This window comes from Coffea arabica, chromosome 8c (assembly GCF_036785885.1).
Source record: "Coffea arabica cultivar ET-39 chromosome 8c, Coffea Arabica ET-39 HiFi, whole genome shotgun sequence".
NCBI classification, from domain to species: Eukaryota; Viridiplantae; Streptophyta; class Magnoliopsida; order Gentianales; family Rubiaceae; genus Coffea; species Coffea arabica.
Window position 1 is genome coordinate 37,041,373 of NC_092325.1, and position 69,982 is coordinate 37,111,354.

The following is a 69,982-nucleotide window of genomic DNA, read 5'->3' on the forward strand; positions in this document are numbered from 1 at the left end:
AAGATTCTCATTGTGTGGTTCACTGAAATAGTGTATAGAATTTAGATTAGATGGACAAAGCTTTAGGTTGAGGTTTTCCGCAACGTTAATCACATCTATTATTGAGGCTGAATGAACCACTACTTTCAATCTAGTGGTCAAGATTTGTTCACTTCAATAACAAAACGTGTTAATTACGGAGTTTGTCTAATTAGTGTCCTCGAAGGACAAGTTAAGAGAGTCCTAAAGTGATAACTTTTTTTTTTTGTTAAAAGGTTTTAGGAATTAATTTTTCCTACATTATCAACGCTAATTTTTTTTTTCACTATTGGATTTAATGACATGATACATAGGGTGCATTTTATAAAATTAAGGTTTGAAAACTGAAATCTAAGTACTAAATCTGACACATTTGAGTGTATATCTCATTAAATAATAAGTAAATAGCTTGTCATTTATTTTTTGAAACGAAATTTGTTTCGAAAATTCAGCGCAACTTAATTAATTCAAATGTTTATTTTTTAGTTATCAAACGTACATGAACACGTTAAGATCTAAATTCATTAAATTTAAGTGTTGAATTGAATTATCAAATAAGATCATGACCATCATTCAAGTTTGAGTTCATCCAGAGACTAATTTTTCCTCCGGTGTTAGCGCTAATATTTTTTTTTTTTACACTAGTGGATTTAGCGACATGATACATAACCCTCATTCGAGTTTGAGTGTAATAAATGTCATTCAAGGGAGGCAATAATGTGAATGTAACCGTTTGATACCGTATTACCTTAGCTGGACATTTCTGGATTTGACTTAACGTTGTTTGGGATTGGTGGAAGACATCTAATTCCAGTATTCAAGTAAAAATAAAGGGAATTAAGTTGACTTGTTCGGTGTCACATTCTTTCTTTACAAGTTCATATGCTAGCAGTATCAATTTCTTTTCAAGCCATACCAGGACAAAAAGCTGTTCGGAGAAACAAACAAGCCAGACAATTGGGCCATTTATTTTCCTTCTAGAAATTGGCAAATTTGTAAAATGTGAAGTGAATAAATATGTAAGGAGAAAAAGACACCTCAAAATTTGTAAGATTTCGCGAATGTCACCATTTGGCAACATAAAGAGGTTTGAAAATGTTTCAATGCTAGTGCATACTTTTTTTTATTGGATTAATTTTTCATACATTAACAGTGTATACGCCATCAACGTTGGATGAACGATAATTATGTAATATTTGAATTTAAATTTCAATGTTTGCACCTATGTCATGGATCTAATAGTGATAATGTATATACTGTCAATATATATACGATTTACTCTTTGTCATATCATGCGGCCTAGGTATGTCCGTTTATATGTAAGATTTACTCTTTTTTTTTTATTTCGTACAATCCAAGTATGTTCGTTAGAACATCAAATATAAAGCAAATTTTAGTTGCCCTTTTAAGAAATAATTGCAGTCAATTCATCATTTTCTTTTTTTTTTATTTGAAGTAAGTTTTTAATAACATGAGGTGTCTAGCTTGTATGTGAGAGTGTTTGAGGTCTCTAAGTTGGGAGTGATGATTGAAGTGTTTTGATAACATCATGTCTTAGTATTCACCATAAATAAAATTTTTTTGGCCAAAGGAACAGTAGATGTTAGATTAATTTAGTGCACGCATCGTATAAAATTGTTCGTGTGTTGAGAAGTTATTGATTAATAATAATCATCGCGCCTTTTCCATACAAAGCATTTAATTTCACATGGGATATAGTAAATTTTATAAACCTACCAAAATCACAAATCTAATTCAGCAACATTAATCAGAAGTAAATTCCATTCATAAAATAATGACTCTACTAGTACAAGATGATTGTTTCTTGTAGGTCTTACAACCATAACTTAATTTAGTCAAGTACAAGGATTTATTTTCTATATATTAGCAGTGTGTACACTTTTACCATTGAATACATGATATATAATATTAATTTAAATTCGAAACTCAAATTTTACATGTGTGTCATGCATTTAATCATGATAATCAGTGTATATAAGATTAACTCCAAATATAGGACTTTTAGTTATGTAAAATAATGAAAAAAAACATTTCAAATCTAATTCAAGTTGATGTAGTTTTAGTGAACTTCAATTGCTCGAGCAGATGAAGTATGAACCTATAAACTAATCGCTAATTCCTATAACTAGAAAAGGAAAATGGGAGCATGTTAATGTTCCAAAGTGATTTGAGCCTGTTACGACAAGAATGTATAAGATTCAAAAAAAAAAACACGAATTACAACTCCTAGGATTTATTAGAAATATAGTTCTTTAGCATAATAAGCTCGTATTATTGAATGCGACTAGAATAATCCTCGTTGAGTGATACTTTGATCACCCTTTTTCCCTTTTCAAGATTGTCATCAACTTATTATAGTTCATTGGTCCTTACCCAATTGACCGATCACAGACTTAATCAATCGACAAAGCGAACTTAATCATACGACAAATGACAATTAGCTTTGGTCCTAATTATTTCAAGACCATTTTGACTCCATTGGACACCAAGGTTAAAATCGTCATCTCACTGGCCCCTCCACCCACCAAAGCTGATCTGTCATTAGTCTAAGAAAAGAAGTGAAAGGACGAGATTAAGAAGATCTAGAAACTCTAGAAAGCAACCCCAAATAACCAAAACATAAGGGGCTTAGGAACAAATAACTCAGAACTCAAGCCCCTCAAATCAACAGGAGTACGAGATGAAACTGTTAAATTACACTTTTACCCATCAAGATCAAGACAAAACATCTCATCCCGGTATATCTACCGGCATAATTACACAAAGATTAAAGAGCATTCAGGTCTTTTGATCCAAATAGGATTTGTGATAGGAGGGCTAAAGTGGGTAAATTCGACAGGATGAAAGGGCTTGGAAGTAAATTTGAGTCCACAGAGCTATAAATCAAAGCAAGATATCTACAACAGCAACTCTTGAAATCCACCCAACAAGGAAAGCTCTCAGAAAAAATAAGAGAATTTTCAGTAGTCTGCTAAGAAAACCCAGAAAAGAAAATCCACTATCCTGCAAAAATAAGAGAGCCCAGTTGCCCAAAAGAAAAAGGAAGAAAAAGAAAATAGGAAATTTTCCTTTTTCCTCTTTGGGCCTCTAGGTATGCATATTTCTATCCATATTTCCTTTATTATTTTAATCATCTTCCCACACCATTGTTATATATAAATATATGTGTATACTAGGTTCTGTATCTGCATATTGTTTTGTCTCCCCTTCTTTGACATGAATTTCACTGTTTTTTTCTTTTATTTTCCTGGGTTTTTTGTTAACTTTTTAGACTAATATTTTAAGTATGATATGGGCTTTTGAATTAGTTTAAGGATCTTTAATTAACAGGTTGGAAGAATATGTTTTGGTTGTTTTTCTTTTTCTTTTCTTTCGTTTTGTTTTTGATTTTATTTTTTGGATTTGATATTGTTCAGAGGCCAAAATAGAAGCAGCAGAAGCAGGACGAAGACATTTAATTGTGTTGAAGTTCAGCATTGAAGTATTAATTGAGGCAACATGTCTCAGAATAACTGGGAAGCTGACAAAATGTGAGCTTTCTTATCTTCATACATGCGTATGCGTCTTTTTATTTTAATTCTTCATGTGGGTTCTTGTTATTTTGCTGTATATGGGCTTTTTGTTTGGTTTTTGCTAGATTTGCTTTGCTGGTACTTTTTTAAGTTTCTGGGATTTTGTAAGTGGTTTACGAAAACAATGTTTTGGCCTTTGTGAACAAGTTTGTGGTGGCTTGTTTTCAGTCCTTTTGCGTCTTCTAGGGTTTTTAATGGTTTCTGCCTGTTGGAAAATTTCTTATGTTAGAGAGGTGAGTTTTCCCAGTTTAGTTTTTATATTGGAGAATTACGTGTAAAAATTTGGTATCTTGTACTTCTTTTCGAGTTAATTTAGGTGTTAGTCATTCTAGATGGGCAGAATCTAGGTTTAGATTGTTTTATGTCTACGTTGTATTCGAATAGGTTTTGAGCGTTTCTTTCCAGTTTTCTGTTTTCTCGTAAATGATTTAGTGAATTAAGTGTAACTTCTCTTTGGATGGTGAAATATTGTATGTAAACTTTCGTAAAGTGTTCTTGTCAGATTAGCCTCCTGCTGAGTTGTTCTCGGTAGTGGACTTTTGTGCCTAGTTCTGTTTGATCACTTTTATAAATTAACCATATAAATTAACCATGTTGAGATTTGATTTTCTCTGTATACTCCCTTTTGTTTGCTTTTTGGTAATTGAATTTTTTTTTTTGCTTAAGGAATTTAACTAGACCCATTGCTTTTTTGGAGAACACTGTTTTCTATTTTTAGTTACTTTTCTTGAACTACTGTTATTCATTGTGGGGTTATCAATCTCATGGCAAAGATCTGATGTTGTACTTTGTATTGTGATCTCTGTATCTTGAATAACAGGCTGGATGTGTATATTCATGATTACTTAGTGAAGAGAGATCTGAAGGCAACTGCGCAGGCTTTCCAAGCAGAAGGGAAAGTATCATCTGACCCCGTCGGTAAGATAAAGATGTCTGAGAAGGTTTCATGAAAAACGAGTTGTTTTGCTATGAATTCTAATATTTGATTGCTGCTTCAGCTATCGATGCTCCTGGTGGCTTCCTTTTTGAATGGTGGTCAGTTTTTTGGGATATATTCATTGCTAGGACTAATGAGAAGCATTCAGAGATCGCTGCATCGTACATTGAGGTTTGTGAAATGGTTGTCAATATCATTTTGTTTTGTAATCCTTTCACAGGATTTTATAAGTAGAAAAAGTTATGCTTTGTTGAACTTGCCTTTTATTATCATGAGATCAACTCAGATATAGGATACCGCGAGCCTTTGTAATTCCATTATTTCCAAAATCATCAGGTGGTATAGTTCACGAGGATTTTGTGTGATAATGAATCATGGAAAAGTAACTGTTTTGGACATAAATTGCGTCTGATATGGGGAACATTTCGAATTTGCTATATCTGGTCACAACCTAGGAAAGTGTAATTTCATCTTTCTCATATAGAAAGTTATTTCTGTACTCTTATTGGTGCTGACTAATGTTTTTAAATACAAAAGGTTTAACTTTAGGGATCTAGATTGTGTTTTCTTTGGCCATTTGTCTTGTGTATTTACGTGTTACGTGTATATTCTGGTATTTACCACTGATACTTCTGCATATTTGGTTGGCGGTTCACATAAGTTTGTCATGATTTCATAGAATTTATTAGTACAAATCAGAGACTTGGTCATTTTTCAGGTATTTCATATGAATATTACAAAAGTAATTGCTTGATTTGTTGGAAACGCAATTTCTTGCCTCTATTACACCGTTGTTTTATTTCTAAATTACTCTGTTAACTAGGCTAATTATTGATAAATAAAAAATTACATATGAAATTTTAAGAAGGATAAATGCGCTTGAGTACACTATTTTGGTCACATCCAATTCAATAGATTTGCTTTGGTTGTTGCCTTCTCAGGAATTAAAGCTTATTCAAAGTTTTTCTGAAGTGAAAAATGAGACTTATAAAAATAAAATTTCAGAAGCACTCCAAGGGGATCGGATTATAATTCTGTTTGCTCAGCTGGCGATGATGCAATTTTCTTTTGACTCTTATCTTCAATAGAGTGTAATCTTAAGCTTTTATTCATACTCCACTATATTACCGAACGAATTGCTTGTGGGGATGAATTATTGGAAAATGTCCTTTTTTGGTTTCATTTTGGTGAATGGGAAATCTGGGGTGCCCAAGAAACTAATAGAGCCATAAACCTTGAAATTCTTTTTTCTGCAGAAAATGTGAGATCTTAAGTTATTATTCTCTTTGTGAAATTTTGAAAAATAATTCATCTCCAAGTGATTAAGCAGATTTGCCGTACTTAATTTTTGTAATTATAACTGCACTTTAGATGTTATGAGGCCCCATTTTGCTGAGATCTGCAATTGCCACCCTTGTCATGCACATAATTGCTAGAACTTAGCATAAGGTTGGGGTTCTTGAAAGAGAATGCAGAAAAAAATGATGCCTGAAAAGAAGTTAGAGGAGGAAATGATAGGGTTCTTCCATACATATAACAAAAAAAGAAATGACATTGAGACATGTTTGATCAACCATGTATAGCATGAAGAGTAATTAAATAATCAGATCAAAATTTGAAAATATATGTATGAAAACTAAAGCGCTCTGTGTGTGCAGATTTCTCAACCATTTTTCTTAATAGTTGCTGAAAATATCTAGATCATGTCAGAAACTCTCTGATACTTGCATTTGATTTTTCTATATATGAATAATGCTATTCCTGACTTTCAATAGACCTTTGTTCCTATTTCTAAAGCCGCCATATGTCCAGACTCCTGGTAAATATGCTGTGCCTCTGATAACTATTGCTTTGCCAAATGGCAGACTGTTGGAATCTGCAACCCTTTGACCCCTCACCCTGCTGGTGCTTGAAATATAGTCGTAGTTTGTTAAGGATTCATGCTGCATTCTTGAACGTTGGTGTACAGATTAGCTTATCCCTGATCCCATGCAATTGCAAATGCAGAGTTGTTTAGATTTTATTTTGGTTGACCTCCCAAGGTCAGAATCTCATCAAGAAGCATTCTTGTGATATTGTCTCCTACATTTACTTATTCTGGTGGAGTTTCTTTGTTGTTGTAATTGTTGGATTTAGACATAGATTTTGATTATGATGAGAAGATTGCAATCAGATCTTTGCTTAGTGCAGACTCAAATAATTAAGGCAAGGGAACAGCAGCAGCACCAGCAACAACAACAGCCACAATCTCAACAGCCACAGCATCCACAACAACAACAGCAACAGCAACTGCAGATGCAGCAACTCTTATTACAAAGACAGGCTCAGCAGCAACAGCAGCAACAGCAGCAGCAGCAGCAGCAGCAGCAACAGCAGCAGCAGCAGCAGCAGCAGCAGCAGCAGCAGCAGCAGCAGCAGCAGCAGCAGCAGCAACAGATGCAGCATCAGCAGCAGCAGCGAAGAGATGGCAGCCACCTCTTGAATGGGTCAGCTAACGGAATTGCAGGAAATGATCCTCTCATGAGACAGAATCCTGGAACTGCTAATGCATTGGCTACAAAGATGTACGAAGAAAAATTAAAACTGCCCGTACAAAGGGATTCTTTGGATGATCCAGGAATGAAGGTATAATTGCATGCCATAGTAGATTAAAAATGAGATTAAAAATGAGTTTTAGTACACATATATGTGTTTGGGCCTCTTCTGGTTTGCTGTTGTGGCATTTTGCATAGAAAAGCTACAAATTTGTGTCTACTGCTTCTCGCTAGCTTTTATTTTTCTCAAGCTGATTTGGTGGGACTTGCTTTTGAGAATCAATTTTACTCAGCAGCTTTTACAAAAAGCTACAGCAAACTAGAACAGGCCCTTTCTATGAATCTGATTTCTGGCTTCTTAGTGTGGAGTTTCTTAATGCAGCATGTGAGCCCACTGCTGGATCCAAATCATGCTTCAATATTAAAATCAGCTGCAGCAGGCGGCCAGCCCTCAGGGTATTTTCCTGTATATTTGATCGCATTGAAATTGATTTTGACTTGCAAAGATGACCAGAACTGGAATGATTTTTATTTGCCTTTTGTCCAGCAAATTTTAAAGACCTCTACTTTCTATGATCTGGATTGGTGTATATTTTGATAAAAGGTATTGATCTAAGCATTCTGAGCATCTCATAAGTTTCAATGATTCCATTCTTTTAGGCAAGTGTTACATGGTACTGCTGGTGGCATGTCCCCACAAGTCCAGGCTCGTAGCCAGCAAATTCCAGGGTCTACACCAGTAAGTTTTATGTATGCTAATATGTTTTCTAGTGAAGATATCTCCCTAAACACCTACCCATTTCTCCTGTGAAAATAAGAAGGGTAAAAAAAGCTTCCAACTGCATGTTTACTATGAGCTTGTATATTGATTGAGTACATTGGCGTAAACAGGACATTAAGACAGAGATGAATCCGATACTGAATCATAGAGCTGCAGGTCCTGAAGGTTCACTGATTGGGATTCCTGGTATATTTATCTTTCATTCTCCTTTTTTCTTAGTGGCTTCTTGTATATTGTATTTTATCGGAACACCTATATTTCAGTGTTCTGTTTGACTGCTCATGTATGAACTGAAGGACGCCGGGAAGTTTATCAACTAGTTTAATGTCATCAAAGTGTTCAACAATGCTGTGACTGACAATTTTATGCTTTCCTAGGATCAAATCAAGGTGGAAACAATTTGACATTGAAAGGATGGCCTCTTACTGTAAGTATTTGATTATATTTTTTTGCTTTATAGTAGTACTTATTTCACCAATAAAAGCACTTTTCACCCTTTCCTCGTGTGGGGATTTAACCCAGGAAAAGGAACTGTTCTTTTTCTGGTTCACAACCGTGGATTTATTACATTGTGTTACTTTATTTCATTTTACCAGGGAAATGCATTGAACATCTCTCTCTCTCTCTCTCTCTCTCTCTGGGCGGCAGGGGGTGTAGCAATTAAATATGGTTGCAGAGGGGCCCCAGAAGAATGGCCTTGGCTGCCTTGTCATTTTCACCTGAATAATACAATTGCATTTGATTGGTTCTGTTTTAGTTGTTGTAAATCTACTGTTCACTAAATTATAACTGCTGTAAGATTTAACTTGAGAATGGCTTGTCATTTACCCATGCCATCTCAAATTCCTGTATTTTACTTGCCATTGAAGCATATGCATGTTTTGTCAATACTAGACATGTCTTTATGGATTGGTCATTCTTGCTTGTGCATTGTCCAGTGGTATTTGATTTGAAGGGTGTCTTCTGTTGTGTATGAGTCACTGTTGTACAGTCTGATGTCTAAAAAGTTTAACTGTGTATACGGCCATGCCATTTAGTATTTTGTTGCCTCCATTTGTGCATTTTGTTTTGTATCGTTTAACAATAGTCTATAATTCATTCCCTAGGGGTTGGAACAGCTTCGCACTGGGCTCATCCAGCAGCAAAAATCATTTATGCAAGGTTCACAGCCCTTTCATCAACTACAGATGTTAACACCACAACATCAGCAACAGCTTATGCTGGCACAGCAAAACTTAACATCTCCGTCTGCTAGTGATGAAAGCAGAAGGCTTAGAATGCTACTTAATAATCGAAATATGACCATGAGTAAGGATGGCCTTTCAAATTCAGTTGGTGATGTGGTCCCAAATCTTGGTTCACCCTTGCAAGCTGGTTGCCCTGTTATGCCTCGTGCAGATCCGGATATGGTGCTAAAGGTCTGTTTAGTTCATGCTAATATTTGTCTCGTCAAAGTTTTTCTTGGATATCTCTTCCTACCAATGAGTTCATTTTAAGAATGTATGTCCCATCAAACTTTCTAAAAACAACAAATTCTACTTTCAGTAAACAATGTAAAGGACGTGCTTCATTCTTTGTTTATGACAGCCTGTTTCTTTCTTTTGTTTAGGATATTGATCAAACTCAGACAGCAAGATATGTTGCAACAGCTTTTTTCATTACCGACTTTATTTATAGAATATTTTCTTTTCATGTAAATCCTATCATGTTTGAGATTTTGACTTGAAGTATCTTGGATCATTTTTTGTATCCTCATCCTTCAGTTTTCAAGGAAAGCAAACTTTTAGAAAGTGAAAATGGAAAGAAAATAAAAGAATTAATAGGTAGAGAAAGAAGTTGAAGGGCATTGTGATTTCTCCTGAATTATATTTGTGAAGGACTTGTTGGCCTTGAAAAAGTTTTTACGGTACTTTAGTTTCCTGAAGTTTCAAAATAGGGCTTATGGGTCATGCTATTAGTTTTTTAATTTACAGTTGTGCATGCCTTCCTTGGATGGCCTGTTAACTTTCTTGAAGCTACATTTTGTGTTCAGTTAAAATTGGCTCAGATGCAGCAGCAGCAGCAGCAACAGCAACAGCAACAGAATAATAATCCACAACAGCAGCAGTTACAACAGCATGCACTTGCTGGTCAGCAACCACAGAGTTCTAATCATAATGTTCAGGCAGATAAAATTATGGGAAGCAATAATGTCACTGGAGATGGCATCATGTCAAATTCCTTCCGTGCAAATGATCAGGTCTCTCTATGTCTGTGTTATCACATCTCTGTCACCTTCAGTTGATTTCCGTCCCTGCTTGTGTAAGCATCAAATTGAAAATTAAGTTTCTAAACACAAGATCAAAGTAATTATTGAAGAGGTCAAAGTGGTCACATCTTCAATTATCAAGTTTTTTATCTGTTATAATGTATCTTAATCTCGTTCCATTATTTCTGTATTGAGGCTGCTAGATTCCACAGATCTTCCTCACTATGAGGACTAAAAGAAACAGGAAAAATCGTCTTTCTTCCAGTTGAATAATTAAATGTATTGATACATGCTTAAACAAATAATTTTACATTTTTCACTTTCACTCAATTGGACTGAACTTATGGGAATTGTAATTCTGGTGTGAGATGTTGATGAAATTGTATTAGCCCGTAATGCAGCTTCATGACTCATCACTTCTTGCATTCTTTCTTCTGCATGAAAAATCCACGATGTTTGTACATATGTGGAAAATCTAGCTGATTTATTATCCTCTTGCAAAGTTTATTAATTAGCTCTGTAGATGCTCTCACCTTTACTTCCTGCTATTTGTATGACAGTTATGTCCAGGCACTTGTCTGCCGCCCCGAGCCAAAGCAACTTTCACTGGTCACTGTAGGAGAAAGTAGAGGAGAATGTATCTTGTCCATAAATCACAGCAACATTCTCCCATTGCCTTGAGAGGAAAAGTAGAATATAGCAGTTATGTCTATACACTTTCTTGCCCCTGACAGGCAAAGCAACAATCACCCATCACCTAAAAGAACTAGAGTGGATTAGTTTAGCTAGTAAAGTGGCATTGTAAACTGTTAGGGGCGTGAATTTTATGGGCAATTTACAATGATTCTGGAATTAAATGAGGACATCCTTTTGAAGTTGGTAAAGAATGAAAAAGTTGAAAGTTTAAGGCAAATTTATGGGGCCTCTGGCCCTCCATAGGACCAAAAAAAAAGTTTAAGGCGAATTTATGCTTAAGTTATTAATTTCTGCAGTTAATTGTCCCAATAAAACTGTTACCCAGGGGAGTAAAAGTTGTTGACAAGAAGTATACTGCATTTTTTTGTATGTTTGCTTGATATGCATCAAGTATCAATTCCTGGAAGTATACAATTCTGAGTAGATTTCTAACATGCTTTTTCATGCATTTCAAGGCTTCAAAAAGTCAGACTGGAAGAAAGAGAAAACAGCCTGTGTCATCTTCAGGGCCTGCAAATAGCTCAGGAACCGCAAATACTGCTGGACCTTCTCCAAGTTCAGCCCCCTCTACACCATCAACTCACACACCTGGAGATGTAATGTCAATGCCTGCCTTGTCACACAGTAATAGTTCCTCAAAGCCTTTAATGATGTTTGGAACTGATACTACTGGCACTCTTACGTCACCCTCAAATCAACTGGTAAGCAAAGTGTTGTTTCCACCAATGCAACTAAAGATGTGCCAAAAAGTTCTCATCAGAATTTAATTGTGGCAGTGGGATGATAAGGATCTTGTGCAGGCTGACATGGACCGTTTTGTGGACGATGGATCTCTTGATGATAATGTTGAGAATTTTTTATCTCATGATGATGCAGATCCCCGAGATGCAGTTGGTCGTGGCATGGATGTTAGCAAAGGTAAGTTTATGTCTGGGAAGTTTTCCACGCCTTCACATGTTAATCAGTTACCCTTTTTTTTCTCCTAAACATGCATTGATTTTTTGTTGTTCCCTAGTTCCTTGAGATTAAATATATTTACTCCATGTATTTATCCAGTTGTTTTTTGGGTGTACTGACTACTGAGGGTCATAAATGGTGGTTGTCTCTTTTTATTACCAATTTATTTTCATCATATAGGTCTGACGTCACTGAAAGTGAAGAGATAGTAGTTGAATATCACATGACAAAAGCAGTGGCAACTGTTCTGATGTGGAACTGTATTCTTCTGTATGCCAGCATGTTTACACTTTGCAAATGCCATCTTAGTCATGTCTCTGTTGACTTTTATATACCCGACATTTATTTGCAATGTATGTGTGCCTTTAGATTAATTGAATTTACTCCTTCGTGTACTTGTCCAGTTTTTTTTTTTTTTGGGGGGGATGTATTGAGCCTTGTAAAAGGGACTTGTAATTATTTATTGCCAGTTTATTTTCATCGTTTAGGTCTTTTGTCACCGAAATTGAAGACGATGTAGTTGAAATGCCAGATGACAAGAGCAGTGGCTACTGTTTTGATGTGGAATTAAATTCTTCTGTTTGCCACATGTTCATCGTAGGATGTCTACGCTATGGAAATGGCATCTTACTCGTATTTATCTGTTGATTTTTATATGCCCTATTGTGTAATTTTGCAATGGGTGTGTATGTACCCGTAGATTATTAATGCACGTGCATGTCAAAACTACTGAAAAATTTAATGCTGGTTGAGCTTTAGACAAGACCAGCAAGTAGATTACTCATCAAGTTATATTCAACATTTTGTTGGAATTACTCATCCAGGGAAAAAAAGTTGTATTCAACACTTTGTTGGAATGTGCTATGACAGTAATCATTTTATTTTTAGGGTTCACGTTTACTGAAGTAAGTTCTGTTCGTGCAAGTGCTAGTAAAGTGATCTGCTGCCACTTCTCATCAGATGGTAAGCTACTAGCTAGTGGCGGCCATGATAAAAAGGTGAGAACTAGCTAAAGTTAACAGACAAGTAGCAAATTCTACCGTCTAACATTCTAGTTCTATGGAGTAAAAAATGATTTCATAATTGTGTATTGACATTGTACTTTTATTGCAATCCAGGCTGTTTTGTGGTATACAGATACTTTAAAGCCTAAAACAACACTTGAAGAGCACTCAATGCTTATTACCGATGTTCGTTTCAGTCCAAGCATGGCACGCCTTGCAACATCTTCTTTTGATAAAACTGTCCGGGTTTGGGATGCAGATAATGTTAGTTGAATTCCTTAAAATATATTAGATTAGGATATTCATCGTCTTTGTTCAGCACTTAGTTTTGCTTTTTTCAAATGTATCATGTGCATTTTTTAGATCCTTCATGATCATTTCTTCATTATTTAGAGTTTTGTGAAGATGACAACCTCTTGCTTCTTTTTCTGTTCTTCTCTGTGATGGCTCAATATATTAATAAATAAGAAGTTGTTAAAATCATTGAAAGGGTGTTTTCTCAAACTTCTCAAAGGCAAAAGTTCTCATCCTCCATTGGTGTCCACAAATATACAGAAAAGAGAAGTTAAAAGCAAATAAGGACACATAAAACAGCTTAGGTTGAAAAAAGCTAGAATTTGCCTGTTCTTAAGCATAGCAAGATATTTTTAGTTCTCTTATCTGAGTTAAAAAGAATCCTATGAACTTCCCCCGTTTTTTACTTGTTTGTTTGAATTTAATATCTGTGCATGAAGTTCAAGATCAAAAAATTGCCACCTTTTTGTGAGTTCTGTTTTTCTTTCGGTATATGTAATAGTGGTAAAAACCATGTAACTCAAAAATTTCTCCTCCTGGTTTTATGAATTAAAGTTCCTCTTGTTATTCCAAATTGTGCAGTACTACACTTGTGTGTATATTCTTTTCTTACTTCACAACAGACCTGATGCAGTCAAGTACATTTCATTGCTGACTGTAATGTAAATGCAAGTTTTGGGAAAACCATCATATATTTGCATTTGCTTTCAATCTTGTTTAGCAAGATGTTCTGAATTGTTCTGGATTAGTCTTTTTACGGTCTATGGCCATTACTGCAGCCTGGCTATACACTTCGTAACTTTACTGGACATTCTGCTGGTGTAATGTCTTTGGACTTCCACCCGAATAAAGATGATCTTATATGTTCATGTGATGGGGATGGTGAGATAAGATATTGGAGCATCAATAATGGTAGCTGTACAAGGGTATTCAAGGTAATGAACCACTGTATGAGAAATGGGTGGCAGTGTCTTGCTGGACTTACTGTCTCTTTGCTACTTCTCTTTCTTCTTTTGTTTTTGCTTTCAGCAGGATTTAGATGGAAGGTGAAAGGAGTTATCAAGGCAAATGCTGATTTAGTTTCTCTGTTTGATTTAGGGGGGCATGGCTCAGGTGAGATTTCAGCCACGTCTTGGAAAATATCTTGCTGCAGCCACTGAGAATGTCGTGTCAATACTGGATGCCGAGTCACAGGCTTGCCGACATTCATTAAAGGTTGTTATTCATTTATATGTTGAAAAAGCGTAAAGAATGAACATTCAGTGTATTATGTATAGTTATTACTCTATAACTGTATTTTGAGCAGTCGACTGAGGTGGACTGGTCGAGGTGCCTGGCATGTATTGAACCATAAGGACAAAAGGAGCAACAGATATAATCCTGCTATAACTGCAATTGTTTATGATTAAGCTTTGAAAAGAAGATTTGGCAATGTGTATATATGTTAAAGAACTGTGTGGTACTTTGCAAATTAGTTGAGGCCCCCAAGCCACTTGTGCCTCCTAAAACTGGAGAACCAGTACCCTATGCTGTGGTCTATAAATTGAACGATGTCTCGGCGAGATTGAATTTGGATGTGGCGAAACTTCAGTTAAGCTTCTTGTTGAACTAAATGTGACTTGAATGTGAAACTTTCTGGAACTTAGAAGTGGGCAGTGCAACTGTTTTATTTTGTGTTAGTTCTGTTGTTGATATGAGTAACCTGTATGCTGTTAGTCATCTTGTTGCCTGTTGGATTTGCTGCTGGGTGGGCTGTCACTGTTGCTGAATATTTGTTTTTGTAGGGGCATACGAAACCAATACATTCTGTTTGCTGGGATCCTTCTGGTGAACTGCTAGCATCTGTTAGTGAGGACTCTGTCAGAGTCTGGTCATTGGCAGCAGGAAGCGACGGAGAATGTGTGCACGAGCTTAGTTGTAATGGCAACAAATTTCATTCCTGTGTTTTCCATCCTACATATTCTTCATTGTTGGTTATTGGATGTTACCAGGCAAGTCTGGCTTATGCCTTTATCCTCTACTTCCAGTGTTTTCCGTCCTACGTATTCTTCATTGTTTGTTGTTGGTGTTACTGGGGAAGCCTGCTTTTGACTTTTATCACATAGTTTCTTGGTTGTTTTTGAGTCTTGCACCTCTCTGAAAACTTGTTGCCTTTTATATGTGGTTGTACTTGCAGCATTAAACTGCTTCAGTATTGTGCTTCTTTCGAACTTGTTGGTTTTCATATCCTTCACCCTTCTTGGACAGTAACCCTGCCCAAAAACCCATACCATGAAAAGTCATCCCATGACGAAACTCCCAAAAAGATTACTGCATCTTTTTCAGTTTAAATTGCTGGCATATTGAAAGACGAAATGTTGTGTTGTGCCTACGTCAAGTTTGCCCAGTTTTGGGATCATGGATAACCATGCACTGTTGTTAAGGTTTTTTAATTATGGTTCATATCCTGTGGGGGCACAGTAGTGCACTCAAATTACATCAGCTTATAAATGATTTTAAGGATTGCATTTCTTGCAGTCTCTGGAGCTTTGGAACATGGCGGATAACAAGACCATGGCCCTGTCTGCACATGAAGGATTGATTGCTTCCTTGGCTGTTTCGCCTGTTGCAGGCCTGGTTGCTTCAGCCAGTCATGACAAGATTGTTAAGCTGTGGAAATAAAATGTTTTTCTGTTGTGCCTTCTTATGCAATCATCGTACGTTTGACATGGTTTTAAAATGCGGGCTCTCAGCAAATGTAGTTGACGTTTGTTTTTGCTACCTCTTAGCTTTTGTTGTTCTGTGATTTTCTTTTTTCTTTTTTTTTTTTTGGTGTGGACTTTTGAGCGCCATGTAACCTAAGTAGTAGAACTTAAGGACTAACCCTTTTAGTGTTGTTTCTCAAGTGTGTTATCACGCACAAGTTTGCTCAAATACCTTTTCAGCTTCTATTTTATTTTATTTTATTTTATTTTTATCTCAGATAAGGTTCTCTTCACAGAAGATTATCAGCTTACATAAAATTTTCTTGCTCAACCGACTTCCGGCCATGTATATACGAATCTAAGCTCATTTATTTTGCTTTTTATTTTTTCCCCTGGTTGCAAAATAGTTTGGCTGGAATGGGAGCTTAACCAGGTCTAAGGCATTCAACAGCATAGGAGGATATCAAAATTTCAAGTATCAGTTTGCCAGGTTTACATAAGTGTCAACAAAGTATTGCTGTAGAAGACGACTGATATGCAAAAGATTCGATTGGTCCTCATTTCTAATCTGAAACTTGTATGCATGGCATTCTCAGCGTGTTAACTGTTGGTCTTCGCTTCTTTTTTTTTTCTTTTTTTTTTCTTGATAGCTGCAGTAATAATAAAGATTTAAAAATTAAAGCTATGATTTAGCAGGAAGATATTCAAATCATATAATGGTTCAACAGAGACATGTGATTACACCTTTTTCTTCTGCATTGAGAATTTGATTCATGTCCAAACATTGATGAAGAGGCAGTAAATTTCCTTCATTGCAAGTCTGATCAGGTCGCTCCAGTATATCAGTTTTGCTTTTCCAAAGAACTTTGGGATGCCAACCTGTTTCGCCTAAGGGATATATATAAGAGGGTCCTGCAATGCATCATACCATCTATAGTACTGCTTAACTATGTTCTTGTTGCCTGTTTTTGTGCAAATTTCAATGTTTAATGAAGTCTGAGTGTTATTTTGATCACTTTCGGACCAAATGGTTGCAACTTGAGATGCTGTAGGCGCATTGTAAACGCGTTGGTCGAATCTCGGATCAGACTCTAGAAATATTCTTTATTTGTCTAAGTCCTCAAGTTCTGCTAAGCTCTGGATAAAAACAGAATACGGATTTTCATCAAGAATTGACTTGAGCTGTTCTACAATAGACTCCTTGAATTTGCCTGAAATAGCCATTCTATTCTCTAATTCATGTTCTTTAGCATGTTAGTGGATACAATTTGGAACAGATGGCAATATACTTGGTTCTGACTGTATCTGTTATGTGACTGGCATTTGGTGATATCAAAAGTACGAGCAACTTTAATGGTCAGAAGTGAGAGTATATTTGACGCTACAAATAGGATATGGATTATGGACTGAAAGTTGAAAATTTCATAAGATGCCCGCTCCAATGCTTGAAGCAGTTGGTATATCAGATTCTTGGTTTATGGTGGATGATGAGGCTGAAAATTTAAAGTTTGATATCCGAGATTAATATTTTATGGAAGATTGAATTGATTGAGAAAGCTAGTGTGTTTGCTTTGAGTTCATATTGGCAGTGAATGGTTTAAAGAGCAATATTATTGCTACCTGAATAAGGAGGAAGAAGAAATTGTTTTACATTAACATCTGACATATAGAGTTGGACAAACTACATGGATTACGTCTACCGTAGGTCATGACAAAAAAGACACAGAGGTAACAACGGATGCAAATAAGAAGAAGAATAATGCAACGGATACAAATAATAGAGAGAGCTAATGTTGGCAGAACATCTATCTTGTTTGAAAGCAAAAACCCAGAAAAATCAAAACAGAAACAGTTGGTTGCATATTTGGGTGGGTATATCATCATGAATAGGAACATCAAAAAGATTGTGCTCAGTCACTTGAGCAATAGGAGTCATAGATGAAGCCTGTGCTTCTGTACTTTGCTGCTCAATAGGCAGGAGGGCTACTTTTTATGTTGAACTATTTTCTTGATGTATCTTTCACAGTCACGATGATTTTTTTCTAAATGATATTCATCTTCTGATGCAAATTTACGTTTCCGACCCATATGGGATGGCAACTAAAATGAAGAGAATCACGTTAACTATAATGCACAATAATAAGGATGACAGACCATTCAAAGTTGACTGAATTAGCTAGAATCAGCATGTATAAGACAGATAAGAATAGTCAGCAATACGAATAGAATAGGGCAGTAAACGTGGCTTGTTAGATAAAACACAGAGAAAATAGAATACGCTGAGCAGAGAAAAAGGAACTAGCTGAAGAAAAGATTGCTTTAGCTGAATAATGAGTCTCCAGTAGGACAATGAAGCTAAGGTGTATTAAATGAACTAGTAATTAAGATAATGAAAAGAAGTAAATACATTGAGGAAGAGCAAAATAGAGCATCAGATAAAGAGAGGGAAAATGTTAAATGGCTAAAGCAGTAGTTAGGATGTTCATACACAAAGAGGGATTAATTAAGTGTAAAACAATGCAAAAGTAATATAAGGGAAAAAAGACACATGAACAAAAACAATCAGAAGATTCTCTAAATTTTGCTAATAATTTATGAAGTTAGCCAACATAACAAAATATTCAATCGAAATCAGAATGTGGAACAAAGGAAAATAACTTTCTATATTAAGGAATAAGTTAAAAAAACTATGGAAAAACAATAGATATTCTCACGTAATTAACAGGGAAGAGAAAATGATAACAACATAATTTCAAACATAAGAGCAAAAAGCAGATAATGCAGATTCATCAAAAGCAAAAGATTGACACAAGGAACAGGAGCAATAAATATATAGCTTCATTGACTACAAAGTTAAGGTGAAGCAACATCAAGGGATGTGCTAAGAAAAGAAGACGAAACATGAACACCAGAATATCAAAAACATTTATAACTTCATGCGATCAAAGATAAAAGAAAAGACGAGAATAAGAGCAGTTAAAAGAAAGCAAGGAAATGCCTTATCCAAGCAAGCGCAAAGTAGAGAAAGTGAAATAGAGAGAAGAAAAGATGGTAGAAAGTAAAGGTTCAAAACAATAGAGAAGTGGTAATATAAAGGTAATGACCCAAAACCAGTATAATACTTGCAACTCCATTGCTAAAAAAAGCTAAAGCAAAAATCTAATGGCGGGAAGCTTGACAAACATAACAGAAAAAGTGTATAAACTAAGCACATGCAAGCATTAAATGTAGATTTGATGGGTGATAAGTATATATTGAACCTGTCAAAAGCACAATCGTGGAGAAAATATACTGCAAGGAAAAACAAATATCTAATCATTGTAGCTCTACTACCACAACAATTGCAATAAGAATCTAATGGTCTGAAAAAATAGAGAAATGCATCTGAGCAGGATCAGTGTCCATTAGTTTAAGGAAAACAGTAACAAAGGACATACAAACAATAAATACAGATTAGACAAACTCAAAAGATAGATCGAAAACAGCTATAATAGAAAGCTCATAGCAACAGTAGCATAAAGGATGGAATGCAACAAGAATCAGCGAAAAAGAACAAAAAGAGTATATCTCTAAATGGGTCAAATGGAAGTCCAAAATAAGTCCAAAGTTAGCTTGAGAATTACATAGATTAAATCAGCTCTAAATTCAGAGGAAAGGCCATACACAGATGATAAGTGCTTGTTTTGCATATTTATATGTGGTTACTTGTGTGTATTTTAGTTTGTTTTCATTCAAGTTCAAGTCGAATATCTATGTTTTTAGTTAAGTTTTGCATTTTAGTAGTTAAGTGAGAAAATTTGCATTTCTACGGACTTAAGTGCGAAAATTTCATGTTTTATAGGTTTTGATAATTCAATCATCAATTGAAGGAAAGTGGCAAGATATTTGCATGATTGTTGATGATTTGAAGTGGAAATCATGTGATACGAAGGACCAAAGGATGAAATGCAAGCAAGAAACAAGAAGAAAAGCATCGGTAGCAATGATATATTTTGATACATTGGCTATAACTTGAGTTACGAAACTTGGATTGAGATGATTCTTAAATTATTTTAAAGCTAAGAGGAAGGGCTACAATTCTTATGTAGACAACAAAATCCAGTTCCAAGGTTTTCATAGCCAAAAGTCCAAATTATGGAAGTGCTTTTCTCCTACAATGCTTTCTGACCAATCATTAGTATTTTGGCCATAACTCAGTCCCCAAAGTTCCAATGATTGATTCTTGAGCCATTTTAAAACTATCTCAAAGGGCTACAACTTTTCTGTTTTGCACAAGAGCTAATTCAACTTTCTTCATGAAGAAATTTTCATATAAATCTGGACTCGGATTTCTGGATGGATTTTAGGCAGAGAGCGGAAGACTAATGAAGAACAAAACAAAATGAGTTTGCGGATACTCTTTGAAGGCTGTTTTTAAGCAGTTTTTCAGCAAAAACAGGGGAATAATCTGGCTAACAATCCATGCATAAATTGTCGGCCGGATTTGAGTCTGAAAAAAGCTACAACTTGGTCAATTTACACAATAATTGAGCCTTTCCTTTTCCCTATAAAAGGGGGCTTCTCATGGACGAAATTTCTGGAGAAAAATGGAGGAAAACAAGGAGAAAAACCACCATAATCATGTAGATCTTAACTAGATCTTAGATCTTAGGGTTGATTAGATTAGTGTACGAGTAGATTAATCATCCCATCTTTGTATTAGCTAGCTTGAATGAGGATTGAGGTTGAAAATGGAGAAGTTGAGCTCTAGTGACAAGGGTTTGATTTCTCCTAACACTTTAACTCTTGTATTTGATTTCTTTGTTAGTTTTAAAGCAAGATTGGATTGTATTTCATTTTCTTTATATTTAGCTAAAGTTTCATGCCTTGGGTTGGATGAACTTGCTATGATTTATTTGTGAGATTTGCTTGGAAGGTTGATGCTATTGTTTTGAATTAGTTATTTAGCACTTTTGTTCTTACAATCAAGATTAACTACCAATTAATTGTGATTATTTGAAGATATTAGATTATCAATGAAATTTGTAATTTAATGTTAGTTCAAAAAAGTGCTAAATTTAGGAAGTACACTCACGAGAGTAGAGGTGCACTTTTGTAGCTTGTTTTATAGTAATTTCATAGAAGTTTATGAACTTGCAGCTAATTTCATAATCACGAGAGTAGGTATAGATTGGTTATAAATATAGTTGATTTACTACGAGAGTAGGTTCGGGTGCACAAGGAAATTAAGTCATAACTAACCAAGGTACTAGTGTTCAATTACCCAAGTACTATTGCTAGCAAAGAGTTGTTAGAAATTCCATTCCCTAGAAGCTTTATATTGTTGATTTACTTCCTTTTTATTGTATATTTATAGTTTACATTTACTTTCTCGCATTAGTGAGCGTTTGAATGATAACGGAATTCGAATAGTATCGATAATTGATCATTCTTTCCTGTGAAATCGATTCTTAATACCTTATAGTCAAACATGACCTGTATACTTACAGTTGTGTGTGAGATATTTTTTTTCTGTCAAGAGATAGAAACTCATACACCCAATTAGATTAGAAACACTCATGAGGTTGTGTGTGTGTGATATTTATAAAGTTACAAATTTAAGACTTGAGACAAAAATTATTTTTATATACATATCTGATGCCTATCAACGGACAAACATATATCCTAAGAGGTATAAAAGCGGGAATAGAGTTAGGAATAGTAGATTTCGTCCCTCATTGGCACCTTCGCTGCGTGACCATTTTTGGAATTTTATAGCAAAGGTTGAAGTGATGGTGTGGCGTTGACGGAGGATTAGTCTGCTGGGATTTGTTACTGTGATGGCATTTTACTATCCTGCTCCTCAATACCTCCAAACCTGCTAATGAGCAAGGTGATGAAAGCAAAGTACTATCAGAAGGAGTCACCTTTGAGCTGTGAAGTAAAAGGCAATTCATCCTGGATATGGAAAAGCATGATGGGAGCCAGAGAGGAGGTAAGGAGAGGAGCAAGGAAGAGGATTGGGAATGGAAAGGGTACCAGAATTTGGGAGGATACTTGGATCCAGGATGACAAGGAAGGCAAGCTAGAGTCCCCTAAACCCTCAGGGTGCCAGATTAGCAAAGTGATGAACTGATATCTAATTTTAGATGGTATTCACCACTTGTTTTCAGGACTTTAATGCAAGAGAAGTTGGACAAATACTTAACATCCCTGTAAGCCTAACTGGTCGACCTGACTGCTACTCTTGGAGTCATAGTACCAATGGTCAATACACAGTTAGATCAGCATATGAGGCAATAACAAGGAAGAGTAAGCAGCAAGAAACAAACAGGAGAGTGAAGGGAGAGACAAGCTGGGAAGGAGGAAGTGAAAAAGTCTGGAAACAGCTATGGAAGTTAAAGATAAAACATAAACAAAAGCTGTTTATATGGAAAAGTCTGAACCAAGCCTTGCCAGGTAGGAAAGCAATATACAAACGAATAGGCAAATATGACATAATCTGCAAACTGTGTGGAGAAAGTAGTAAGACAGTTGAACACATATTTTTTCATTGCACAAAAGCTCAAATGATATGGCAGATGGCACCCCTCCAGTGGGATGGACTTAAGGAACACACTGCTGACTTGAAAAGGTGGTGAAGTATGTTAATGGAGGTACAGACCAGACAGGAAGGACTTGAACATGTAGCTCTAACAGTGGAAATACTCTGGTAGATTTGGAAAGCTAGGAATGAAGTTGAATTTGAAGACAAGGATAGACATCCAATGGAAGTTATCAGGAAAGCAATCAAGGATTGGGAGGAGTATCAACAAGCACAACAGATGAAACATCATATAAGCATCTCAGAAACAGAAACAACACAAGAAGATGAGGAAAGGGTGAGGGAGGAGGATAATTTGCTAAACATTAGTGTTGAGGTGGGACAACATGTAGAAGGTCAAAACATGGGAATTGGAGTTACAACAGAAAATAACATGAGCCAGAAATGTGCAGCTTGGATACTGAAGGAGAGAAGTACTGGATCAGCTGTGTTGGACAATTTTTTGGCCATCAAACTGACACTCTGCAAGCTAAAGGAGAAAGGGTGGCAGCATATCAAGATCCAGATGCCATGCACTCAAATTCTGAATATGATACGACATCAAGCTGCTAGTAACCATGGTTCAAAGTCGCGGTCGCGGTCACGGTCGCGGCCTGGAACGTTCCACATTGGTTTCGGCATATCGGTCGCGGTCTCGGTGAGACGCAAGTTTTAAAGTATTTAATATTCTAAAAATTGTTAATACTATAAAAAAAGTATGCTAAACAAAAATAATAAAAAATAGTAAAAGAAATGGCCGAGTCAATCCGTCACGGTGTAATTCGACCGATTTCTCGTCTTGACTCGGGATAACTCGGAGTGATTCGGTGTGACTCGGCCGAGTCAATCCGTCGCGGTGACGTCTCGGCCGATTTCTCGGCGAGTCAAGTATCTCGATGTCGTTTCGTCACGGTATCGTATCGGTAGGGGCCGAGACGGTGACGATTCGACCGAGTCATCTCGGTCTCGGCCGAGACTTCGAACCATGCTAGTAACTCAAGGCTGGCAGCTCACCTGGAGGATATAAAAGGTCTTAGCTTAATGTTTAGGAAATGCTCATTTGATAGCCTACCTGTTGAAGTGAATAGGCTCAGTGAAAAACTGAGCAAACTAACTATGCATATACTTTAATGAGGAACTCTGAGCTCCTCAGTGGTTTGGTCAACTTTTGTAAAGTCTAAGTTTGAGCTCTTGCTCATATAATGTGTTGTTCTCATTATTATTATGAATAAAATCTCTATCGGTTCTGGGAAAAAAAAAAAGTTACACGGTATGAGCTATTGGTTTTTTTTTTTGGTCATTTTAGCCCATTAATTACTCGACAATTGGGATTCAAATACTAAGGGTGCGGTGCAGTTGTGCTTTGCTGTCAGGCTCCTTCTGCTCGGTTTGATCATGGTTCAAATTCCTACAGGTCACCAATAATGCTGGCACAAAACAGAGCGGAATTCTGTCAATGGGCTGCACACTATTGCTGTAAATGCAATTGAAATTCCTCCTAAATTTGCAAAACAAGTTCCATAAAAATTCAAGGGAATTTCACCAATTCGATCCCTAAACATTTTCACGTAAACCAATTTCGTCCTTAATGAAATATTTTAACCAATTTAGTCCTTGAACTAGTTTTTTACTTCCAATGTAGGACTTTTCACTGCATTTTACTCAATTTGCGTGGACCAGCGGGGGAATAATTATCACACTGGTTTAATCTTTTGCAATTAACTGACGAAACAAATTAGAGATGATTCGGGAATTGTTTCCATTACCCCTCCTCCAAAATGATTCCACTCCAGCATTCCCACAAAGGGAGGTAATTCATTAAGCTTTCTCAATATCTCTTCAATCTCTTTTTCAGGGATAGGCTCTTTGACAAAATCGGATTTAGCCTTGTAATACAGTTTAGTTGAAGAGACTCTGCTGGTCAGGAACTCTTTAATGCTACTAGTTGGTAGACCGCCGGCATAAGCAAAATATTGGATCCATAGCATTTCGGTGCAGTCCTCTTTCTTCAACCCCAACTCAGGAAATTGTTGGTTCATGATTGAAAGCAGTTCATCAACTTTGCCACGGAAAACAGACACAAATGTAACTTGTACAGTTCTCTTACCTGTTTGATTTGAATTGATACTGACAATTTGGGGTGTGATAACAAGGTTCAGTGGTAACTTTGGGGCAATATATTGCCACTTGTACAGAAGTTGAGTTGCATTTTGTTCCCAGGTTCTGTTGATGGAAAATGCAGTAACTTTCTCGGGAATTTCAACCAATTTCAACTTGTATCCAAGAATGACAGCAAAACTAGCACCGTCTCCACCTCTAATAGCCCAAAAGAGATCCTCACCCATGCTCTTTCTGTCGAGAACTCTTCCGTTTGCATCGATGACATTGTCCGTGGCCAGGCCAAACTGCCTTACCAATGGACCATAGCCTCCGCCACTGATGTGCCCACCAATGCCAACAGTAGGGCAGTAGGCAGCTGGAAATCCTAGATTGCTATTCGCCTCATAAATGCTGTTGTATGCTTCCCCAACGGTTGCTCCAGCTCCAACCCATGCGGTTCGACCTTTAATATCTATGGAGATTGAACGAAAGTTGGACATGTCAAGGACAAAAAATGGGATGTTAGAAGTGTAGGAGCTTCCCTCAAAGTCATGGTCACCGCTTCGAATTCCCATTTGTAAGCGGTACTTCTTAGAGCAAAATATTGCTGCTTGAATCTGATTTTCAGTCAAATTGAAAAAAATGTCTTACCATTTGAATGCTGCGTTGGCAGCCAATTAATCTGATGGGCAAAGAGAGGGAGGGGTGAAAAACTGGAATGTATAGGAGCAACCCGCCTCTTTTTTGTAATCATCTATAATTTGTTTCGTCGGTTAATTGCAAAAAATTAAACCAGTGTGACAATTATACCCTCGTTGGTCAACGCAAATTGAGTAAAATGCAATGAAAAGTCCTACGTTGGAAGTAAAAAACTAGTTCAAAGACTAAATTGATTAAAATATTTCATTAAGGACGAAATTGGTTTAAGTGAAGATGTTTAGGGATCGAATCGGCGAAATTCCCAAAATTCGATGGTAAACCAATTTTCTGGACATTGCCAACAACAGGGTGAAGAAATAGCATATGCTCAGATTGAAAGGCCATGTACCTTTACAAGGTGGCAACAATTTTTCGGATTGAAAGGAAAACATCTTGATTGAACAGCCATCATTGATAGTTACAAGAGCCCATCTATCTATTATCTTTTCAATATCAGTCCTTGTAACTCAAAGAACCCTGGAATGTTATATGAGCCATATTCCTGAAAGCATTGCAAAGGCTGGATCTTCAATATGCTTTCCCTGGTCAACTTGCATCCAGCTCAGTATAGTAGAAAAAAAATGACCTTTATATTAGTCTCATCTATTGCAGTAAATGATTTCTAAATCACTGGTTTGTTTTGGCATATAAGTATATGATGCAGATCTGAACATCTTTCGATTTTTTTCCCTGTTCATCATTTATTCTCTCTAATGTCCATCAATAAAATTCCATTTCTTATACATATTCCCTTTCACCATTTATTCTCTCTAATGGATGGAATCAAATTCCATCCAACTCCCAAAATTCAATCAAACAACTATCATACATATTGGATACAATAAAAGGTACAACCTCACCTGGGCAACCCCACAAAACGCGTGAGGCCCCATCAATTACTATAGATGGAGATGTTTTATGGCCAAAGTCTCTAATGGCAGCAGTCCAAGCGGTGGAAGTAGGAATCAGCCATTAAACCAAGGGAAAAAGGGCAAAAATGTGTCAATGAAACAGCCATTAAACCAAGGGAAAAGGATAAAATTGGAAACGGGAACCAAAATTGAGGATCGCAGCGGACAAACATGAAAGGCAGCTGACCCCACAATGTTGGCAACCCCCTTCGGCGCTTTATGTATTTAGAGATTGTGAAACCTCTGCAGATTCAAGAACGGTTGAGAAATGGGATTCCCTTTTGGACACAATCGAGGTAGGGGTTTGCTTATGATTCTCTGGAACTTTTTAATCATTAGTTTTTTCTTGTTCTTTTTCTGCCAAAAATTTATTTTTGTCAATATGAATTACAAGGTCTAATGAATTGTTCTTTTTGTTTTATTTTTAGCTTCCCGATCTGATCATTCAATAGTTGCGATGTTGATGATAAGAATTTTAGTCAGTAATAGTGCTCTTCTTGCATTCTCTTCTCAAATTTGATATATATATTTTTTTGTTTATGATCTTATGACAAAAGTATGAAAAAGAACATAAACAAAACTGACTAAAAATCATGAAGAAATTTAATAAGATAAATAGTACCTAACACTTCACTGGTGAACGCAGGAGTCAGGACCTTTTTTTTTTTTTTTTTTTTTTTTTTTTTGAGGTGGGGGAAGGGTTGGGGGGGGGGGGGGTGGGGAGGGAAGCGGACTTTATGCTTTTCCTTTTGATCTTTAGCAGGGCAGAATTTACTTGTTGGTTGGTTGGAAGTAAGTGAGATTTGTAGCTTTGTTTGGAGGCTGACATGGACAGTTTTGTGGCTCTTGATGATAATGTTTTGAATTTTTTATCTCATGATGATGCAGATCCCCGACATACGGTTGGTCGTGGCACGGATGTTAGCAAAGGTAAGTTTATGTCTGGGAAGTTTTCCATGCCTTCACATGTTAATCAGTTACCTTTTTTTCTTTCTCCTAAACATGCATTGATTTTTTGTTGTTCCCTAGTTCCTTGAGATTAAGTAAATTTACTCCGTGTATTTATCCAGTTGTTTTTTGGGTGTACTGACTACTGAGGGTCATAAATGGTTGTCTCTTTTTATTACCAATTTATTTTCATCATATAGGTCTGATGTCACTGAAAGTGAAGAGATAGTAGTTGAAAATCACATGACAAAAGCAGTGGCAAGTGTTCTGATGTGGAACTATATTCTTCTGTATGCCAGCATGTTTACATTTTGCAAATGCCTTCTTACTCGTGTATCTGTTGACTTTTATATACCCTACATTTATTTGCAATGTATGCGTGCCTTTAGATTAATTGAATTTACTCCTCCATGTACTTATCCAGGTTTTTTTTTTTTTTTTTTTTTTTTGGGGTGTATTCAGGGTCATAAAAAGGGACTTGTAATTATTTATTGCCAATTTATTTTCATCGTCTAGGTCTTTTGTCACTGAAATTGAAGACGACATAGTTGAAATGCCACATGACAAAAGCAGTGGCAACTGTTTTGATGTGGAATTATATTCTTCTGTTTGCCACATGTTCATCGTACGATGTCTGCGCTATGGAAATGGCATCTTACTCGTATTTATCTGTTGACTTTTATATACCCTATTGTGTAATTTGCAATGAGTGTGTGTATGTACCTGTAGATTATTAATGCACGCGCATGTCAAAACTACTGAAAAACTTAATGCTGGTTGAGCTTTAGACAAGACCAGCAAATAGATTAATCATCAAGTTATATTCAACATTTTGTTGGAATTACTCATCCAGGAAAAAAAAAAGTTGTATTCAACACTTTGTTGGAATGTGCTATGACGGTAATCATTTTATTTTTAGTGTTCACGTTTATGGAAGTAAGTTCTGTTCGTGCAAGTGCTGGTAAAGTGATCTGCTGCCACTTCTCATCAGATGGTAAGCTACTAGCTAGTGGCGGCCATGATAAAAAGGTGAGAACTAGCTAAAGTTAACAGACAAGTAGCAAATTCTACATAGTCTAACATTCTAGTTCTATGGAGTAAAAAATGATTTCATAATTGTGTTTTGACATTGTACTTTTATTGCAATCCAGGCTGTTTTGTGGTATACAAGTACTTTAAAGCCTAAAGCAACACTTGAAGAGCACTCAATGCTTATTACTGATGTTCGTTTCAGTCCAAGCATGGCACGCCTTGCAACATCTTCTTTTGATAAAACTGTCCGGGTTTGGGATGCAGATAATGTTAGTTGAATTCCGTATAATATATTAGACTAGGATATTCATCGTCTTTGTTCAACACTTAGTTTTGCTTTCTGCTACATTTGGTCTTCTTTTATATGAATGAGTTTTCAAATATATTATGTGCATTTTTTTGATCCTTCATGATCATTTCTTCATTATTTAGAGTTTTGTGAAGATGACAATCTCTTGCTTCTTTTTCTATGCTTCTCTGTGACGGCTCAATTTATTAATAAATAAGAAGTTGTTAAAGTCATTGAAAGGGTGTTTTCTCAAACTTCTCAAAGGCAAAAGCTCTCATCCTCCATTGATGTCCACAAATATACAGAAAAGAGAAGTGAAAAGCAAATAAGGACACATAAAAACAGCTTAGGTTGAAAAAAGCTAGAATTTGCCTGTTCTTAAGCAGGGCAAGTTATTTTTAGTTCTCTTATCTGAGTTGAAAAGAATCCTATGAACTTCGCCTGTTTTTGACTTGTTTGTTTGAATGTAATATCTGTGCATGAGGTTCAAGATCAAAAGAATGGCCACCTTTTTCGTGAGTTCTGTTTTTCTTTCGGTATATGTAATAGTGGTAAAAACCATGTAACTCAAAATTTTTCCTCCTGGTTTTATGAATTAAAGTTCCTCTTGTTATTCCAAATTGTGCAGTACTACACTTGTGTGTACATTTTTTTCTTACTTCACAACAGACCTGACGCAGTCAAGTACATTTCATTGCTGACTGTAATGTAAATGCAAGTTTTGGGAAAACAATCATATATTTGCATTTTCTATCAATCTTGTTTAGCAAGATGTTCTGAGTTGTCCTGGATTAGTCTTTTTACGGTCTATGGCCATTACTGCAGCCTGGGTATACACTTCGTAACTTTACTGGACATTCTGCTGGTGTAATGTCTTTGGACTTCCACCCGAATAATGATGATCTTATATGCTCATGTGATGGGGATGGTGAGATAAGATATTGGAGCATCAATACTGGTAGCTGTTCAAGAGCATTCAAGGTAATGAACCCTATATGAGAAATGGGTGGCAGTGTCTTGCTGGGCCTACTGTCTCTTTGCTACTTCTCTTTCTCATTTTGTTTTTGCTTTCAACGGGATTTAAATGGAAGGTGAAAGGAGTTGTCAAGGCAAATGCTGATTTAGTTTCTCTGTTTGATTTAGGGGGGCATGGCACAGGTGAGATTTCAGCCACGTCTTGGAAGATATCTTGCTGCAGCTGCTGAGAATGTCGTGTCAATACTGGATGTGGAGTCACAGGCTTGTCGGCATATATTAAAGGTTGTTATTCATTTATATGTTGAGAAAGCATAAAGAATGAACATTCGGTGTATTATGTATAGTCATTACTCTATAACTGTATTTTGAGCAGTCGACTGAGGTGGACTGGTCAAGGTGCCTGGCATGTATCGAACCATAAGGACAAAAGGAGCAACAGATATAATCCTGCTATAACTGCAATTGTTTATGATTAAGCTTTGAAAAGAAGATTTGGCAATGTGTATATATGTTAAAGAACTGTGTGGTACATTGCAAACTAGTTGAGGCCCCCAAGCCACTTGTGCCTCCTAAAACTGGAGTGCCAGTACCCTATGCTGTGGTCTATAAATTGAACGATGTCTCGGCGAGATTGAATTTGGATGTGGCGAAACTTCAGTTAAGCTTCTTGTTGAACTAAATGTGACTTAAATGTAAAAGTTTCTGGAACTTAGAAGTGGGCAGTGCAACTTTTTTATTTTGTGTTAGTTCTGTTGTTGATATGAGTATAACCTGTATGCTGTTAGTCATCTTGTTGCCTGTTGGATTTGCTGCTGGGAGCGCTGTCACTGTTGCTGAGTATTTGTTTTTGTAGGGGCATACAAAACCAGTACATTCTGTTTGCTGGGATCCTTCTGGTGAGCTCCTGGCATCTGTTAGTGAGGACTCTGTCAGAGTCTGGTCATTGGCATCGGGAAGCGACGGAGAATGTGTGCACGAGCTTAGTTGTAATGGCAACAAATTTCATTCCTGTGTTTTCCATCCTACATATTCGTCATTGTTGGTTATTGGATGTTACCAGGCAAGTCCTGCTTATGCCTTTATCCTCTACTTCCAGTGTTTTCCGTCCTACGTATTCTTCATTGTTGGTTGTTGGTGTTACCGGGCAAGCCTGCTTTTGACTTTTATCATCTAGTTCCTTGGTTGTTTTTGAGTCCTGCACCTCTCTCTGAAAACTTATTGCGTTTTATATGTGGTTGTACTTGCAGTATTAAACTGTTTCAGTATTGTGCTTCTTTCGAACTCCTTGGTTTTCATATCCCTCGCCCTTCTTGGACAGTAACCCTGCCCAAGAACCCATACCATGAAAAGTCATCCCATGACGAAACTCCCAAAAGAAAAAGATTACTGCATCTTTTTCAGTCTAAATTACTGCATCTTTTTTCACTTTTGGGATCATGGATAACCATGCGCAGTAGTTAAGTTTTTTTAATTATGGTCCATATCCTGTGGGGGCACAGTAGTGCACTCATATTACATCAGCTTATAAATGATATCAAGGATTGCATTTCTTGCAGTCTCTGGAGCTTTGGAACATGGCGGAGAGCAAGATCATGACCCTGCCAGCACATGAAGGATTGATTGCTTCCTTGGCTGTTTCTCCCGTTACAGGCCTGATTGCTTCAGCCAGTCATGACAAGATTGTTAAGCTGTGGAAATAAAATGTTTTTTCTGTTGTGCCTTCTTATGCAATCATCGTGCGTTTGACATGGTTTTAAAATGCGGGCTCTCCAGTTGACGTTTGCTTTGTTACCCCATAGCTTTTGTTGTTCTGTGATTTTCTTCTTCTGTTTTTTTTTTTTTTTGTGGGGACTTTTGAGTGCCATGGAACCTAAGCAGTAGAACTTAAGAACCAACCCTTTTAGTGTTGTTTCTCAAGTGTGTTATTATCACGCACAAATTTGCTCAAATACTTCTTCAGCTTCCCTTTTTTTTTTTATTTATTAATATATATATCTCAGATAAGGTTCTCTTCACAGAAGATTATCAGCTTACATAAAATTTTCTAGCTCAACCGAGTTCCAGCAGTGTATCTATGAGTTTCAGCTCATTTATTTTTCCTTTCTTTTTTTCCCTTGGTTACAAGAAAGTTTGGTTGGAATGGAGGATATCAAAATTTCAAATATCAGTTTGGCAAACCTTGTAGGAATTGTGGTATTATTCAAGCATCCAGAGCAGAAATAATATGCTCCAACAAGGGACGCTTTTGAAAAAGGAGTAGTTTGAGTTAGCTACTGTCAATCTCTCTCTCTGTCTCTCTCTCGACATGAATTATTCTTATTGTCTGAAGTTAGCTACTGTCCCTTTTTTCCTTTACAAAATTAATTTAACAAGCATGTACTGAATGTTTTTTTTTTTTTTTTTCCAAAAAAATAGCACGGGGATTAAAACTCAAAATCTTTACATTCCGGAGTATTAACTTTAGCCGCTAGACTGAGACCTCCTTGATTATTAGAAAATTTCATCAATTATTCTAAATTTGCTTCAAATTAGAAATATTGAGAACTGGGTTTGTTTTTTGTCGAAACTTTAGAAACTAAATTAACGCAAGTACTAGACATTAGGGTCCAAAACTGCATTTCTCAAGGCATAGTGACAAGGTGTGCTAATTGATTTCATTTTCTAACTTAAGTATAGATAGCGATAATACATGTTAACATAATAGCACGCTAGTGTAAACAAAAGGTGTACATTGACAACATATTAATTATTCAGCAATGGGCAATGGATAATTTTTTTTATACACTGTCAATGTATAAAATTTTTTTTTTACAGTAGTAGATTTAGATCAAATCACATAACATGGATTCAAATTTAAAATTCAAATCATACACATGTGATATATAAAGCCCAATAGTTCAAGATTACTCCACATCCAATCAAGGCCAATTGGCCTCTTACTATGTATTTTGCAACTGCCCCTTTACCTTTGAAAAATTTCCTACCCTATATGCATTACCCCTTTAAAAAGTTTACTCTTGCACCTTAAAGTTTGTAAAACTTTTTCCTCCATATAAAAACTGAAAATCAAGTCTTATGCAACCCGACAAAAAGAAAATAAAATGTTGGGGAAGGACATCTTTATGAAATAAAATTGAAAGAAAGGTAGAGCATTCCAAATCCTTTTCATATATATATATATATATATATATATATATATATATATATATATATATATATATGTATGTATGTGTGTGTGTGTGTGTGCGCGTGTGTGTAAAATAAAATTGAAAGAATTGCAAACACACTGAAATAAAATTGAAAGAAATGTATAGCATACCAAATCTTTTTCATACACACACACACACACACACACATATATAGACACACACATATATACATGTAAAAATTTGCAAATATAAGCAAGAGGACTCAGAAACATTTTTAGGTGGTCGTCAAGGCAAATATATACTATAAGCCATTATGCACGACGAGCGAACCAAAATTGTTATCCTCATCGCCCTCTTTTGCTTCCTCACTAAAGAAAGAAAACAGATTTAGAATCCAATGATCAAAGAAAAAGTAGACAAGAAAATGATAAAGCGCCACCCCCCCCCCCCCCCCCCCCCCCCCCCCCCTTCCCAAAAAAAAAAAATTCTTTCTTATTGCAAGAACTGGTTTTCCCCCAAAACTCCCAAGCCCTCAACACCAACAAAATTACACACACAGCTATGGTGCTGAATGCCATAGAGTGCAGCTTATATCTTCTTTATTGTCTTGCTCCCCAAGGCTTTATGGTTTTTCTTTATTATTATTAAAAGGTAAAGTCAATTAATGGAGCCAGAAAAGCAATCAAACACCACCACATATGTAAGATGTAACCATCGAGGTCAAGCCAACCAAAGCTGGCGGAATATGACATAACTATATTTAAACATTACTTTTTCATTAGTTATTCGCATAATGAACAATATCTTGTACGAAATATATGTTTAGAATTTGGAGTGAACCTAATTCGGCCAAGGCTACAAGTTGAAACTGCTCTGCTCTCATCCAATAATTATGGAGATAGGGTAATTAAAAAAATGCAATGTGATTTAGGTCATGGTATAAAGATTGTAGTAATGGCAATTTCACTTTTAACATTTTCAAAAATGTATAGTGAATGAGGTTTGAACTTAGTGACAAATCGACTAGAGCGGAGCTTTGGGATTATGTCAAATTCAAGTCTTGTGTAGTTCAAGAATTATTCTGATAGGCATCTGTTAATATACATAAAGTACACTTAATTTACCTATTTTATTATTTTTTTTAAAATACCAACACATGAACTCCATCAAAATATCAACACTTGAAGTGGGTACTCATTAGACAAACTCATACTTCCTCTGTCCCATTTTAATAGTTCTAGTTTTTTTTTCCACACAGTTTAAGAAAAAGTAATTAGCTTTGTTGGAATAATAAATTGAGGTTGCTATTTTTCTAAAATACCCTTACATTAAATAGAGCACAATTTTATATTAATTATTCATGGAAACTTGAATTGATGGTTTATGGGAACTTGAATTGATGATCAAGAAAGAATCAATCCCCATTTTACATTATTTCACATTTTGGCTTGAAAGAATAACAAAGCTGGCTTTTCATATATTAATATGTTTTGGAAAAATCTAAATGTATTAAATAGGGTAGGTTAACAATCTATATTAAATAAGATAGTTTATACTAATAACAACTTACATTGAATTAGGGTATTTTAGAAAAATTAAAAGATAACTTCATTCTTTAATTGGAAAGTGAACTACAATTTGAGACAGACGAAAAAGGAAAATAGGACTGTCAAAGTGGGACGGAGTGAGCAATAATTAGCAATGTCAGATTTATGAGTTTATTATATTTTATTTCGTATCCACAAATAGATATTTTGGAAAAGTTGAAGTAGTTTAATAGCTAAAGGCCTTTAATTCTTGTCTTTAATCTAAAATTTAATCTTCAAGGTTCCAATTCTGAAAAAAAAACGACATGTAATGTACCGACGGAATGCCAAGTTGATCGAAAATTTACACGCTTACATGCACAGCCTCATGTTCGAGCACAGTTCAGGAGTTTAAGAAATAAAAAGAAGAGAAAAAGGACCCCATCCCCATCCGCCACCCACCACCCCCCCCTTTGAAGAGAAAAAGGTCCGGTCCACAGGTAAGGGAAAAATTTTGTTTTTTTTTTAAGGTAGCAAATTAAAAGACTGAAAGAGTATATAATCTTTTGTGTTATTTGAGAAAGTAGTAGAATGGAAAAAAGCATTAATATATGCAGTTGGCGCATTCGTCATCACACATTAGTTTTGTTTAATTTTTTTTTCTGATTGATAAGTATAGAAATAATACAGCTTTATACAACAAAATCTCTGACTTTTGACGGAACTAAAAAAGATTCTTAAAATTCTTTACGATTGGAGTTCAAATTTTGAATTTAACAGTTTAAAGTTTAAATTTGACAACTACAGATGAAAAGTGTATAAAGATGTGAGTGGCATATAAAGAAAAAAGAAAAGAAAAGAAAGCTTTCTCATCTTAGAATAGTTTTAATAACTTCTCATAGTATCTCTCCATTCTCTTCCTTCTCCAATTAAGGCAAATTTTCAAGTACTAGAAAGGCATTTTCAACATTGTTCAGTAGTACCCAAAGCCCAAAGAATGAATACTCACATGGCAAGACGGTGAGAATCTGGGCTTGATGATTGGACAGGGCTAGGGCCCCTTCAACACCTCATTGCTGGCCCATTTATTGAAGGGGAAGAAAATATGGTGGTTTCTCAAATATTTGGAGAAAGAGAGTCTTGGAACCTTAACATTATCTCCATAATACTCCCTGATTTTGTTGTCAAAGTCATTAAGGCCATTCCTAGACCAATTATCTCTCCGGTAGAAGATTGCCTTAAGTGGCACATTACCCCAAATGGACAGTTTAGTCTTAAATCAGCAGTAGATTTTATCTGCTCAAATAACACCCTTGTTGAAATAACTTGAGAGGGATTGGATATGGAAGATCATGGCTAGTAATCGAGTAAGGCATTTTCTATGGATTGCATGCCAAGACAAGCTCCCAACCAAGAGCAATCTACTCAAAAAATTCATTATCCAAGAAGATTGTTGTCCTCCATGCAATAATAATAGAGAAGACACCTATCATGTCCTGATTTTTTGTCCTGGAGCCAAAGTTTTATGGAGAAAGATAGCTGTGCCTTGAAATTTTTGGCCTTTTGTAGGATAAAATCTCTACTCTTGGCTAAAGAAGATATGCAACATGACAGATTTATCACCCCACTATGGCATACCATGGGGAACCATCGCAGCATTTGGCTGCTAGATGTTATGGAAGAATAGGAATATGGCTCTGTTTGAACCTCAATCCTGCCCACCAAATCTTGCTTCAACAACAATTGGAATAGCAGCAGAATTCCTAAGCATCGGACCCATAAGTAGTAACACCATCAAACATAAGGGTCTTGTCATGATTGCTTGGGAACCACCCCCTCCATATACTTTCAAACTCAACATGATGGTGCTTCACTTGAAAACCCAGGACCAGCAAGGACCGGAGGAATCTTACGCAATCATCTTGGGGAATGGATTAGTGGGTTTAGTAAAAATCTGGGGTGGACTTCAAATACAAGTGCAGAATTATGGGGGTTAAGAGATGGGCTTCTCCTAGCAAAATCTCTTAATATTCAACACCTTCATATTGAGATGAATGCTTCTGTGATTGTCCATTTGATCTCTACAGAAACTAATGATACTTACTCCTACTCTTCTATAATTAATGATTGCAGGAATTTCATAAGGAGTTCCATCACAACTACCATTAAACCTATCTTTAGGGAAGCAAATTGCTGTGCAGCTCTTTTGGCAAAATGGGATGCAGAAACAGAGAAAGAAGGCCTCAAGGTGTTCAATGACCAGCCTGCAGCCATTGCAAAACTAGTAGAGAATGATTGTAGGGCACTTTGTTTGCCCCGTTTTGTAAATTCGAGATCTTAAACTCGATCTTAGCACTGAATCTTGTACTGACTGTTTGAAATTTAGTAACTTCTTTCTTACCCAAAAAAAAAAAAAAAAAATACTCGCACGGCCACAAAGTGCAGAATTATAGTCCCCACGAGTACTACTGCTATTCCCTATTCGGTGAAGCATTGCCAAACTCACATTATAATAGTAGGGCTCCTCCAATTACAACTCTCAAAACAAAGAAAAGCTACCATTTTCTCTTTTACTATAGCATTTAAAATAGCAAGCATTGGCAGTGTACATACAACCAGCAATACTAGCCAATTTGACACATCAAATCAATCCCCTTAAGATGTCAAGTTTACCACTGCCCAATGAATAAATTAAAGGTATAGAGATCAGAATCACACAACTCTCCGGACCAGTAAAATGAGGGGAAAAATACAACTTGGAACACATGGCATATCTTGACAGGCAACAAAGAAAAATCTATCGACGAAGCAAAATTTAGAACTTGGGTTATGACAAAAGCTTTGACAAACTAGCCAAAAACTGCGTTTTGCCAAGATGGTTGGAAGCTCATCGCCTCCTCATCCCCCTTCCACGACCTCGGAATGCTGCACCTCCGCGCCCTCTACCCATAGCACTTGCAGCAGCATCTCCTTGTGCGCTCTCGGACTGTAATTGGAAAAAAGCATTAGGAACACCGCGCATTGCAGGAAACAAAAACTTGGGCGGTGAAGAGAGTCATCTAACTAAATCTTGAAGGTCATCAATCAAGACTAGAGAAGCAAATGAACATTCTACTTTCATAGAAAACATCAGCATTTGAGAAGCCAGTCTAGAAGACTATACAACTTAACATACGACGAAATCACCAGCAATAAATAGCGTCTAATGCCGCAAATAAGCCATTTTCTTTTTTCCACATCAACAACTCAAATAAGGAGGTAATTCTCACGGCATCAACGTTACTTTTACAATGAAGAACTTTAAAATTTTAAGTCCTCAACTGTTGAGCTAGGCTGCACCTTTTCAAACCAAGGCCAATATTGGGTCATCCTTGATGTGTGTAAAATGAAGTGCACGATGTCACCAGTCTTTGACACTACTCAAAAAGTCCAAGACCCTGATTGTTGAGGCCCCAAGGTTGAGAAATTTCTTTTGTGATGACCTTAAACACCATGTTTACATTTACCATATACATAGTATAGTTACTTATATCTAATGTATACCAAAAATTACAGCTATATATGTTTTTTGTTCAATATGTCTATATATGTGAATGAGTTTCCATATATCTTAAAACTTTTTATGGAAATCTTCATAAACAAGAAGTCTTTGATTTTGATAAATTAATATGAGATATCCAAGCTGAATAAGGAATAACTCGCATTTTGTATATTGTGATTTGACAAAAGTTTTAGTCCTGATTTCACATTCACCTGCTGCGTTTGCAAGGCTGACCAGTATTGGCACCCAAAAAAAAAAAATTTGATCAAGGTTTGGTCAGTCAATTGAACATTACACATTACCTTGGGATTTTTAACTGTTTCATCTACACTTAAGATCAGGCAAGCTGCTTCAGTAGCTGCATTTATGGCATTTATCTGCACCACAAAAAAAAAAGAGTTACAAAGCCATAATTCTTCTTAAACTACTTCTGTCAGCAGAAAAGTAGTGTTCCAGTATCAGATAGAAACATGGTAGACACCTTCACCACTGATGGCTCCCATACAAAGTTGGCAAATGAATCAGCGATTCCACCAGTATTAATATCCACCCCATAAAGTGCACCCTCACCTGTTCAGATTCGTTGCAGCAAGTGACTAAGTTGACAGGAAAAAGGAATCACAAACAATCTACACAAAACAAAGTCTATCCACCCAAAACTGAGGGCTTTGTAGCAAAGTAGCGGACAAGCATCCTGTTATTGAAAAGAGGGCAAGGATATAATATCATAGACATCCACAAAAAGCTCAAGGCGAACCAGATGGCAGTGCGTGTTTTTGTCTTAATTTGTTCAAGACATCAGTTGCATCAAAACCAGCATTGTCACACAACTGCCGGGGGATTATCTGCAAGAAGTGGCAGAAAATATATTATTTGTCAACAGCAGACTGCGATTAGAAAACCAATACCTCCCACTAACAAATCACAACATTAACAAATTCAGAGCGACAATGCAAGGAGATAGTTCAATTCTAATCCAAAGAAGAAGCTAGTGTATAACTCTAATTGTAGCTAAATAGAATACTATACATAAAGTGCAGCCAATTCCTTGTCCAGTATGACACACAAAAATCTGTCAGGTATAATGCAAATTTAAAAGAGATCAAAGCACACCCCTACCAAGTACAACCAACAAAAGAAAAGGAAACCAAAATCTCAGAAAATAAAATTGCAAACATGAGATTTCCGATGCCCTTTCATTCCATTGTTTTGCTAATGTGCCAGAAGGGAGATCATTGTATAGACTCTAGCATCTCTTTACAAGAGATACATGAAATTCAGGCTGACCTTAGGTTAGCACTGCTCCAAAATCCAAAAGAAGTCCCAGAGGTTTTACCTCCAGAGCAGACAACACCCTCTTTTTTCTCTAAATATACATGAGGTGACTAAACAAGGAAGATGAAATCTTCAAACTACAAGAACTCAAAGAAAACTCTACCTACAGAGATGCTACACCTACCATTAAGGATGAATGGATGTACTAAGAAATTTCAGAAACTTTGGAAGGAGAATTTCATATAAGAAACCAACTACCAGGACATAAAACCTCATATAGGAATAGAAAGCACAAGCTCAAGAAATAGAATGCCTACCTCAAGGGCTTTAGCATAAGAATTAATAAAGAGCTGAGACTTCCCAGCTATTGTACGCGCATGCTGCCTCAAGTATCTGCTTATCTCCATCTGCAGCCCAGCATATTCAGTGATCAAGAATCAAGATTCTAAGAATCATATAAATATATTGAATATCCTAAAAGAGATCTCTAAGTCATACATCTATAGCACCACCACCAGCAACAACAGTAGAGTTCTTCACAGCCCTTCTCACAATCATAATTGCATCATGCAGACTTCGTTCAGCTTCCTCAATAAACTGAGTACCATTCAAGCCAAAAGATTAGACTCAATTAAATTGCAATAGCATGCATAGTGTCATTAATAAGCACCTGATCTGCTCCACCGCGAAGAACAATAGTGGCTGTCTGGCCTGATGGGCATCCGCTAAAAATATTAAACCGCTCATTTCCAACTTGCTTCTCCTCAAATATCTCACAAGAGCCAAGAACCTTTTGACCAAAAATATGAAAAAGAAAAGCCACACACACACAAACACATGCAGAAAATGAAAAAAATGGTTACTAACAGAAAACAAATCCGACAAAAGGAAATTTATACTTGGGGAAAGTTTTCCACTCTGTCCAACTAAATTGGCATGTAATGTAAAGGAAGAATTGTACCTCATCAATAACATTATTCACTGTGGTCTGTATAGTTCCGCCAGTTGCAGCAGCCACCCGATGCAGATCCTCCTCAGTAACACGACCAGCACAGAATACATCCCGATCTGCAAAATACTGATGAAAGCCAACAGGATCAATAGATCTCATAATGATACTAAACATAAGTTGTCCTGCAAAATGCAGAAAACAGTTCTATACATAAACAAAACTAAAGTAGAGCTTGACATAATATATAATCAATAAAGTATAGCCCTACTTCTCACGCTGCGCAGGGAAGAAATGCCATACTTCAAATCTAATTAATAAATTTAATTTTCTATAGATGTTCAATAAGTTCAATAGGAAATTTAAAGTTCTATACATAAAGCAAACCCCAATTTAAAACAGCAGCAGCTTTACACATGGGGACAAGCCCATGCAGCACTAAAGAAACCCAGAAATTTGTTTGCCCACATGAAAATTTAATCATTAAGCAATTAAGCAAGCATTACCTGCGTTGCTAGGTCACCAATAGCCAGCCGAGATAAAATGATTTTAGCCCCACTTTTCACACATTTATCTAACTTGTCATAAATGATATTCCATTCTGCATCAACTATTGACTGATACTGCGATGGATCTGAGAGCCTGTCAACAACATTTGCTGAGTAACACACACATTTTTAACACGAAATATGAAAACAATTGCTTCTGTGGATAAAACTGCAGAAAAACATACTACCTTATTTCAGCATTCTCTTTCTCTGATTTCAGTTCCAATTCTATATTCAGCAAAAGTATCTTGGGATTTACAAATTTCTTTGGTTGCTGTTCAAAACCAGCATATGAGAATGTTTTCTTAAAGGCAACGCCATTTACAAGAAAAGAATCCCTCATGTTACCACCAGGAACCTACAAAAGTAAGATTCTTATCATTACATACTTCAATGAAACCACAAAATTTCAAGCTTTTGTTACAGGTAAAAAGGTCAAGCTGGAGAAGGGCAAAAAATAACCTAAAACCATATAACAGTTATCATGACTGTATTATACACGATAACAATGTAATGGGTTAGGACAAGCATAGAAAATTAAACCATGCACAACATATATCGCCCAAAAAACTGATCCTAGTTAAGTACTATTGACCCAAAACTGAAATGTAGTAAAGGTGAAGTGGGCCAATAGTGTATATATAGTCTCTGAAGAATGCATCAAAAAAGTCTAGCCACCCATCCAAATATGATGGAACTCAGGTGTGTGAAAAGAAACAAATGGTATACACATATGAGTTTAATTTCCACATCTAAGACAAACACTCAATCTGCTCATCCATTGCACAGTATTGTTTGGAAGCCGACATTAATTACCATATAGTGGTGATAGCAGAAAAACAAGGCACTTTCAGAGAAAGGATCTTATGCACTCAGATATTCCCCCAAACTAGAATCTGCATAAGACAAGATTGCTAAACCACGAAAAACTTTTTTCAAGTTGGGTACAAATTTAAAAAAGAAAAATTAGTTACGAGAAGATCACCAGCCTTGTGATTATCAAACTTTTATCAATCCACATCATGGATAGAAAGAAAAACATATAGACTCAGGTATCTACTCAAAAACTATCTATTACAAATACTTGATGCTATTCTGCGACAGCTTAAGTCCACTATGTCATTCCTATCCTTTACAAACCCTTGTCTAAGTGAATCAAAAGTCAACAACAAAGCACTGATAACGGTAGCAAATAATTTTGGAGTCCCTGTGTCTAATTTGGTACAAACATTTTGGAAACTCAGCCTTTTTGTTTATTAAATCCCTTAATGTTGTGAGCTATCAAGAGAAATGTTAGGAAATATATGCAAGATTGAATTTGGAATGCGATATACTAGGCAAATTTTGATAGGCGATACCCTTACCATATGACAGAAATAGAAAGCATGAAAAGGTTAATAAGAAGGAGATAAGCGGATGAATTCCTTAAAGGAATTTACTTGAACAAAGAAAACAATTTACCTACCCAAAAAATAGAACAGAAAATGAATGGAAAGACTGACCCAAAAAGTTCTTTAAACAACACCCAAGTGAATGACTGCTTCTACTACTAAAGCTTTCAAACTTGCAAGCAATTGTAGCTACAGTGCATAACCCGTGAAGAGAATCAAATGCAAAACAACATACCAGATATATAAAGAGTAAAAATGAGGAGAAATAAAAATTCGAAACTCTGAAGGACAAAATATAAGTCACACCAATCTCTCAAAAGATAAATTATCAGAATTCGATGAGCAGTTTAGATGGTTATTAAAGTATCCCATGACCTGGAAAAAAGTTTACAAGCACGTGACTAATACCTAAAAGCACCCATTGCATACCTTTTTGATACCAATCATGTTTAGCCTATCGTCATTTCCAATAGCAAGGACAGCATCTACAACCATAGATGCAAAGAAATCCTTCTCACCACCAATGAGTTTTGAGGAGAGTGATGTAGCAGCACAGTTAGCTAGTAAGCTTTTCTTCTCTTCTAAGCTCTTTCCTTCAATGCTAACAGCCAATTCTTTCACCTTTTCAATTGCCTATAGCAGCATGAGTGATTAAATCAACAGCCAGTTTAAATTTAATGTCAAACACTAAAGGCCAATAAGAATTATATAGTTCTATGCTTGTACCAAATGGCCAGCTGTACGATAACTTCTAATCAGATTTTGAGGATGCACTCCATCTTCAATAAAAGGTTTTGCCTCCTTCAAGAACTCTGCTGCTAGCAAAACAACAGTTGTGGTCCCATCACCAACCTGAAGCACAGCAGGAAATAAGTCAGCTTTTTCGAAATATTAACCGCTCAGGCAAATATTTAAAACTTTAAGACGACATGAAAACAATCATGCATGAATGCCTAGGACTAAAATGCACTAACTATTAACTTATTTACAAGTGATTTAACTGTCAAGTATCTTCCCATCCTCCAATCAATCTCTAAGCAACAGTAAACATAATCATACAACATATACCAAATGGCCTAAAAGGTGCAAGTAATGGCAGAAATGACATCTGCATGTTGTAAATCATTGAGGTTAAAAAAAAAAATCTGTAACAAGGCACAGTGAACAAATATGAGATGGCACACATAATGTGCCAGTTCTTATTTGCATAACTTAAGGCCAAGAGTTCAAGATAATGTGCATATTGTTTCATTCATCCTGAAGACAAAGGACAATTTTTTCTAATCCCAACCAACAACAAAAGTTATTTTGTCTTAACCTTCCATTTATTGAGGACAACAACGGATGTGGCATCCCACTTTTTTATTGTCCAGCTAGCAGATTAGTCACATGACAGATGTGACACCGAGTAGAAGCAAACTAGAACAGACCATCTGCTACATGGTTGCAGAAATTCCTATTTTTTCATTACTCAAAAATCACAGTATGACTATATTTCTAACATGCTGCTAATCCACTAATTTTATATTTAGAAAAAAAAAAGAAATCATTATTCTTGACTCAAATGAATTTGCATCAAACAACATCGATCATTCATGAAAACAAAAACACAAAACCAACTGCAGTAACCACAATAGAGGTACCTCAGAGTCCTGGGACTTGGCAATGTCAACAAGAATCTTAGCCGCAGGGTGAATAATGTCGAGAAGCTTCATTATTGTGGCACCATCATTGGAAATAGTGGTGTTACCCTTCTCATCATGGATCAACTTGTCCATACCCCTAGGTCCAAGGGTGCTGCGCACCACATCAGCCACAGCTGTACAAGCATTTATATTGCTCAACAACTGTGGCTTTCCTTGGGATGTATCAGTGCCTTCCTTTAGCAGTATGATCTGAGGTTGCTGTTTTATTGCCACATACAGGAATACTGTTAGTTGAAGGATTAATTTATCTTCAGATTCTTCAACTCTCTATACAGTAAGCTAAATCAAGCAAATTTAACATATTAAAAAAACTACCTTCTCTTTCTAATTAATAAAATGGAACGTTATTTCTTGAATATTTTATTATTTATATGGAGATGCAAAATTTTTCATTTAATACTGTTGAAAATATTAAAAAAATGCAATAGAAAATCCCACTAATTTTACAAATTTCACCAACAATTTGGTCATTTTTTTCCCTTAATTTCCCTCGCTTCCTGTAGAAACATAAAGAATAAAGCATTTTGACATACATTTTCCCTATCTCTTCCTTCCCATTGCCCAAAAACTAAAAAAGAGAAAACAGGGCTAAAAAAAAAGAAAAGAAAAATTCAAGCACTTACATTTTATTAAACCTACAGGAACTCAATAAAACGAGTTTTTTTTTTCCAACTAAACCGCACTAACAAAAACACCTCGATTGAGCTTACCTTTGTAACATACAGATTTAAGCAACAAAGAGCTCACACTCAACAGATCAACAGCACTTCTCCTACTCTTTCTTTCTTTCTTTCGTTTTTTCTCAACATAAATTTTACCCCTAATCTTTAAGAAGTGAGCTTGGTGGTCGTAAAATTTCCGAATCATCTTCATTTCTGCAGTTTCTGATATACTTTTCTCTCACATTCTTCGAATCATGACATTACAAAGAAATGAAGCAGCAAAAGATGCGAACTTGCATACATGCGATATACGTAGAGAATCTAGAAAGGACAACTTACCAGCATAGTCGCCATTGTTAGCCCGATGCGGAGGACGAGGACTGGACGAGTAGAGAGTGGTAAGCAGTGGAAAGTTCTAGGGTTTTAAACTTGTTTTCTCAGAGGTGCAGGGTTTCTGGGGACTTCAAACCTTTTTCCTTTTAATAAGGGAAAATGGCCATTTTCTTCCCTAAATTTTTTTTGTTTATCAATTTAGTCCCTAACTTTTATTTTTAGCTAATTTAATACATGAATTTAATTTTCGAATTCAATTAAGTCCTTCTACGGCGACGCCACCACCTAAAAGTAATTTAGCTCCTAATTTAACATTAAACAAGGATATTTTGGGAATTTTGAATTATCTCTTCTCCACTACCAGCCTCCGCCACCAACCACCCGCCTCCTCCTTCATGATCGGCGATTTTGGAATACATTTTGGCAATTTGGCAACCCTGGCGAGGCCCCTGCAATCTCAAAACCCCACCAATGAAGATGAACCACCACCACCACTGCCACCCCAGCAGCTGCCCCTCTCACCACTACCACAGCCACAACCACCGCCTCAACTACCCCAAGAAAACCAACCTTCCACCTGCGAAATTTGCATCGAACCCATAATTTCACCAACCCAATTATTCAAAAGCCCAAACAATGAAAAATGCAGGCCCCACGCATTCTGCAAATTGTCAACCATAACAACTATAGTACCCAAGTTTTTCCATGGCGGTAAAAATCACAAAAGCCTCAAGTCTCCAAGAGTGGAATCCCATGTTTGAAAGAGAAGCCCAGCCACCTTAGGCATGCATGTTTAGAGTATAAATAGGAATTCCCTCTTCCAGACTCACTGACACAATAAGACAAAATCAGAGCATCTCAAGGAAGGCTGAAGAGTTAACGAAGGCAGAGGCAGCAGCCAAGTTGAGGGAGCAACGGCGACTAGAGGAGAAAGCTAAGGCTCTGGAGGCACTGGAGAGGAAAAAGAGGATCGCAGAGAAAGCGCAAATGAGGGCTGAATTACGAGCACAGAAAGAAGCCGAGCTCAGAGACAAGGTAAGAAATTTTAAATTTCCAATTCATGTGCCTGAGTAAGTGTGCTTTTCTTCACTTGGCTTTCCATCAATGACGTCCGTTTGATTTGTCTAGGAAAGGGAGAAGAGGTTGAGGAAGAAGGAGAGAAAGAAGGCCGATGGAGCAGAAGTTCCCGATGGAAACGATATTGGGGAATGCACTCCAAAATCTGAAATCGTACCTGGAACAATAAAGGAATATGAGGTTAAGTACTGTTTTCCTACCGTTACCAAAAGATCTCAAAAACCATCAGTTGTGGTGAAGCAAAGCAAGACAAAATCTATCCCTCCGCCACTTAGGAACAGATGTAAAAGAAAAATGCAGCAGTGGATGTGGATAATTTTGACATGCGTGGTTGTTATTGCTCTGTTCTTGCTGGGAAACATTGGCTTCTTCTCCAATCTTTCAAATTTTAGGCCGCGGAGCCATAGTAATCCCTCCGCGCGGTGGATTACTGGTGTTGCTGGTATATCCAAAATCGCCGATCATGAAGGAGGAGGGGGGTGGTTGGTGGTGGAGGCTGGTAGTGGTGAAGAGATAATTTAAAGTTCTCAAAATGCCCTTGTTTAATGTTAAATTATGAGTTAAATTACTTTTAGGTGGCGGCGCTGCCGTAGAAAGACTTAATTGGATCCGAAAATTAAATTCATGTATTAAATTGACTAAAAATAAAAGTTAGGGACTAAATTGACGGACAAAAAAAGTTTAGGAACGAAAATGACTATTTTCCCTTTTAATAATTACTCCTACGAATTAATGTTCTCTTTTGTATTTTGTCTCGGAAAGATTGCACTTAACTCCCTTGAAGTCCTATCAGCAACAATTTGGACCTTCCATTCCATGTTTACTCGATTTGTACATTAATATTTGGATAACATATTGTGAATCCATTTATCGAAAAGAAAATAGTAAGTTATTTTATTTGCCACTTTTGACTAGACACTAGTTTGAAAACAATATATATATGTATATATATTGTTAATATATATTTATTATTTGATATCTAATTAGATAATGATACGCCCAATATTACAAAAGCTATGGTATAATGTTCTTTTGTAATATATTAAATTTTAATATTAAAGAAGTAATAAAATTCTAAAAGTCATCAGAATAATGGAAAGCCATTTTAGAAGCACATAAAGAGTTTTAACTAAGTTATATAAATAGATCCCTTACTAGGAATATCACAATAAGATATTTTAAAACAAATCTTTTCATTCTTATTTGATCAACACTACTTTTAAACTAGGTTAAATATCATGAGTCGTACTTGATGGTTTAAAATCATGTTATTATATAATATTTTTAAGTTAAAAGTATTTTTTTATTTTGATTTTGTATTTTTTGTTGTATTAAGTTAAAAGAGGAAAAGAATCATAATTATGAGAAGCTGCTATTGAAATACTTTTACAAATAATTGTAAGAATTTCAAAATTTTCAGAAATGAAATTATATACTTGATTATTGACTACTAATTCTAGAAGCGAAAAATAACCAATATAGTTTTTACAAAGATTATTAAAAGAAATTGACAATTTACCATGATTGACTACTAATATTGGAAATTTTCTTTCCTTGGCAACAACTAAACTATGGATCAAACATGGGGCCGATGAGAAAATCCTATAAGACTATTCTAGTGTAACTATAATTTCAAAAATCAACGCGCAGTTTCTTCAATTATAAAAATTAAGAGGAGCTCTAATGTAATTTACCCAAAATATTAATTCCTTCACAAACGCTTCCAGAGTCGACACCAGACATTGCAGAGAAAGAAGAAATCACACAAAATTGCAAACTTCATCATCAAAGATGGATAAGGTAATTATCACTCCTTACGGTTCAATTTATAAGGCTTGATGATTCTTTCCTCCTCTAATTCTAATTCTCCCTATATGACCCGAAGAAAGGTGAAGAATTGTAAAAAATTTTTTTTTTTTTTGCAGGGTCTTAATGAGATTAATTATGAAACCTCTGCAGATTCAACAACGGTTGAGAAATTGGAATCACTTTTGGACGCAATCGAGGTAGGTTTGCTTATGATTCTCTGGAACTTTTTAATCATTAGTTTTTTCTTGCTCTTTTTGTGCCAAAAGTTTGTATTTGTCAATATGAATTACAGGGTCCAATGAATTACTTTTTGGAAAGTTGCTTCTTTTGCAATGTGTTATGGATGCACTTTAGAGCTAGTTTGTTTTATTTCTAGCTTCTCGATCTGATCATTCAATAGTTGCGACGTTGATAATAAATATGTTAGTGAGTAATAGTGCTCTTCTTGCATTCTCTTCTCAAATTTGATAATTTTTTTTTGTTTGTTTATGATCTTATGACAAAAGTATGAAAAAGAACATAGACAAAACTGACTAAAGCTCATGAAGAAAATGAAAATTAATAAGATAAATAGTACCTAACACTTCACTGGTGGATGCAGGAGTCAGGACTTTTTTTGGGGGGGGGGGGGGGGGGGAGGCAGTGGGACTCTATGTTTGTCCTTTTGATCTTTAGCAGGGCCGAATTTACTTTTTGGTTGGAAGTAAGTGAGATTTGTAGCTTTGTTTGGAAATAACATATTCTTAAATCCCCGGGGGGTGGGTTATGGTCATTTCTTAGTACGTGTCCGTATGAATAAACATATGGGTATTTAGCTACATGCTGACATTTATGCATGCAAATGTAGGTGTATGTTGGTGTGTTATCTAATGGTTTTGTTACTTGGAAATTGGATTGCTGCAGGATCTTGAAAGGCAGGAATCAGAAGTCCAATCCCGTTGTATTGTAGAATATGCGAAATTGTTGGCTGAGGTTAGTGAGCTCGAGGATATGCTACAAAATGATGTAGGAGGGGATTTTGTGTATGGCATTCTTGATGACAGTATAAATGAGTCTAAGGAGAGACTGAATATGCTGAAGAAGGTAAGCACTAAATCCTTTGTGTCTCTCCTAGATCTACAGCTTGAAAGGATTTGATATTGAAATGACATTAGTTTTTATAGAAATTATTTATACTCGAAGCAGTCATTGAAATGCCCCTTTTTTATAAAAACTTCTGATCCTTTAAGTATTTGACTTTATGATTCTCAGTAGTAGGTCACTAAATTGATTTTCTTGAATGGCATAAGGATTGTGGTTGGTGACCAAGGAGTTATAAATAATTGAAGGAGCTATAGTGAATTATCTTTGATATACTACTTTATTACATATGTAGGTTTCCCAGAGAAAGAGAAATTAGTTTGGCCGAGGTGGAAACCTCACTCTTTTAAAGGTGAAAACCCAGACAAATACCCTCAATTTGGGTTGTTTTTTATGAAGTGCAGTAGTTTATCACCCTCTGCTGTGCCTTATTGGTACTCTAGGCATGCTTAGTTACTTATTGGGATCTTTGGAGACATCGGAAACACTTAAAATGTTGTTTTGATTTTTGGATTTCCTGTTTACCCTTCTAGTTTTCCTATTTCTTTGCCTGTCAGAATGTTTCTTTATCAATCAGCATAGGGCCTTAAGTACAATTCAAAGGGCATATTCGTTAGGATTATTAAATTGTGTGTGGCAAATTGTTTATGATCTGTTGGCAGGAGCTCGCATCTAAATTAAGAGCTATCTTACTGCTAAGAAGACAGCTTGATGACATTCCCGTACCTGCTGAACTCCTCCAGTATGTCAGTTTTTCATAGCGGTATTGCTTTAGAAATTCATTTAGCAATTAAAGTGTCTTACTATTATTGCTACTCTCAAGAATTTTTATTTTTTGTCATGAAAGCAAGGACTTCTCATACAAAGAAAACCACTTTTTTGGCATTCTGCACTTGCTGAGACCTGTTTGTGATCGTTGATTTGGTAAAGAAAAGTTTCAGACTATTAACGGGTCATGGTGTTCTGTTGTAGGAAACTAGGCCATGCAGTAGTACATTTTACGACTTTTGTTTCTCCGTATAGTATAATAATCCAATAAACTTTATTTTCAGGTACGAACTATGCTTTTCACAGCTTTATACCAGCATTCAGGTATGGACATTTTCTGCATGTTTGATGCATTTAAAAAAAAAAAAAAATCATTTATTGGCATTTAGCCACTAAATTGTCGTGTCACTGGTATTCTTCAGAAAAAGCTTCGACAAACTCGAAAATACTATGAAACCTTCAATGCACTACTGGAGATAAAGGAGTTAATGCTAAAGGAGACATCCTTGCTCAACTCCATAAGTTCACAGGTAAAAAGAGTGGCATAACCCTGTTTTCTTGTTTGTTTGGTTTGGGCATGCAATGATTGTGTTGTGAGATGTAAGTTGCATTTGCTTCCATTTTTTTTGTTTTTTGGGTACTAAAAGTAGGAGTATTTTATCCTATATATTATATGGCTAATTTATTTGATGAATGTAAAAATGAAGCAAATGGATCACTATTGATATGAAATGCTCAAGAACTAGAGCCTTAGATTTTTCGAAAGCTCCAGCCACTCAGTTATTCAGAGTTGCATTACTGAACAATAGGCATTGAGATTCATATGTTGGAACTTTTATCTCTGGTGATCAAAAATGTTTGTACTAGAATCTGGTACAGGCTTCCCTATTAATGTAGAATTACTTTGCTTGATTCTACAAGTGGGTTTCTTGGATCCAAGAGCTTATTTGGCATGGTTAAGATAGTAGGAGAACATATGGTGGAACTAATGCTTGGCCTTTGAATGGCTGACTGGCTGAAGAGATTGAGGCCCTTTAAGTGGACTTGATAAATTTAAGTAGTTGAAAGGCAGCATTGGTTGACAACTAATAAGATTCAGAGGTGACCTTGTGCTGAATAAGAAGAGAAAGATGTTTTCAGACATTAACAATGAATGGTGAGTGGAGTTATTAGGTGGATGGTGATGGAGGGAAGTTGCTAAGCCAAAATTGTGAACCAAGGGACAAGACACTACCTGGAAGTAGGAAGAGATGAATGGAGAATGATGCTTGACAGTGCATGGAAAGAGAAGGAAATTGTTGAGTCTGTAATAGGCCTTAATATGCATTTTCATGTCTTTCTCCAAGCTATTTGCATTCTAGATGTTCACTCTTCTAATGGTGTTCTATATGGAGCCTTTTCCCTGCCTCTTGTTCTGTTTATGGAATTCAAAACCCCCTCATTCCTTCATTTGGTTGTCTCATTAGTCTGGTGATTGCACAAATTTAAGAATTTTTTTTTTATTTGTAAAAAATGAAACAAGCTCCATGGATAATTTGCTTAAACTAAGTCCTCTTTGCAACGTAACATTGCTCCAGGTTGTCTTCTTATTATGGGCCTATGTGTTCTATAATTTAATTCTACCTCTTAAAAATTTGCTGTGGAGCATTTTTAGCCTAGAGTTGAAACAATGTGTTATACCTCTTGTAAAAATACTGCAGTCGAGTATGATTCAAATTCTCTTTTGTGTTTATCTGTATAAGACTCTTTATGTGCAAAAGAACTTACTTTCTGAGTACATGCTGCTAGGAGCCTTGGAGTTTGATGGATTTTATTTAGATTTGTCAATGAAGGAAAACTTTTATATGTTGGAATTTCAAAATTGAGTGTGTTATTGTACTCTTAAACTGTAAGCTTAACTATTCTATTCAGAACTTGAGAAACTTGATTTACGCTAGAGCATATTATTCTGAGTTCAACCAATTTTAATTGATGTAGAGTCCTCAATCTGTAAAAGTTAAACTCCATCAGATGCTGCATGAAGACAAGGCATGGCTTAAATGGCGAAGGTGTCACTGTAGAACCACAATATCAAAGAATTTTATGTCTGTGGCAGATTGGTCGATGCTTTTGATTTCGTTTTCGGGACATCCGTAGTGAAGATGAATTATATGTGCCTTTTTTGCTACTTTAAGCAACACATAAAAGCTATTTTGGAAAGTCACTTTCTGTGGATTGTGCTGTGTTAGGGTATCAGGCCAACTATTTGAGATATGAAAAACCAACAATTTAATAGAAAACAAGAACTAGCACGAATAATGAGTCATACACAAGAATTAACGTGGTTTGGCTTAATCACCAAGCCTACATCCCTGGAGAGAAAACCTGTTGTTATTATGAGAGAAAATACTACAAGATTACAACTTGAATCCCAAACTCAACCCTTGTATAACCACTCTCTCCTATCAAGAACCCTCTCATCCCTTTTCTTGTGTGTCTTTGTAGAATGCTAATCTATCTATTTATAGAGAATGTTACTTGGCCAAGAACCAATAACAATAGGAAACAACTATGAATTTCTAAACTTATACAAAATAGGAAATAACTTGTCAACTACTTCAAGTAACTAAACAATTAGGAAACTAGTTATTTCCACACAAAGCAAGGAACCTGCCCAAAGAAATTAAGCCAATTTCTTAACATGCTGTATGAATATCTGCTGCATATGTTTAACATGCTGACCATTTTAAACTTCTGTGCTTGTGCAATATATTGTCAGTTGAGTACTATATCATTCTGGGAACTGATTTGATTGTTTAATTTTTACACAATTGATATATTCTTATCCTTCATGTTTTGGTTGCATGTAAACTTGAATAGTTCCAAAATGCCATCACCAGCCCCACTGGCCGAACAAAACTCGTTGATTCCATGAAGGGCATTCTGCAGGGGATTCAGCAGGTGCCAGTGTTATTATTTTTCATGCATGTGAAGAAAAAATCAATTTAGCTTGTCTGTCTTACAAGTCAATCAAATGCTTCACAGGCTTATATTTAGTTGCATTGAAAGACCTTAATCATTAGTGAACTTTCGAATTCTTTAAATCCATCTTTGCCCAATAAAAGAACTTAAGGTTGCAAAAAGCCTTCTCGGCTAGGAAATATTGCTCACAGTAAAGTTATAAAGAAACAAAGAAACATGAGAATCAACAAATTATGTTTTCCTACTGACTTTGTTCAACGGATTTTAGTATGGGGAATATGTGCAATCTTGGGCCACTCTGTGCTGCTTCCTTTATTGCCTTCTCGGCTAGGAGCTTTTTTGTTTGTTAGTTTTCCTACTGACTATGTAGTTTTCATTTTATATTTCTTATTCCATTCATTGTGAGATTTTGAAGTAGTGAAGGGCCTTTTTGTAATTTAACTGGCTAGGTGTATTCTGAGACCTATTGTTACCCTTTTTTGTGGGTACTCTTTTTTCCAAGTTTGATCTTTCTTGCTAGTTCTGTAAGCATCATGGGCATGTTCCTTGCCAAACTGAATTTTGTATAAGTATCTTCAATGGCAAAAGAGGTTAACTGTTGAGCACAGCCTGAACCTGAAGACCTTGATAATATTTAACCCTCGTCGGTTTCTGAAACTTCAGTAACATGGAAACTGTAATGTTATTTAACTTCTTCTGGTTTTATCTGTTGGACTGGTTTCATTTAGCCTACTTTTTGCATCTCCATGGCCTTTAACCGCTTGTTACAGAAAGAAGTGAAGATGTAAGAAATGAACACTTTAATATTGAAATACAAATTTAAGTGCCTAAGATATGGTGTACAAGGATTTAGCTTTTTATCTCTCTTGGCAAGCTGAGGTGAAAAGAATTTAATTGTCAGCTTTAGTTTTTGATAGTCCAAACTTCTGACAGTTATACTGATGGGATCTTTTGAATTCATGCTTTACAAGTCTCAGTATGAGGTACTAAATGTAAAAGAAGTACAATCAGTGTATGGGTACTTAAGGAACTACGCACTTTGAATTTGGCTAGTCTCACAATTTTTTGGGTGGCTAGGGTTATGGTGCCATTTAAATATGTCCTTGCTGGGATTTAACTTGATTGCCTGTATTAGGGGTTCCATGACCTGTAGAAATCAAGCACTTCCATCATTTATAGCTGGTTTTCTTTGCAGAAACTGGAAAAAGTGCAATTAGCGTTCGAATCTGAGCAAAAGGCTTGTGAGGCTCTAAAAGAGAAGCATAGAATAGCTATTTCAGAGCAAAGACACTGCTACTCTCTCTTGAAGGCTTTCCAGGTGAGGAGTTGAAGAAAACCTTTCTGTTCTTATATATATATATATATATATATATATATGGCAACCTTTATGTTGTTTTCAATGTTGAAGAAAGTACAAAGAATTAATTGTACACGCTGTTCAAGAATATGCTATTTCTCTTTAAGATATAGCTTTTTATTAACCAAAAACAGTTTCTGTACAGATCTTTAAGATATAGCTGAATAGGAGGAAATGACATATTTCACAAGGATAGCTATCGGAATAGAAAAACCTCTGTTTGTTGCAAGTTCCAGACACACATGGGTTAAAGTTACATGTTATTGGTTTCCATGACAAAGGCAGTCCAGAAAAGTGGGATGTCTTAACAAATAAGAATTGAATGAACGGAAAAATTCTGTCTTGACACTTGAAATAGACTTTAGTTTTTCAAAATTTAAGAATTGCTGGAAATAAAAAAGGAAAAGTATAATCTCTATCTTTTTCACTCTGTCCTGTTTCCTTTTATTAACTGTTTACGATCCTGTGATTTTTTCTATTTGGGAACCAGTTTAACTTCTAAAACCAATCATGGATAACTAATTTGTCACTTGTAGCTTGGCATGTCAGCATAATGTATTTCCTCCGACTTAAAAGTTTTTTTTTTGTAAGAAAAGTTTAGGTGGGTTCAGCTTCGGTCACCACCACGGATCAGGGCATTACCCTTGGAATCATAGGTTGCTTATAGGATTCGTACAGATTGCCCACAAATATAGCCCTCGCATCAGCAGCGAAATTCAAACATGCAACCTTTTATGATAAAGTGACTCGCCCTTACGAATTAAGCTTGTGTTGGGAACTTAAAAGTTTGTTGTTAGCTGTAATGTTGGAATTTGGATTGATCACAGTGGTGCTTTAGTGTACTACAGCCTTGAACAGAAGTTACTTATCAATCAAGTTGTCCAATTTTTAGGAGGAATGTGCAAGGAATGAGAGATTGCGGCAAGCCCGGACTTTACAACCATCCTCATGATGCTGCACAATCCTCAAGTGTTATCTACATGGATTACATAATCGTACTGGGTGTGATGGTCAAGTTTTGGATTTACCTGACAGCTTTGATTAGACAGAAGATTGCGCGTGCTGCATCTACATTTGATATGACCATCATCTCAACTTGTATATATTCCTTGACTTTGTATACCCTATTCTGATAAATCTTGCATGCTAGCATACAAGATTTCTGAAAATCTCACTCTGATATAAATGATTGTTATTGCTTGTTGTGTAGTCTTCATCAGCCAATGCAATCCCTTGGAGTTTACCAAGTCGTAGAGTTAGATTCAGCTTATTTATTTTTTCCCTGTCTTGTCAATTCGAAAGGATTTGTATATTTGAGGTTGAGCGTGGTGGGGTCGATTGGACTTGCATTGTTATTTGTTAGAAATAATGGGGTAAAAATTTGATATAAGCTTTTCGCTGTAGGCCAAAATTAGAAGTTCTTTTACCGTCATATAGCTAGAGAATAACAAAAATAACAAATACAAAAAAGTGCAGTAGCATGAATAAAAGATTATTTTTCCCACAAATTTGTCTAATAATTATTTCATCAGAACAAAAAGAAAAGAAAAAAAAAAGAGTTGTGCAAAGGTAAAAACGAAAGAAAAAGAAAGAAAAAAAATTTGAAAATGGCGAGCTTTTAGTTTTTGGAGATATACAGCTACTTAGCAAGCTATATGATGCAGTTTCAATAACACAGTGTGGCAATCCAATGTTTTTTGGGTAATACATCTTCCAGCAGTCGAGAATGTGCAGAAAAATGAGAAATTGATACAACCTACCAAATTGATTTGAGTATTAAGGTAAAACAGTTGTATGCTTGTTTTACTTTATTTTTCACACTAATCCAATGGAACAAAGAGTGTGTTTAACAATTATTTGCTACAAAAATATTTGCTTGTATCATAATAATATTTTTCAACATACTTTTATTTTTTCAACTACTTTTTATTTGATATACATTATATCACAAAAAGTATTACAGTAATTATTTTAAATAATTTCTTTTACAAACACATTTGAAAACATGTTCAAATGTGTTTGGTTGTGTTGTTCTTATAAAGAAAAGGGTAAATAACACTAACTTTCTTTCTAATTTTTTGAAGTGGCTAAATCCCTACCCCTCCATGCGAAATCCACACCTATGCGCTTCTTGGACAAAAATGGCCTTAGCTTTTAAGTTTATTTGATGCTTTTTTTAATATAGTTTTAAGAAACATATATTTACATGGCAAAAAAGGAAAAAAAAAATGTTTGCATTGTAATATGGAATATATTGAAAGCACGTTCAAATGTGTTTGGTTGTGTTGTTCATATAAAGAAAAGGGTAAATAACACTAACTTTCTTTCTAATTTTTGGGAGTGCCTAAATACACACCCCTCCATACTAAATCCACATCCTATGCACTAATTGGACAAAAAATGGCCTTAGCTTTTTAGTTTTAAGTTTATTTGATGCTTTTTTAATAGTTTTAAGAAACATATATTTGCATCACAAAAAAGAGGAATAACAAATGTTTGCATTGTAATAGGGAATATTTTCAAACATTTTATAAATGTGTGAGAATATTAATTTATAATTTCAAATTTATTCTAGCTATCAAAAATTTTCAATTACTAATAATGATGTAAATAGCAATGTCTACATATTTCAATTCCATAACATCAAAATCTAAGCAATTTTCAAGGTGGAATATGCCTTCATATTGACTGCATACTAATATTTACCATTTGGTTATGTGTAAATGTTAAAAAAAAAAAGGTTTAACAAAAGAAAGGTAGTAAATCATATATAATAGGAAAGAGGAGCAAAATTAAAGCAACTTTAGAGAAAGATAAATTTTGAAATGAAACAAGCAAGAAAAATGAATTTGTATATAAAACTTACATAAAGATCATGGTGTGAATTTTTTGCTCTAGAAAAGATATTATTATATAAACTTTTAATTTGATTTTTAAAAGCTAAGGGTATCAATGTCTAACAAATGTATAGGGTGTGGATTTAGCACAGAGGAATGTGGATTTAACCCTTCTCTTTTTAAAAAAGTTAGGAATCTCCTCTCTTAATTTCATAATAGTAAAGATCTCCCTTCCATGTGTTCTTCATCCATAATCGTCACTGATAAATGCAAGTGGACAAATTTACCCTTGGTTTTATTTTTCTCTTTGTTTCATTTTCTAAATTCCTTAGTTCTTCTTTATTACTTTTTTTCTTTGGGCCTTTGGCTATCTTTCCTATTTTTCAGTTTCTTAAAACATCCATGCCTCTCATTCTTTGTAGTACATTGTAGAAGCTGACTTGCATAATAGTTGATTGTTGTATGGGAAAGGCATCGCCAAACATGAGACATAGTAGACCATGATAGTTAGCAAGGCTAAAATACGATGAACTAATACAAAATTTTCCTCTAATTAATTGGAACAATTGTTTGCTTATAATTATTCTAGCAGAACTTTTCTACAACTGATATTATCTAAGAGGAGGTGGCCTGGGTAAATTTTGTGCAGCGCTTCTTACATAAATCTACATGTATTTGCTTAAACATAAATTTATATGTTTTGGTCTAATTTCACTCAACACTCAAGATAAAATGCAACTGATAATTCAAAATATTGTTAAAGATAAAATGTAAGTATTTCTTATCGTGCTATCCACAAAAAGGGCATTTTAGGAAATATATGGAGATATTTGCTGAATGTGTATCGACTCCAATAGAAAGTTAACAAAAGGGGTGGTTTATGATTTTGTCTAACAAACTAGGGGAAGGTTTCTATTATTTTTAAATTAAGTAGGGGTTTTTTAGTTTTTTAGCAGAATTGGTGGGAGGTTGGTGTAAATTGCCCTAAAGAAAACTAAGTGATGTAACAACGATAGTTTAATCAAATTTTTTTTAACAAGAAAACATTGCAGTTGATATTGTGGTAGGCGGTTCATGATTGGTTTCTTTTTAGCTTCATATGAGGCTACTGCTACTTTAATGTCTTCGGTTGGATATATGCAAATGGTTATCTGTAGGAAAGGTCTGTTTCGAGTTGAATTAATTTTATGTTCAATTTACTTTATTTTTCGTAGTTTTTGTGCAATTAACTATCCTTAATTTATCATCATCATCCAAAGCTTCTGTTATCTTTAATAATCTTGTTGATGTAGACAAAACTGATTAGAGGTGCAATGATATTGACATTTGCTTACATCCAAATTTCTATTTATTATGGTGCCAATTCTTGTGGAGCACGCTTCTACACAATGAATCCATTTGATTATTTTTACCGACAAAACCGTGCTAGAAAATGGCGCTATCCATAAAAAAAAACACTAATAGTAAGATCAGGTAGAACAAGTTGATAATCAAAAGAAATTACTGAATAATTGAATAAAATTGATATGACTGCGATGGATAGTTCAATACTGAATAAACGAGCATCGTCCCTAGATGGAAGAAGGTTCTCTTTAAAAAGTGATTTTGTACCATCCGTTAGAGTTAAAAAAAATTCCTAAAGCGTTATCTCTAGAGGCTAGGCTTGGTACTCCCTTCTTATTTTTTTTTTCTCTTCATGAGCTGACTTCGCTCATATCAAGTTCTTGTTTGATCTGCTGCTGTTAGAGCACCACCATACTCATCTGTTTAGGGTTAATGCTCTCAATGATGAATTATATACATAAATATATGTATGATTAAAAAATAATGAAGAAGAAGAAAATACCACATTTTGTACCTTTTGAACATATAACACGATTAGGAGATGATTGGCTAGACGGCGTGTTTGGAGTTTTTCAAAGTGTTATATCTTGCCATGTAAAGAGAAAGGCATTACCTCCAAGCCTCTACCATAGGATTCAACAATGCTGAGGAAAATATTTAGAGATCCATACATGATTTAGCATATGTTATGTGTCCCTTGATGATGACTGCCATGGTTATCTGTTGTTAATTGACAATATATATTTAGTTTACTCTATCTTCAATTTTGTTCTCCAATTAAGTGTGCTTCTTCATAACCATCCAAAACTTCTTTGTATCATCATCTTTAATAGTTCCTTGATGTAGACTATTACAGATTGGTGGTGCAATGTATTGACATTTGTTTGCATCCCTTCAATCTTTATTAGCTAAAATCATGTGGAGCATGCTGGTACAATATTAAAAATACAAAAAACCCAAAATAATATAGTATAAAATCAAAAAAAAAAAAAAAAAGATTTCACGCAATGATAGATTGGATGCAACATAAAAGGTTGGTGTCTTCATTAGCCATTGTCGTTATTTATGGATTCTTGCAGCCAATGTTATGAAAACAGATTGGCAACTTTGAATAGTTGGGCAGCGAATCGCTCATGGCACCATACGATTTCATATTAGACCCAGAAGTTGAAAGGATTGAACCAACTTCCAGTATTTTCTTTAATGGTCATGTATTATCCATATCATTTAACATCAAAATAAATAAAAAAAAAATGATCTGGAACTACAATTTGGAAGTTCAATAGGTTCACTATTTAAAAAATAATCATGAAAATTTTTTGTTTCGTTATCAATGTGTTAAGGGTTTTTAGAGACATTACTCAAATAGACATGAAATTTTTGGTGTCATTATCAAACCCTGTCCTTTCTCGTATTGGCTTGAAAATCTTGGAGTATCTAATAAATCAACCAAAAGAAGAAGAAAAAGAGTTAGAGTTTGTGAATTGAACTTTACAGATTAATTTAACTTGTTTTAAGCTAGTTTGATTTGTGATGGAGAGTTCCTTTCGCTATTGTCAAATTTTTCCCTTGCCCTCGTTTTGCGATTTCAAACTTTATTCTAGCCTTTGGTACTAAAGAAAATTGCCAAACTCTTTAAGTAACTTTCACTTCAGAAACAAAAAAAAAAAAAAAAAACCTTTGGACCCTTAAAACCTAGATATGTTCCCACGTTAGTCCTTAAATTTTAAATAATGTATCCTATAAAGTATCAAATTTATCTCACTTTAAAACATTTATTAGTAGAATTGTTAAAAATAATGTAATATTAGGCAAGTGACACTTGACGTAGAATAAAACTATTCCACTAGTTTTGAAAATTGTGTAAATGTTCGATTGAAGTAGGGCAAATTTGAAACTCTATTAGAGGTAAAGAGTCCAAGAATGAACTTTAAGAACTAAAGTGGGAGGTGTCTATAGTTTAAGAGACTAAAATGTAATTTAGCCAAACTATTTGGCAGGCCGTCGTATTGATGCGTAAAGAGTCTTCTTTGATGCGTAAAATGGAGTTTAGCCAAACTCTGACAAAAAAGTCTACTACCTTTTGCCCAAAACAAAAAAAAAAAGTCTCCTTTGATGCGTAGCCTATTAGTAGTTCTTAAAACTACGCCAAGTTTCTCTATGCCCAAATTATTTCTCTGACCTGATTAACTCTGCACGATTAATCATAAGGGCTTTCTTTTGTTTTAAACTAAAAAAGATAACAATAATAGTAATTCAATTCCATCCAAAGATGTGTTCAAATTAACTAGTGGCCGTATTACCTACAAATAATAAGAAAGCCACAAGAAAGGAAAATGCAAAATGATTTTGGTGAAACTCGAACTTGACCTTTTTTCACATCAAGATAATAAACCATTGGGTCGGTACAAGGAAGAGCTTTTAGAGTCTTTCCCGTTATCAGTTTCAGGATATAAATTCTGTACGTGACAATTGAAAATAAGAAGGGTGTGAGGACAAAACAAAAAAAAAAAAAGTCAGGACAATAGAAAATTGACAAATTAGTACTTAAATTTAGCTGACAATACGTCTTTTCTCTCATATACACCAGGTGAATTAACAGTCTGAGCTATGTATGGGGAGAGGATACACTGTGGTTTCCACTTCCTGTATGTTAAAACTGTTTTCTGATATATCCAGAGACTTGTATCAAGAATTGTGGTTTACACTAATTACACAATTTAACCATAAGAATACATGTCATACTTTTCATCTTCGAGGTCCAAAACAGCTGCCTAATGCAAACTCCAATATTCTGGTCTCCTAATGCCGACAAAAGACACTAAGAAAATAGGCAAATTTGTTTGTTTTGGACGTATTATGCATGATTAGACATGAGTGAAATTCGACTTAAAAGTACCTTTTTAGTTATTAAATTCAAGCTAATGTGTACTCAATCCACATGCAGCAGCACCGGAGAGCTAGCTTTGGGAATGGGAAGAGATTCTCCAACGATGAATTAGTAGCTGGCATATATTCTCTAGAGTCTAGATTAAATAAGTGTTTTGTTTTTTAATAACTTCAATGGTGTATTTAATTTTTCGAAAATTGTTGTGTTCTTGGTAGCATATTTTACTTGCTCTATTTTTGTGCTGAAGTTCATGATTATGATTCTTTTGAAAAGAGGACAAGATTGGTTCTTTGAAAAAATGTAGAAAAGGCAGTGAAATGGGCAAATTATGTAGAACTGGTATGGTGAATTGTTTAAGCTTTTTATTGAAAAAGAATTGAAGTTATTGAGTAGACCATGCTAAGTTCATAGATACTGTAAGTTATTGAGTAGACCATAATCTGAATTGCTTTACAAGATAAATGCTTTAATATTGATTACAGAAAATGCATGCTAGACTATACCTGTTTACTAGTAGTGGCAGAACGACATGGTGTTGAGGGTGAGCAATTAATTGCCCCACCTTAACTTTTAAAAATTTAGAGAATAGTCTTGAAACTTTATAAAATTTTTAATTTTTACTAATACTTGCTTCCTCTTAATTTTAAAAAACACTCTTTTCTTCTAACACTATCCTCTATATTATGAGAAGTTCTCATTTGCCTCAGATTACCTCCCTATGCAATCTATTTATTTTAGATATCTCTTCTATGGTACAAATGTTCAAAAGTTATTAAATCACAAAATTGATTATTACTTAAATAGGAAATTATTTCAATACTTTTACACTACACAAAAAAAAAAAACTCATAATAAAAATATAATCTTTATTCAATTTTTTTTCATACTAGTGACAGCAATTTGTGTGTACAATATTGCCTCCACTGGTTATAGGTCCTGACTCCGCCACTGTTTACTAGGATCGTCTAGCATGGCAGAAAGTATCAGGAGTTCACTAGGTTTTTTACCAAACGAATAAAACAGATTACATATGTTTCAGGATTGGGCATATGATGTCATTTTATTCTGATCACAGAAAGTGCATCCTCCATATGCTTGGCCCTGATTTGAAGAAATTCCTTCACTGTTAAAGAACTATAAATGGGACATTCAGACTTAGCAAATGGTGCAACCTGGGAATCAGTTGGAGGAAAGCAGAAGTAGGCAACAGAAATCCTGTGCCTAATCTGGTTGACAAAAACACGATGCTGAATGCTAGGGAACTTGCCATTAGACAATATATCCATAAGATTACCAAGATTGACCACAAGAGCTCCTTCAATGGGTGAAACTGTCACCCATCCTATTCCGTCGCGAAAAATCTGCAAACCCTCATGACTTTGATGAAGAACGGTCATGAGCATTGAATCTGTGTGAGGGGCTAAACCAATGGTACTTTTGGGATCTGGGCAGGCTGGAAAGGAATTGAGTTGCAATGCATCTTGGGACATTGATAGTTTCCAGTTCAGTTCATCTTCAGAGACTTCTAGCCACTTCAACATTAGGAGCAAGAGTTGGTGTGCCAAGGACTTCATCATCTTTTGATAATTTTCCATCACATCACTAAATGTATACATAAGCAAGAAATAATGATTAATTAAAACGCAATCATTTTCGCTTACACAGTAATCTAATAGTACTATACTTGAATTAAATTTCATTTTGCATACTTGCAGTTTAGTATTTAAACTACTTAAAGCGTTCCCTAACTCTTAAACTTAATCATTTTATCCAAAACTATGCCCCCAAACAAAAAAAAAAAAAAAGTGCAACTTAAAGTCAGCAAGCGTGGGGATGCAGTTTTAATGCGCTTAGAAGGGAAAAGAGTTAAGACAAGGGGATTAGGAATTTTTTTTTTTATTCATCTTTTGAGTTGATTTTGATAAAAACGGAGATGGATGAAAAATCAAGGGAAATAATGTATTGAACCTCAAAAAAAAAATCAATTGAAAGGAATGAAATAAATTCCAGTACAACCTTAATTTTCATTTAAGCAGGCAGTACAAATTTGTCAGTTTGTCAAGGTGCATGAAAGTGCATGGACAATTACCAAATACTACCAAATAAACGGACTTACCAAAAAGTTTTGTGGTCATGGGGCCAAAGTACACTAGCGTGCTCAACAGGAGAACCTGCAATAGTGAACCCTTCATGCCACAAATATTTGGTCAAAAACTGTGCCATCCGGGCAGCACCGTAGCCGGTGGCTCCGCCGGCCGATCGTAAGACCTTCAGCTTTTGCTTGGTTGGAAGAGAAAAGAGTCTTCTAGCCTGGAACTCAACATCATGAATAAGGCTGGAGGGAATACCATGGTTGGTGAGTTGAAAAACTCCCCATGTTTCACATGCGTGGCCAATGAGTTCCACTACATTGGGAGCCATGAGATCAATGACAGGGATCCATGATTTTGATTTTTCATTATCATCAGAGGGGAGAATATGATCAGATAATGGAAAATTTTCTGTTTCTGGCCATATATGTGATTCTGGAACCACTTTTGTGGACTCAAAATCCAGAGGAATAACATGTTTGAGACGCATAGGAACATCTTTGTACGCTTCTGAAAGTGTACCCATGATAGCTACTATGCTACTAGCTAGACAGCCAGGCTTGGAATATCAATTTTAGCAAAGTCAAGATACCATATATATAAATATAGGGCAGCGATGCAGGAAATAAAAGAATAAAAAATAAATTAAAGGAAAAAGATACCACATATATAACATTAACAATAAGGTGAGCTAGTGAACATTATAAAGTTGTAATCACAAGGCTTGATATCCTCTGTCCAACTTGTCCAAGTAATTTGTTTAATAGGAAACCATATCATCTACTTTACAAAATAATTGATGACGTGTTTAACTTTGGTTTTTGTCAACATACTATTATACTTTTTCTTTTTTGTAGGGATAAGTAAGGCTTTTACATATCTCTTGATGACTTGAACCAATAACGTGTCTAACTTAGGTTTTGACCAACATACTATCATATTAGTGTTTTTAAAAATATTTTTAAAGAAATGATTAGAATATTCTAATAACTTTCTTAATGACTCGAACACGTGACTTATAGTTATAGATAAAGTATTTTACAACCTGAGTCAGTATTTTATTGTCACATACTATTCTAATATCTGTCATGGCCTCAGTTAATTGAATTTATGGAAGTATCGTTAATAGTTGCACCACAAAATTAGGATGTGAGAAAGGGTGACTTTTCTGAGGTGTTGGTCTTTTGAAAAATTAAAGTGAAATACAAAAACTATTATAGGATACAATGATTGTGAATCACATAGGTGAAAATTAAGTTTAACAATGACTTAGAAAATCTAGGTAATTGATTTCGTTCTCTTCATTTGCCTAATAAAAAAGAGTAGAATTCCGAGAAAATATTGTCTAAAATCTTTGGTAGATTATGAGAAAATTCGGGTAATTAATTTAGAGTAAATTTTATATATACTATCATAGTTAGATGGATAACACATGATCAAATTTTAAATTCAAATTCAAATTTTACACATGTGTTATATCTAATGATGATAGTGCATACACTGACAGTGTATATAAAATTAATCCAGTAGAACCGTAAAGGGCAATTGTATAATGTCTATTTAATTAACATAAAAAAGAAAAGTTGGTGGTCATACTCTTCTACGTACCAAGTTAATTACAGGAGCAAAGACAGTGCAGAAATGAAGCATTTGATCAATAATTTGCTTTAAGAAATAAAGATATTTGATTAATAATTATCTTAAAAAACACGTGGCCTTGGGTGGCTGTATTGGACTTATAGTTGTCTTTTAGTGTGAAACTGACATGGGAATTTCATTTTTTTTAACAGTATAATGGGTGGGTTGAAGTGGACAAAATTGAAGAACGGACAAAACATGAAGAAAAGGATGTAGAAGAGAATATATGCCAGCTACTATCATATTAGTGTTTTTAAAAATATTTGTCCTTGGGGTTGAGAGGTTGTTGGGACGGAGGGGGACACAGAAGGAATGACAGGTAAAGTCATAGAACACCATTCGGATGTGGTGGAGGAGGTGACCCGAGGGAGGGTAAGATTAGAGTTGGCAAAGGGAAACACAGACTCAACAAAACGGACATGACGAGAGGTGTACAATCGGTTGGAGGATATATCAAGACAGAGATAAGCACTTTGAGTAGAGGAACATCCAACCAAGAGACAAGGAGTTGATTTGGGTTCAAGTTTGTGAGAGGTGTAAGGACGGAGCCAGGGATAGCAGAGGCAGCCAAAACTTCGAAGTTTATTGTAGTTAGGGACAGTGCCAAAAAGTTTAAGGAATGGAGACTCATTGTTGAGAGTAGGTGTCGAGAGACGATTTATAAGATATACGGCTGTGGAAAAGGCAAAGGACCAATAGGCCAGAGGCATAGATGCGTGAGAAAGGAGAGAAAGTCCAGTTTCAACAATATGACGATGGCGACGTTCAGAATAGCCATTGTGTTCAGGAGTATGAGGAGGAGAGGTGAGATGAGAGATGCCATTGATTGTTAGGAAGGAAGAGAGGGCCTGATATTCGCCACCATTATCAGAGTAAAGCGTTTTGATTTCACAGTTGAAGAATTTTTCAACCAAGGCCTTGAAGGAAATGAAAACATTACGAGCATCAGATTTGCGTTTCAGCGGATACAGCCACATATATTTTGTGAAATGATCAACAAAGAGAATATAGTATTTAAAGTTGTCAATGGAGTACACAGGTGAAGTCCAAACATCCGTGAAGACAATTTCAAGTGGAGAAGAAGTGAACAAGGTAGACACAGAGAAAGGTAATTTGTGACTCTTATTACAATGACAAGAATTGCAATGAGAGTTGAGAGAGGAAGAATTTGAGACATCCAGATTGAATGATGAGACCATGTGTTTGAGTGTCGGTAGTGATGGGTGACCAAGTCGGTGATGCCAGGCAGGGTATGTGGTCTTTGTTGTGGAGAAAGCAAGCAATGGTGATGAAGCCGAGGAGATGGGCCACTCATAGACACCATTTTTAGTTTGGCCTTGGAAGAGCATGGCTTTCGATTGAAGGTCCTTCACAAAGAAAGATGATGGTAAGAATTCAATAGAGGCATTATTTGATTTGCAGAACTGAGAAATGGAAATTAAATTACGTTTCATGGTTGGAGCACAAAGGACATTAGAAAGAGTGAAAGAGTGAGAAGAAGTAGGCAGAGAAGTTGAACCCGTGTGTGTGATAGGAATGCCAGAGCCATCTCCAATCATGATTTCATCTGGACCAGTATAGGGGTTGTGAAAGGAGAGGTTTTGAAGGTCAGTTGTAATGTGATGCGTAGCACCACTGTCCAATAGCCAAGGATCATGTGATGGGGAGTTTGAGGTAGCAACATGAGCTTGAGCTTGCCAAGGAGGGGGTGCACGAAGTGGCGGTGAACTGACAGCGCGTGATGGTGGTGAAGCATGAGGAAATTGTTGGCGGAAGAGAGTGCACTGAGGGACCACATGACCTTGACCACGGCACCACTGGCATTTGCCCAGAAATGGACGCATTGGTCGGTTGTAGTGGCTGGGAGCGGACTGCAAGGTTGGAGGACGAGCAGGCCATGGTGGGTGATTGCCCGGTGACCGCTGATTTGAGCGTTGTGTGTGTGTGAGGTGGGCAGAGGCTGGAAAACCTGGTGAGGAATTGCGCAAGGACAGCTCTTTGTTGATGAGTTTTTCATGGAGTTCATCAAAGGTGATGACCGTGTCGCGGCTGTTGACTGCATCAATGACAGATTGGAATGTGTCATCAAGGCCGTCCAAGACTTTCTCAATTAAGTCTTCATGATCAAGTGGTTTTCCAAGGGTGGCAAGTTCATCAGCTTTGGTCTTGATGGCTTGCATGTAATCGGTAACAGATTGTGATCCTTTGGAGATGTTCTTCAGGTTGTCCTTGATTTGTTTGATATGTCCACGAGAGGGACGAGCATAGGTGTTGGCGAGGGCTTTCCAAGCATCATGAGATGTTTTTGACTGAGCAATGAGCGGAACAAGGTTGGGTGACATCGTGCCCACCAGCGCGCCAAACAAAAGCTTGTCTTGTCTCAGCCATGTCTGATATGCCGGATTGGGGGAAGCTGCATTGTTGGCAGTGATGGTGGCAGGAGGAGACGGCTGCGAACCGTCAATGAATTTGTGCAGGTCATAACCTATGAGGATGGCTTCGATCTGAGTTTTCCAAGAGAGATAATTTGTGGAGGTAAGTTTGATGGAGTTGTGGATGGTGATCAAGGTTAGAGGACTGTTTGGGTCATGAGTATTTGGGAGAACAACCTGAGTATTTCCAGTTGCCATGGATGTTGCAGATCAGAACCTAATCTCGTATGAGATAGGCTCTGATACCATGTAGAAGAGAGGTGAGGAAGAAGAGAGGCTTGCATATAATGTTTTCCCCTACCTTTCCTAGCGATTGCCTTAGTATTTAAACACAAAATACAGCCTAGAGGATGTGTTCTGTTACAACAGATATACCTATCGGAGACTAATTCTAAGCAGAACTAACTACCAGAAATCTAGGAGACAGAGCATCGGTTATGTTATCTTTTCAAAGGATTGGATATTAAGAGATAATCTTAAATTATGTAGGCCACTAGACTGGAATAATACAAGGTTAAAGGAAATATGATATTCCATCAGCATCAAATTTTTTTTATTAGACTTCCCTTTTTTTTTGGAAGAAGTTGTTTTTCAGTTTTGAATGTGTTTTCCAAATATTCAATTTTCCAGACTACTTTCATTTGTTAATCATCTTTCACCACAGGTTTAAGAGTACATGAAGTTGTATTTTTGAATATATTATCTTTCTTTAGACTAATTTTATCTTCTAGAGTTTTAGAAAAAGAATAATTGGCAAAACTCTTCTTTTTCATTTGGAGGATTTGGTGAAAAACTTTTAGTTGTGGTTTATAATCTGAAAGAGCTCATATTGAATGTTGTGCTGAATTCAGATAAGATACTAACATTTTAGAATCAAATTCTTCATTTAAGTTTCATATTTACTAATTAATGCAACAATTTAGGCTAAGAATATCATTTTGCATTCAGCAACACAATTAAATATTGTAAGACAAATTTTGAAAATTCAAATGTTTATTTATATAGATGAACTATTGTTTCAATTAACTATTCAAAAGTAGTTTGAGAATGGAAAAAATGATATACTATATGTAAAAATTAAAATGAGCCAAATTTTGAAAACGATATGTAATATAAATATGAATCAAAATGAGAATTAGATAGGAGCACTAAACAAAATTTTGTAAACATTTAATATAAAGTAAAGGTAATTAACCAAATTAATGATGGCCGAGGAGGCCTTGGTCTAGATGTTGAGGTTGATACTTTAGAATTTAGAGATTTTCGCTTTTAATCTCCCTTCCCTCTCTCGACTTCTTAATTTCCATCCTCCCTTGCTATAAAAAAATAAAAATACAAATTAACGGTGAGCTAAACATAATAAAAATTGAATCTAAAATTAATTTTGAGACCAATATATAGTCTAATAGACCGATGCATATATTGGAGCAAGAGCAATAATTAAATTAAAAAAGAAATAAGTGTCATAAGGCGTGATTATCCAAATTTTAGTAGTAGTAACTTTTAACATATAATCAAGACAAATTATCATAATATAAAACATATATGGAAAGAAACACACACACACACACACACACACACACACACATATATATAAGAAAACTATAAATTGATTAATAAAAAGATTTTGTAAGACATAATTACTACGAATGTATATAAAGCAGAACTAATAAATTGATTGAAGGTCACTATAAATAAGAAAGTGTAAAAGGAAGGGAATTTGCTGTTATAAAAAAAATAGAAGCAGAATAAAAAATAAAAATAGAAACTCAAAAGATGTCCACATGGTGAAAAGATTGATAGATTGTCAATTTGGCATTAGGCTAGAATAGCTAACTCAGTAACCTACTAATATTAAAACTGAATATTGTTATATATATATATATATATATATATATATATATATATATGATACAGATATTTTAGTACAGCTAAACACATATGCACTAGCAGTGCGATTCAAAACCTTTTCTTTTAATTAATTTTTCCTTCCTAAGATAGTTAATACAACTAGCTAGTAATAGTACTAGTATTTTTCTTCATGTTATCCAGCAAAATTAGTAACCCTTTTTGGTTTAATTCTCCATGTACATTATAGCGTCCAAGTATATAACTGAAACATTCTTTTCCCCACGGAGAAATAAAATTGTTATAATAACATTTTGCGTTTTTATGAGTGTCTTAAATCTCAGCAAACACAACAAATTGTGTGTACATGATCAAATTTCATTCCATTCATCCTTAAAGATCACATTTTGTCCTATGGAATCAGACATTACAACATGATTTGCTGGTAGAAATTTGTCCGCTAGATAAACTTTTCCAACATCAACTTTTCCTATTTTGTTCTGTGATGATACGACAAAGAGCAATTCCAAATTATAAGTTGATCCGATCCATAAGGGAACTAAATTTTGTAAAGGAATGAGACCATTCGGCCAAAGAATGAGGAGCAATGATGAAAGAAGATGAGGAAACAACAAGAAATTTGCTAATATCGTAGCCAATAATCTGATTTAGGGATTAATTAAACTTCAATTTTGGAGCAAGTATTATTGGCTTATGTCTGCATTATCGTATTTGCCATAGTATTTGAATATACAATCACATAATATTATTGGTTTGTCAATTCCAATAAAAAAAATCTCTTTCTAAAATACTTAAACCCTTAAGATACTCTTGGTTTGACTCAATTTGTTCTTTCCTATTCATGATCTTTCGTTCTTGACTCTTTATGTAGTTCTATTGCCATAAACTTAATGAGTCTGAATTCGTTAACCAACCGTTATAGACCATCTTGAGCAAACTTTAGTTTCTAAGAAGGAAGACCATCCTTCTACTCGTACTTAGTGTGTTTGGATAGTAGATTATTTGGGATAATTTTGTGAAAAAAAATACTATTGTACTTTTTTTAATATGATATATGTGAGATAAAAAGATAGTTGAAAAATGTGTTTAGATAGAGTTTGATTTTCTATGATCTATATTTAAATCTAGATCCAAAGCAGATCATACTCAGACCTATGCATCAATATAATATATATATATATATTAGTAAACTTTTAAAATAATCTAATATATATATATAAACTTTTGGGGAAAAGGAGAAAAACTAAAAGCAGACAAATGAAAGATTTAATGTAAATGGAGATAAAATTTTGAATAAAAAAAATAGAAGTAGTTGATAATAGTTCTCTCTTTGAATTTATAATATTGCATTGAACTTCTTGAACTTTAATTTTATTATTTGAAAAAATTATATGGTATTTATGTTATTTTTGAACTTAATATATTTTTAAAATATTTTTATTTTAGTTTTTCACTTTATAAAAAAAAATATCTACGAATACCCAA

At 35.4% G+C, this 69,982-nt stretch overlaps 7 protein-coding genes across 12 annotated transcripts; 4 read left to right on the forward strand and 3 right to left on the reverse strand.

Moving 5' to 3' along the window:
* Nucleotides 1-2,989: 2,989 nt before the first annotated feature.
* LOC140013331 (transcriptional corepressor LEUNIG-like) lies at nt 2,990-15,975 on the forward strand. 3 transcript variants are annotated; one of them, XM_072062583.1, is made up of 19 exons: nt 2,990-3,130; nt 3,456-3,569; nt 4,432-4,529; nt 4,610-4,719; nt 6,739-7,173; nt 7,465-7,538; nt 7,743-7,821; nt 7,974-8,049; nt 8,241-8,290; nt 8,970-9,281; nt 9,896-10,102; nt 11,263-11,508; nt 11,584-11,725; nt 12,653-12,762; nt 12,883-13,032; nt 13,842-13,997; nt 14,161-14,277; nt 14,847-15,053; nt 15,580-15,975. In XM_072062583.1, the coding sequence occupies exons 2-19, from the start codon at nt 3,538-3,540 to the stop codon at nt 15,721-15,723; spliced, it is 2,745 nt and encodes a 914-aa protein (XP_071918684.1). In that variant the 5' UTR covers nt 2,990-3,130; nt 3,456-3,537; the 3' UTR covers nt 15,724-15,975. The 3 variants fall into 3 exon arrangements, with proteins under 3 accessions (XP_071918684.1, XP_071918686.1, XP_071918685.1); XM_072062585.1 differs by having other exon boundaries at nt 11,608-11,725; XM_072062584.1 differs by lacking the exon at nt 2,990-3,130 and adding an exon at nt 3,229-3,369.
* An 8,051-nt stretch (nt 15,976-24,026) lies between these two features.
* Nucleotides 24,027-24,983, reverse strand: LOC140013549 (berberine bridge enzyme-like 5). The gene has a single exon (XM_072062863.1). The coding sequence runs from the start codon at nt 24,981-24,983 to the stop codon at nt 24,027-24,029; it is 957 nt and encodes a 318-aa protein (XP_071918964.1).
* Nucleotides 24,984-26,068: 1,085 nt separating this feature from the next.
* On the forward strand, nt 26,069-31,214 carry LOC113702777 (transcriptional corepressor LEUNIG-like). The gene is made up of 8 exons (XM_027223918.2): nt 26,069-26,314; nt 26,907-26,948; nt 27,886-27,995; nt 28,118-28,267; nt 29,113-29,268; nt 29,431-29,547; nt 30,119-30,325; nt 30,822-31,214. Exons 1-8 carry the CDS (start codon nt 26,287-26,289, stop codon nt 30,963-30,965), a joined length of 954 nt encoding a protein of 317 aa, XP_027079719.2. The 5' UTR covers nt 26,069-26,286; the 3' UTR covers nt 30,966-31,214.
* Nucleotides 31,215-36,470: 5,256 nt separating this feature from the next.
* On the reverse strand, nt 36,471-44,509 carry LOC113706985 (T-complex protein 1 subunit eta-like). Its single transcript, XM_027229115.2, has 14 exons — nt 44,352-44,509; nt 43,288-43,548; nt 42,371-42,496; nt 42,074-42,277; nt 40,442-40,611; nt 40,212-40,347; nt 39,718-39,834; nt 39,427-39,546; nt 39,255-39,353; nt 39,074-39,163; nt 38,239-38,326; nt 37,963-38,051; nt 37,784-37,858; nt 36,471-36,926 (listed from the first exon to the last, which is right to left on the reverse strand). The coding sequence occupies exons 1-14, from the start codon at nt 44,364-44,366 to the stop codon at nt 36,828-36,830; spliced, it is 1,689 nt and encodes a 562-aa protein (XP_027084916.1). The 5' UTR covers nt 44,367-44,509; the 3' UTR covers nt 36,471-36,827.
* A 657-nt stretch (nt 44,510-45,166) lies between these two features.
* Nucleotides 45,167-45,944, forward strand: LOC140013550 (uncharacterized). The gene is made up of 2 exons (XM_072062864.1): nt 45,167-45,380; nt 45,474-45,944. The coding sequence occupies exons 1-2, from the start codon at nt 45,333-45,335 to the stop codon at nt 45,942-45,944; spliced, it is 519 nt and encodes a 172-aa protein (XP_071918965.1). The 5' UTR covers nt 45,167-45,332.
* Nucleotides 45,945-47,077: 1,133 nt separating this feature from the next.
* Nucleotides 47,078-54,644, forward strand: LOC113705463 (uncharacterized). 4 transcript variants are annotated; one of them, XM_027227315.2, is made up of 9 exons: nt 47,078-47,222; nt 47,348-47,428; nt 48,135-48,314; nt 48,974-49,053; nt 49,364-49,403; nt 49,502-49,609; nt 51,939-52,019; nt 53,236-53,358; nt 53,994-54,112. In XM_027227315.2, exons 1-9 carry the CDS (start codon nt 47,214-47,216, stop codon nt 54,051-54,053), a joined length of 762 nt encoding a protein of 253 aa, XP_027083116.1. In that variant the 5' UTR covers nt 47,078-47,213; the 3' UTR covers nt 54,054-54,112. The 4 variants fall into 4 exon arrangements, with proteins under 4 accessions (XP_027083116.1, XP_071919704.1, XP_071919703.1 ...); XM_027227314.2 differs by lacking the exon at nt 53,994-54,112 and adding an exon at nt 54,290-54,644 and having other exon boundaries at nt 47,080-47,222; XM_072063602.1 differs by lacking the exons at nt 51,939-52,019; nt 53,994-54,112 and adding an exon at nt 54,290-54,644 and having other exon boundaries at nt 47,079-47,222.
* Nucleotides 54,645-61,317: 6,673 nt separating this feature from the next.
* On the reverse strand, nt 61,318-63,109 carry LOC113705413 (gibberellin 3-beta-dioxygenase 1-like). Its single transcript, XM_027227265.2, has 2 exons — nt 62,585-63,109; nt 61,318-62,070 (listed from the first exon to the last, which is right to left on the reverse strand). The coding sequence occupies exons 1-2, from the start codon at nt 63,082-63,084 to the stop codon at nt 61,524-61,526; spliced, it is 1,047 nt and encodes a 348-aa protein (XP_027083066.1). The 5' UTR covers nt 63,085-63,109; the 3' UTR covers nt 61,318-61,523.
* Between the last annotated feature and the right edge of the window lie 6,873 nt (nt 63,110-69,982).

What these genes read in the sequence shown, in the direction of transcription:
- LOC140013331 (XM_072062583.1), top strand. Translation starts at nt 3,538, where the DNA reads ATGTCTCAGAATAACTGGGAAGCTGACAAAAT. An exon ending in AACTGGGAAGCTGACAAAAT is followed by an intron (nt 3,570 to 4,431) that starts GTGAGCTTTCTT and finishes CTTGAATAACAG; the next exon opens with GCTGGATGTGTATATTCATG. An exon ending in AAATTCCAGGGTCTACACCA is followed by an intron (nt 7,822 to 7,973) that starts GTAAGTTTTATG and finishes TGGCGTAAACAG; the next exon opens with GACATTAAGACAGAGATGAA.
- LOC140013549 (XM_072062863.1), bottom strand. Translation starts at nt 24,983, where the DNA reads ATGGGAATTCGAAGCGGTGACCATGACTTTGAGGGAAGCTCCTACACT.
- LOC113702777 (XM_027223918.2), top strand. Translation starts at nt 26,287, where the DNA reads ATGGGATTCCCTTTTGGACACAATCGAG. An exon ending in GGGTTTGGGATGCAGATAAT is followed by an intron (nt 28,268 to 29,112) that starts GTTAGTTGAATT and finishes CCATTACTGCAG; the next exon opens with CCTGGGTATACACTTCGTAA. An exon ending in GCTGTTCAAGAGCATTCAAG is followed by an intron (nt 29,269 to 29,430) that starts GTAATGAACCCT and finishes TGTTTGATTTAG; the next exon opens with GGGGGCATGGCACAGGTGAG.
- LOC113706985 (XM_027229115.2), bottom strand. An exon ending in ACATGATTGGTATCAAAAAG is followed by an intron (nt 40,612 to 42,073) that starts GTATGCAATGGG and finishes TTACTTTTGTAG; the next exon opens with GTTCCTGGTGGTAACATGAG. An exon ending in CTGGTGGTGGTGCTATAGAT is followed by an intron (nt 39,164 to 39,254) that starts GTATGACTTAGA and finishes GCTGGGCTGCAG; the next exon opens with ATGGAGATAAGCAGATACTT.
- LOC140013550 (XM_072062864.1), top strand. Translation starts at nt 45,333, where the DNA reads ATGAGGGCTGAATTACGAGCACAGAAAGAAGCCGAGCTCAGAGACAAG. An exon ending in AAGCCGAGCTCAGAGACAAG is followed by an intron (nt 45,381 to 45,473) that starts GTAAGAAATTTT and finishes TGATTTGTCTAG; the next exon opens with GAAAGGGAGAAGAGGTTGAG.
- LOC113705463 (XM_027227315.2), top strand. An exon ending in CACTTTTGGACGCAATCGAG is followed by an intron (nt 47,429 to 48,134) that starts GTAGGTTTGCTT and finishes GGATTGCTGCAG; the next exon opens with GATCTTGAAAGGCAGGAATC. An exon ending in AGCTTTATACCAGCATTCAG is followed by an intron (nt 49,404 to 49,501) that starts GTATGGACATTT and finishes GGTATTCTTCAG; the next exon opens with AAAAAGCTTCGACAAACTCG.
- LOC113705413 (XM_027227265.2), bottom strand. Translation starts at nt 63,084, where the DNA reads ATGGGTACACTTTCAGAAGCGTACAAAGATGTTCCTATGCGTCTCAAA. An exon ending in CATGACCACAAAACTTTTTG is followed by an intron (nt 62,071 to 62,584) that starts GTAAGTCCGTTT and finishes GTATACATTTAG; the next exon opens with TGATGTGATGGAAAATTATC.